This window comes from Sparus aurata, chromosome 19 (genome assembly GCF_900880675.1).
Source record: "Sparus aurata chromosome 19, fSpaAur1.1, whole genome shotgun sequence".
NCBI classification, from domain to species: Eukaryota; Metazoa; Chordata; class Actinopteri; order Spariformes; family Sparidae; genus Sparus; species Sparus aurata.
In genome coordinates, this window is record NC_044205.1 from 21930200 (window position 1) to 22002288 (window position 72089).

The 72089-nt window shown below is 42.8% G+C and overlaps 3 protein-coding genes across 3 annotated transcripts; 1 reads left to right on the top strand and 2 right to left on the bottom strand.

Annotated features, from left to right (window-relative positions):
• Positions 1-992: 992 nt before the first annotated feature.
• LOC115570424 (Golgi reassembly-stacking protein 1-like) lies at positions 993-6816 on the bottom strand. The gene is made up of 9 exons (XM_030399024.1): positions 6578-6816; positions 6037-6117; positions 4620-4823; positions 4299-4385; positions 4047-4177; positions 3512-3650; positions 3305-3422; positions 3083-3205; positions 993-2006 (listed from the first exon to the last, which is right to left on the bottom strand). The coding sequence occupies exons 1-9, from the start codon at positions 6641-6643 to the stop codon at positions 1738-1740; spliced, it is 1218 nt and encodes a 405-aa protein (XP_030254884.1). The 5' UTR covers positions 6644-6816; the 3' UTR covers positions 993-1737.
• Positions 6817-8613: 1797 nt separating this feature from the next.
• LOC115570425 (elastase-1) lies at positions 8614-10902 on the top strand. Its single transcript, XM_030399025.1, has 8 exons — positions 8614-8662; positions 8746-8840; positions 8983-9089; positions 9282-9410; positions 9514-9650; positions 9751-9896; positions 10602-10751; positions 10841-10902. The coding sequence occupies exons 1-8, from the start codon at positions 8629-8631 to the stop codon at positions 10847-10849; spliced, it is 807 nt and encodes a 268-aa protein (XP_030254885.1). The 5' UTR covers positions 8614-8628; the 3' UTR covers positions 10850-10902.
• Positions 10903-12635: 1733 nt separating this feature from the next.
• Positions 12636-25449, bottom strand: csrnp1b (cysteine-serine-rich nuclear protein 1b). Its single transcript, XM_030398586.1, has 5 exons — positions 25103-25449; positions 18558-18750; positions 16399-16658; positions 16015-16311; positions 12636-15901 (listed from the first exon to the last, which is right to left on the bottom strand). Exons 2-5 carry the CDS (start codon positions 18730-18732, stop codon positions 14930-14932), a joined length of 1704 nt encoding a protein of 567 aa, XP_030254446.1. The 5' UTR covers positions 18733-18750; positions 25103-25449; the 3' UTR covers positions 12636-14929.
• Between the last annotated feature and the right edge of the window lie 46640 nt (positions 25450-72089).

The window sequence follows — 72089 nt, forward strand, 5'->3', positions numbered from 1 at the left end:
TTTACTGCAGGCTTCAGGGGAAATGTGATATTTGCAGAAAAACACTCTACAGACACACTTCACGTCTCTATTCATTATTGGAAATATAATCCAGCAGACCCATTTGACAGTAATTTTGATGCTGCAATGGCAAAAAATATATATAACTGACTGACTTCGGTTGGGATCCATAACGAGGCGTCTGCTGACACCTGCTGTCTCGAAGCACGAAGTTACACTCGCACACATGTTCGACACACACGAGTTACAGCGAATAGAGAATAAAAAAAGACAGACTGGAATAATTAGAAACCATAATTGGTGTTTGCAATTCAGAGAAATGTAGAATAATCTCTACATTGTATCAACGCCTGATGGACAGAATAGGGAATACGACATTGTAAAACAGAAATAGCAGAAAGGACTAGGTGTGGAACATTTCAGAAGATGAATGGCAACGTCTTCATTCATGTGCTTTACTTGCAGACTTCTAGCACCGTAAATGTATTGCATCCCAAATTAAGAGCTAAGTACTTGTCTTTAGCATGTTGATGTTGTAGGAAATGTGGTGTAATCAATGTTGACCGTTCACATGTATTTTGGCATTGTCCTGAAATTGTACAGTTTTGGACATGTCAAGATTCTGGGCTCGGAATTACCTAAAACATGTGTAGCACTGTGTTTTTTTTCTTAGTAGTTTTCAGGAAATACTGTGAAAATCCTGTTGGCAGGCTGCAGAAAAGCCCATTACAAAGAGCTGGTACAAGGCAGAACCGCCAACACAGGATGGATGGCTGAAACAATTAACTACTAGATGATGTTTATATGTCAGCGACAAGATAAGAGAATAAATCACTAAACGTGTCACAGGAATTAATTGATTTTGTGGAGAAAGGGCAGTCCAGACCTTTTCATGTGGGTTTTCTCTTTCTTTTGTGTGCGTGTATGCACTTTCCTGCTTAATGGAAGATCAATACAAAATAATGTATTCAAGGAAGAAAGAGAGACTCCGCTGCAGGTTTAACTTGAGCATCTTCTTTTTATAAATATCTGAATATTTTTTTTGTCCATCCATAAAAATCTGAAACATAATTGAATTAAAATCTTTACAAAGAGGGCGAACAGAAAACAACCAGAGAGCTGCGTCGAAACACGGCTCGCTCATTTACACCAATCAGAAGTCAAACCGACACATAATCTATTTAAAATGAGACATAAGGCAAAGAGGCTTAAATGGTAAATGCCTGAGATTAAATCTGATTATTATTATTATTTTTTTTAACATCTGAACTCAAACTCATCCCATTGGAAAATAAAAACCTTAATTTCTAAAATACAAAAACATAAAAACCACATGATGGATCCGTGCGAACTCCAGCTCTTTTTCTAACAGTGTTTCGTACTACTTAGCAGGCGATAACGGTTAAGAGCAACAAAACAGAATATGATTCAACTTTGGCTTTTAGTGCAAACTAGGATGAGTTTAACAGCAACTACGACTCAACTAAGGCTTCATCCTGCTCGGCGTTGAGACATCAAGTATGCCGAAACCATAAGAATACATTCAGATTGTATAAATCGTCCGACCTGCTTTCCAGTCAACGTACTATCTTTCTTAAATGTGCAGTTCAGCATGCAGCAATGGCACCTGCATAAACATAAAATAAAATTCCAGTGATGCATCTTTTCTGTAACCTCCTCTAATGCAGCTCAGTTATGAGTGAAACAGGTTACTTATACTCTGGTACAGCAGTCTTCCTAACTGTCAGGCGCAGCAGTCTCCGACGTCTCCTCCTCCGTAATATTGGCCGGGATTGAGGGCTCGGAACTAGTTTCTTGTGCCTCTGGGATATCAGGGTCACTCAGGTTCTCCGTGGTGACTTCAAGGCCTATGAGGTCGTCCGGTGTCTCTCTGCTCGGGGAAGCGGAAGTGATCAAGTCGATAACTCGCCCCTGCTCGGTCTCCAGGGTGTCTGAGTCTTCTTCCCTCCCTGGAGATGAAGGTCTTTGGTCAAGAGATGAGGTATCTGCAAAGATAAATCGATGAATAAGTGTAGCTGAAGGAGAGTTCCGCCTCAGGTTACTGTTTAGGGTCAAGGAGCTATCTCATTTCCTTTAACTTGCCTCATGTAACACTGGTTCAGGAAAGTTTGCTGCTCTATCTTGTCTTAGTGTAAACTTAAAGGTGCACTATGTAAGAATCAGCCGCTTGTTGAACTCATGCTCCAAACAAATAGGGTTAGCATATCACCAGAGTAATCACTACTCCGGTTAACTTTTCTCTCTTTATACATCCATGACTGTAGCTGCTATTAGCTACCTAGCTCAGTTAGCTGTACAGTTAGCCAGGCAACTCAGATAGGATAGACCAGGGGTAGCTGACTAGCATGCTAACTTCAGAAGATATCTCTGCAGCACAATACTTCTTTGACCTAACAGAAATAACTGCAAATAACTGCTTTATTCTCACATTCTACATATATTTAAGTACTGTATATATCATTTAGGAACACTTTACTCATGTTGCATTAATCTAAATATAAAGAAAGGAATCTCTGTCTGTTTGTTTGTTACTTGCATATCTTGAGAACTTTTCATCCGACCTACTTCATGTTTGGCAGGTGTATTTCTGAGGACCCAACAATGTGCAGTGTCAAATTCTGTGCAATTTTGACACACCAAACGCTCAATATCAATAGATTTTCTCTTGGCGAAGCAGACGTAAACATAATTGAGCGCTAGGCAGCACCGTCGGCTGCTCCAAGACGCCTCTCTCATTGGTTGTACTGGTCTGGTTTGGAAAGTACCGATATAATCATCCAGATTTTAAAAATTGTACCTGACAAACATATTTGAGTTTGAGTCTGTTAGCAGTCCAGGAGGCTTTTAGACTAAATCTCTAAACTCCTGTCATTGCCAAATAATCTTTGTTGAACAGCATGTTTTGAGCAAGCACTGCACTAGTAAAACAAACGTATGAGGCCAACCAACAATAACTGGATTAAACTGTTTGTCCTTTTTAAGCAGGATGGCATTGAAAGCATGTAATTGCTCCATTCAGCTGCACAATTCAATCACTTGTAGAGGGTGTAGAGGTACTTACCCAAGCTGCACTGATCACCAGAGTCATCTCCATAATTGGCAAACATGGAGCTCTGGCCGATGTCATTGGTGGAAACCATGTCTGACAAGTCTGGCGTCATCGCTTCGGGTATGTTGGAAATATCTGGAATTCACATAAAGACAAACGTCCATTTTAATCCGAGTGAAAACAAAGAGAATGTCAGACACTCAAAACAAATTCTCTTAAAATTAGATCTGTTACCGAAGTCTACAGCAGCCTGTGTGGGTGAGGTTACACATAAGTCCTGCACAGCTCCTTCAATTTGATTCAAATCTACTTTACTGATGTTCGAGGGGCTACACGCAGCTTCTGAAGGCACCTGAGAGCAGACAGACAGAAAAACACTCGGCAAAGGTCTTGACCACAGAACATTTAATAAAAGAGATATAAAGATGTGATAAGGTCTACCTTAGTGTGGTCACTTGCAACCAGCTCTTCACTGCTGCCAATCACCGTGGATGGAAGAATATTTCTGTTCTGGGTGTTGGGTGGAGCTGGACGAGTTGGGATTCTGTGCAAGTAGCCATAGCCGATGCCACAGCCTAAGCTAAAGTGTGAGACAAGCAAGATGAGGTTTTTAGTCTTTATAGGTGCGGTGTCATTGTGATTAATACATTTAAATCAGAAGAGAAAGATGCCTCCTGCTTAAACAAACTTAATAAACAAACTCTCTTTGTTGACAACAAGATTTCATAGTGTTTTACTTTGTTTATATTTGGCAGACCCTGCCACCTTTCAAGCTTCAAACTGTGTTCTTGGGATCTTATCTTCCTCTGAGAACAGCTTGTAAAATAAATATTTCTGTTTGTGTTATTATCTCGTTAACACTGTAAATATTAAAATGCAAAACTACATCATGCCCCTTTAATGTTAATTTTGTCAGGGGCCATCATAATAAAAGGTTGCAGCTCTCTAAAAAAATCAATTTAAAGACAAACAGTACCTTCCCTCTCCTCCCCAGGCTCCATTTGGAGTCACCACAACCTCTCTGCATTGATCCGTCTGTGTGTTGTACACCAGCAGCTTCAGAGGTTTCCCCTCATTTGCTTCAATCAAAGAGAAGAAATCCTCGGACTGCAAACATTAAAAAGAGAGGAATTTAACATTTTGCACTAGATTTGGTTCATGAATGCTAGTGTCTTTTTTTAAGTATCCATTCACATTAAGAAAAGCAAATAAATAAAACAAAGCTTACATCTTGTAACACCTGGTCAGCTCCCACGATGAAGTCATCGTGAGCAATAAGGCCAGCTAAGGCTGCAGGAGAACTGGCTTCCACATCCTAGAAAAAGATTGTTGTGAAGACATTTTTATTTGAAATTGCTGTCTGCATTCAAGTTAGACTTACCAATATAGTCGTGTAGGGGAATTTAACCCTACTTTTTTTTTCTACAGCTTTGTTTTTTAAATTGTTGAAAGAAACTCTGCTGGCTACTACCTCAAAGCCACTAAAAAAACTGTTTTATATCAGGCCAAAGTTGAAGAATAGCCCCTATTGAGGCGACACTTGACTTACCAACACATGCCAAACATTCTCATTGGCTCCTTCAAAGCTGCAGAAGCGGACGCTAGCGCCAAGCAGACCCTGACCACCCCACATGTTGCTGGGTGTCACCTCCAGTTCCCTCACCCGCTGGGTTTTGGAGTTATACACCTCAAGTTTGACCGCTTTCTCCACATTGGCTTTAAGGAGGTCTTTCAGCAAGTCGCTTTCCTTATTCTGGAGGAACAGAAAAAATATGGTTGGTTCTAGCTGAGAGATGGCAAACCAGCCGTCATGTAAAACACCATAAAATGAGATTATAGCCAAATGAAAGTCCACTCTTCTTTTTCCCAAGGCTATAATTTAGGCCTCATGTTTCATTTTTAATTGGGGAAAGGAAAATTGGCTGTCAAGCAGGGGTTAACAGTAAAACTGGGCACAGAGGCACACATCACAACAAAATATGTCACTACAATGTAGCCTGCATTTAAACAGTTCTAACAAAATTAGAGCAGGCCAAAAAAAATAAGTTGGTCTTTGCTGTCTGAGAAAACATTATGTAAATGTGCAACGTCAAACAACAGTTAATACAGTTGACAAAGGATAAGTCAGAATATTTACTTGATAAGTGAACGTATGCAAATATGTTACCATAGCTGGGATCCAAAGCTACTTAATTAACTACAGTTCTGATTTCCTCAGCAACCTGTGTGAAGCCTTTCTTTGATTTCATATCAAACTCTGAAGTTGTGAAATAATATATGTGTATTAAGCTAAGGAACTGAAATCAACATTTTGTCCAGACTCAGGGAACAAGATGACATCATCTAGTATGCACGAACTCATTGAAAAGCAGGCTCTTTAAGTATCAGGCAGATAGAAAAGCTTGAAGTCAACACTGCACAAATATGTACCTATTAAATAAAACCATACAGTGTAATGTTAAATACGTAGAAATACGTATATATATATATATATATATATATATATATATATATATCCTCTTACTTATCTATTTTTATTTTTGCACTGAACTGTCCCCTGTTTTTTGTTGTACTGTTGTTGTTATGTGCGGTGTCCTTGAGTACTTTGAAAGGCGCCTTCAAATAAAATGCATTATTATTATTATTATTATAATTATTGTTATTATTATTATATGAATTAAATTTGAACACTTTCACATAAAAAAGTTCCAAGTTCCTTCAGGTTTCTTGGATTTTTGTTACAAATTCCAACCCAATCCTGGGAATAATAAGCCATTGATGAAATTTAGAAATGCATAAAAAGATGATCACAACATATAAGGTGAAAATTCTTGACATTAACTGGGAAAGCTCTACAATCTGATTGTGTTGTCTGTTGTAAAGAAACACACATATTCAATGCCAAGCATTCAGTACTACTCCATGTTTTTTTCATGTGGTGATTTAAGCCTCATTAGTCTACTCACAAGTCTGGTATGTCCTATAGAGAGAATGAAGTCAAAGAATGGCTCCAGACCAGCATTCAGGGCAGGTGAGTCCTGCTGAACCTGAAATGTGAACACACAAACATTGACACAGCTGTGTTAGTCGCCATCTTGTGTCAACAAATCATATTGCATTGACCAGGATATGGGGATCTCATCGCGAGATACACAGTTAATGTTCCTCACACGGTGAATAGGCTGATATGTTACTTAATAAGTCATCCTTGCTAGTATCAGTTTCTGCAGTGAGTGCCAAACAAACTCAGCCTCTAGCATGGCTAACAGCCTGGATGTGTGCCAAGTGCCACCTCATCATGGGCGGACACCACTGACGCTGACCACGGTTTTACGAGTTAATAAACTTGCAAAATAACCCGACAATTACCAACCAGCTTCCGCAGAGATAAATGCAACGACATGACATGGTCAGGACTAGCATAGTTAGCAAGTCTAGCGAGCAAAAACTGGGTAACCCAGATTGAAAAGGAACCGGCATTTAACCTTGCACCACGCTACAACGTACCCCGTGGACATGATATCCACTATTAGTTCCCCCGTCCGACAAAAACGAGCTCTGCGGCAGCCCCATTGCCTCCTACAGTTCCGTAAGACTAACACTGACTGAATGTCACTGAGGTATAATAAAGTTAGAAGTCATTCCTGGTGGCTATATTCCAGCTTCAAGCTAGCTAGCGCCGACGGCTGAGGCAGCTTGACAGCGGGCGCTCCAGGGCTAGGGAAGCTAATAAATAAAGATGGCAGAAAAATCGAGCCTGTGCTGGGCTTGGTATCTGTGGACAGATCGTGCCAATTGTGTTCGATTAGCCATCCTTGACTACGCTGTTGCCTGGCAACAGACAACGCTAGTGGAGAAGCGTTGATTTCTATAATGAAAAACTGACATAGCTTGTGATCGGATATTTAATACATAAAGATGTACATAGAAATACACGGACCTTTTCTAGCCTTCCATGGAGCCTCTCTCAGGAAAATAAAACGTGTTTTTGACAATGACAATCCGTGTATTAATGACCAATGTTATTGTTTTATCAAGCTTTCGTTTTAGCATTTTATTGGTTTTGCTAGTTAGCTTCAATTTTAAAGCTAACATAAAGTTGCAATGTAATACATAATCCGTATCCAGCAGGTAGAGACGTCTGTTATATGATTTGGTAAGTTAAATATAGTCCTTAATGTCGATATATAGATACATAGACTCATTTAAGAATACTTTAGCTTTCGCGTTAGCTTACGATTAGCCCTGTGTTCAAAGGTTAAGAACAAACATGCATCAGCTAGCTTCAGTTGTTTACTGTACATATTTTAAAATTATCTCCAATATTTAATTGCTTTACAATGTCAGAAACCTTAGTCTAACACAAAAGGAAGTGAGCATTTTACAGGAGGCGTGAGAGACTAAATAAAAAGAAATAAAAGACAAGAAAAGACATTTCACAAGGAAGTAATACAGAAATAAATACAGGAATAAACAGATGTAAAACTGAATGAATCAACTGACCTCAATAGAATGGAAAATTATGTAGGAAAGTTGATAAAAAAGTGAATAAATACAAATGAAAAATAACAATTCATTTTTCATTATGTATTTTTTAAAATTGGAATATAATTTTTTGTGCATTTAATGCCATTTTTTTGTGTGCTAGTTTTGGTTCTCCATACCAGTGGGCTAAAACAAAAAAAAAAACATAATGAAGGGTCATTCCTGTAAAAGATATTAGAGTATTAATTTGGTTGACAGTTTTGGAAAGAGCTAAAGTATTTCTTGGGATACTGTCTGCCTGCTCATCTGGATGGAGGCTAAAGTAGTGTAGGAAACATATATCTCTCACTTTATTTCCACAAAACATACAAATAATAATTATAATATTTGTAATAATGACGTTCTTAAAACAATGTGGCCAATGTGTCTACAGAAGAATGTTTACATTTTAAAGGTTAATATTTTAAGACATTAACTTAATGAAGTTTTGTTTTGTGCATACACTTTACATCTGAATATATATCTGAATCCCCCAATTGAAATAACCATCTGTCTTTTTTTAAGGCCCCCTTTTTTTTTTTTTAAGTCCTACTCTGTAAACAGGTTGTGGAACATTTCATGGATTGCTGATCAGTTGCATCAGTTATCTGCTGGAAACTTTGTGTTCCAGTCAAGCATTTTACAGGTGGTCTGGCTGATGCTGCCTACATCTTATTGCACCTGCTCGCTTCTCACCATGATAAGCAGTGTGAGCTCTCTTGTTTTTTAGTCTTCAAAATGAATAAAAATAGAAGTACATTTACAATAACTATATAACAATGACTATAAAATTAGGCCTGTCTATGTCAACTTGAGAGATTTATATGGTTTCTGACTACCTGTAAAGAAAATCTAACAGTTTTCCACTGTGTTTTTCCTCGCCTCAGTACAACATGGCAAGGTGCAGGTTCTGGATTTTATTCTCATGGATTGCTGATGTTGGCAGGTAACTTGTTGCCTCATACTTCCTGGAGGTCTTCCAGTCTCAAACTGATATAAATAGTTGAACTGCCACTGCTCATCACCGCTCCATCATGATTGGGCTTGTGGCTTTCCTGTCCCTCGTTGGTAAGTTTTTGCAGAAATATACAAACACTTATACACCACCTACTGTACTCTCTTTCGTGTTCATGTTATTTTGTGCACCAAAGGGCTGATTTGTGCTGAGAAACCCTTCAACCACAATGTGCACAATGAGAGGGTCATAGGAGGCAGCAATGCTCCTCCCAACAAATGGAAGTGGCAGGTAAAACACATGAGCACGTTTTGTTTAATTTTTTTTTTCTTTTTGTTTTTTACAGTGATTCCCTACAACTGGGATTCTGCAAACAGCTTCAAATTGAGATAGTAGTCCTCATTATACGAAATAATTTCTCTTTGTCTCTCAGATTTCTCTCCAGCAGGATGCATACAATGATGGTAGCTACTACCACATCTGTGGAGGCACTATCATTGATCCATTTAATGTGATGACTGCAGCCCACTGCATCCTCAGGTTGGGTCTCTCATTGGTCCTTACAGTCATCAATATACTAAATATGTGTGCTTGTGAACATATGACATGGTCACTTTATCTAGATGTCTCTGTTAGTGTCAAACTGAATGCAACAAATAATCAGGGACAGATCTTGTCAAGCCTGTTCTGCGCTTAATCATAGTGTGTTTTTGCCTTCTGTGTTCCATCCAGCATGGATGCTAGGACCTATCGCGTGGTGGCTGGTGAGTACAACCTGTACGAGTATGATGGCAGTGAGCAGTTCATCGGCGTGGACAGGATCACCGTCCATCCTGGCTGGACTGGTGATCTTGGCAACGGGTAAAGTGACAGCAAGTCAGACACCTTCACTTCATTGAGACACATTTTAAGAAGGCAAGCTATTAAAAAAAAAGTATTTCATCAACTGCGTTATTGTTATCAGAAATGACATTGCCATCATGAGACTGTCTCAGCCTGTGTACGACAATGGCTACGTGGCTATCGCTGAATTTCCCTACGCTGGCGAGACAATGCCTAATGGCTTCACCTGTTACATCACCGGCTGGGGACTTATTGACTGTAAGAAGACACTCATGATCACATATGTGTCCAATGCACACCATTTAACTATGTCTAATAAAACATTCCTGCACTACCTCTTTACTCCCTCTTTTCACAGTCTATGGGACTGTCCCTGCCATCCTGCAGGAGGCCGCCATCCCTGTGGTGGGACATTCAGTCTGCTCCTCGCCTAACTGGTGGGGCAGCCTTGCCAAGGAAACCATGGTGTGTGCTGGAGGGGATGGAGTCATTTCAGGCTGCCAGGTACGGTGAACTCACACGTGTGCATCTGTCTAATGCAGGACAGTTTAAACGGTTTAATATTTCTTTTATTTCAACGGTGAAATATGTATGATGTTTGGTTTGAAAACATTAAGAAAAAGTCAGAAAACAACATTTAATTGATGGCAAACATGTCAAAAATCGCTTAATTTTGAGATTTGTTGCGTCAGAAGAAACTTTAGAAACTCTCTGAAATGCTTTCTACAACACATTCTTAACTATGTGGGCCTACTTGTTAATTCAGCAAACAAATTATATTTCTTTGTTTGTGTAAACAACGTTGTGTGCGTTTGTTGCAGTGATGTAGAAGCACATTTGCATATAGAGCGGGAAAGTGAGATACGATCACAAGGGGTCACTTGAGACGCAGGTTACATCTGTACGCTCATGATCGGATGACTCAGGACGGATGGTGAAACCAAATGTGAGCAGCCTTTGAGCTCACTAGCTAAAAACAGCAAGCTGCAGTAAGCAGTTCATCTGGTGATATGCTGCCATTATTTGTATGAAGTCTGTAATCAAAAGATGGCAAACTTTTACATATTGCACCTTTGAAGTGATCTATAGACGAAAGGTATTATCTGTGACCCGGCAACAAATGACTAGATGTGGAATAAGTGCTCAGATCTTGTACTTGAGGTAAAGCAGCAATACCACAAAGCAGTACTCGTGTCTCTTCTGTCCCAGGGCGACTCTGGAGGCCCCCTGAACTGTTACACCGACGGAGCCTGGAGAGTCCACGGTGTTGTCAGCTACGGTCCAGCAGGCATGTGCAACCAAGTGACTAAGCCAACCGTCTTCACTAAAGTCTCTGCCTTCCAAGACTGGATCCTTTCAGTGAGTCTTCACGATGTGTTTCTGAGAATGTCACCATATCTGCATATTTAAACTGCCTGACTTTTATTTCTTTGTACGTTTTATTTCAGGTTTTGTGAAGTTGTCCACTCTGTCAAATGGAACCAGCCAAATAAAATGACTATGCATCTCACTCATTGTTGTGTTACATGTAGTAAATGCTTACTTGTATTTCTACACTGGGCCAGAGGGTGGCGATCGTGGTTCACGTTTTGCATAAACGCCACTCTGACTCCTCTCAGGCTGTCACGTGCTGATTGACACTCTTGTACTTTCTCACCGTCTCAGAAATGTTTTGCACATTGGATGCATTTTGTGGTGTTGCTTACAGTTAGTCTTAAAATTAAGAGGGAAAAAAAAGGTTGCAAAGGTCAAAAGCAGGCATGGTGACAAGCCTGATCCTCTGACCTCTCAGGCTGTGACCCCAGTGGATGGAAAATTCCTCAGGATGCTACAAACCAAAGACCAAAGGGACGGGACTTCTATTAGACTATAAAGGCTTAAGTGGCATTGTGGCACAGAGGTAAACCCCCTTTAATGTTAGGATCACATCCACCTAAAGACTTAACAAGAACCACATTTTGTTAATGGTGGCCAAATGTGAGCTATATGTAGTCACCGCTGGCCCGTCTGGGAATTCTGGGCATATGTTTGTAGTGGTAGTCAGGAGACTACAGCATGACATCACATCAAGTGTTTTTCTCTTAGCCATGGAGACCAGAAACCACAGATGGATTCCTGTGGTTTTGACAAAAAAACAAAAAGAAAACCACTGCATGAGCGCGGGAACATCTACTGCATTTAACACCAGAGGAAATATAATGGTTGTATTGGGTTAAAACATGAAACCATTTGAAATGTTTGCAGTTAACAAGCACAGACATAAAATATGCAAATCAAAGAAAACAACTGTGTGGGTATATTTGCTTATCCTCTGCCCTCTGCCCAACATGTGCTGGTCTTGCTGGTGACCAGTCACTAACAAGACCAGCATATGTTGTGTTTTGGTGCTTTGGTCTATGCTGGTTTATCCAGCAGGGCTGAACTTAAGCTTCACGTTTATTATGCAGCACAAAGTTCCCTTTAAAGGAGACATATTGATACTAGAATAGGTGTGATATCAAGGTGCAATATGTAAGAGCTGGCCAACTCTTGTATTCATACTTCCAAATAAATAGTTGGTTGTGCATCACCTGTGTAACTGCTAAAGGCTGCTGCTGTTAGCTAGTTAGCTCAGTTAGCTGTGCAGTATCGGTCTGGCCTGGAAGAACAGGCCGGGACTAGCTTGTTAGCATGCTAACTTCAGTAGATATCTCTGCAGCATTTTATATCAATGTAATAATGTTGAAACTCCATTTTCAGAGCATTTGCTTTATAATTTAAGTTGATATGGGATTTTATAAAACTACAATTCTTACATATTGCATCTTTAATACTCAAAAACACCTCTGTTTTCTCATTCTGTCCACTGCTGCAGTACTATGTCCGCCCTATGTTGCAAACAGCTTTGTTTCAGCAGTCTTAGGCCCCCCTAGTGAATACTCTCTTTTGATTGGTCAGCTCAGTCATGCCTGTGCCAGCACTGCTTACAACACCACCAGAGAAGCTGAGCAGAATTAATTATCATGTGCCGAACAAGATGCTAGGCATAAATCATACAAATATGTTATACAGTGAAGTAGTATGATGACACAAAGTCATGGAATTAAAGGTGGTACTACTGACGAGGTGTTCAGGAGCAGTGTTTTCTGCTTAACATTTAACTTTCAAGATCTTTTACATGCACAAGACCCTATAAAACACTGATGGAAGGGAAGAAATTATAATAATAACAAATTAGGATGTGACAAACAACAGAGTCAAGCATTTAGAAAATGTTTTTTTTTTATTATTATTTGGAGGGACAGGCTGTCAAAATGGCTAAGATGAAAGAAACTGTTTTTTGAACAGCAGGTTAAAGTGTGAATATGTAAAAAATAAAGCAGCTTTGTTTGCTCTGCAGGACCATTCAAGCAGAAATATGTACAACACAAAAGGCAAAAAGTAAGACACGTTTCTTTGAAAATAAAATTTAAAAAAGCTGTACTGTAATACATTACATTGATAAACACTCACTGTTGCCATTTCTTCATGAGAATTGATGTTTTTGTACAAGAGAAACAGATGTTTTGCTTGCAAAAATCAGTGCCCTCTTCATGGCGTATGAACATATATCGGATGGATTTTCAAAGTAATCAAAAAGGCAAAAAGCGAATAATACATTTCCAATGTGCACTCAGCACTTTTCAAAGTATACAATTAATCAGAACAAGTTTTAACAAACAGGACCTGCATGCATAATTTCTAAAGGGTCCAGAAAGGCTGTTGAAACAGCTGTAGAAAGGGTGAGATATGTACATCAACTCTCTAGTGTCCTCACACAGGTGACAGCGGAATCACCTTCGAAAGGTCTTGTTCTTTAATTAACGAGGCAACTCTTCAATTTTTCAGGGTTTGTGTGCGATAGGAATTGTATAATATATGCAGTTCTTATCCACAAAAGCCCCTTTACATGTGTCATTTATAACATAATGCAACCCAAGTCACAGACTTCCAAAAAATTCAGAATACAATCAAATTGATCTTTGCAATTTACTTACTTTTTTTTAGTGGCATTTTGCTAAAATATCAAACCATAAGACTGCCTATGAAAAATACTTCAGAATGCTAGAGAGCGATCACCTTCATAAGTATAACATTTCTCTATAATTCATATATTACAAAGGTTGTCCCGGATTGAAAATTACTCATTTCGCTTTCTTAATAAAATATTCAATTTGTCAGTGATTAGAATTCATTTGTCAACCTACATAAATTAGTTACAAAATATTAGTGTAATTTTCTATGGTTACATTATAGGCAGCGATACAATAGACCCATAATTTAGTTTCAGTGATTAGGGAGATTCCACAGTTTTCAGTCCCAAAGCTTAAATGGAAGCACTGTGCACACGCCGTCGGCAGGCATGGCTCCCCTGATAAGCAGGCACATCCAGTAAACTTCACAACACCCCATTTTATTGCCAAAAATGTCTTAAATTAAATAACTAATGAAATGATGACATAATAAGTTACCAAAATAAAAGGAAATAAAAGTTAAAGGTATAAGAGAATAGATATTAAATACTTTCTGATGGACTTGTGGTCCCGTTTCCCATAGCAACGCATAAATGTGATATGGAAAAAAAAAAAAGGAAAAAGGAAGATTGCACTTTCAGGTGAAAAATATCAAACCACAGTGCTTCTTGAGTGAATGTAGGCTTTTATCTGAAATAAATACAAATAAAATCATGAAAGGAAATAATTTAAAACAAAAGTAATAAAAGACAATACAGCTACAGCTTTTAATGGTATGAGCATTATTTTCTAGTTACCCGGCTCATAAATAAGGAACTCCATAATTTAGCGTTGACTGTTGAATCGACCCCATACAACCAAAACAATGCCTATTCATACATAACTATGTATTTTTTTCACAGATAAAGTGCTGATCGAGGAGCTTTTAGAGGGATTTATTTTTTTTATTTTGTACCATATAAGACCCTTGGGAGAGATCTTGAGGAGAAAGAGTCCACTAGCTTCAGGATTCAACACAGGGAGGACCCTACCTACTCAAGTCAAAGGGAGGACATGAACAGGGCTTTGTTGTGATTTGACTCGGGTTTCATGTGAAGGCCATCACAGCAATGGTCACCATACATTGCCTCCAAAAGCTAGAAAGCTAGAAAAAATCCCTGAGGTGCACATTCAGCTGTGTTGAGATTCCCAACCTGGCCCCAGGTTAAGGTTGATTCCTGTCTAGCATATGGTTGGTGATCTTGGTTTGGTTAAAAGAGCTTTCTTAGGAATTGAGAGCCATCATTGGTTTCTATGGGCCTGCAAGCCAAATTGATCTCTAGTTTTTTTTTTATTTTGTCACTTTTAACACTAGCTGCCATCTCCACACAGCAATATTCCCAAACTGCTTTGCTAACGTTTTGAAGGCAAGTCTGGAATTTGAACATTTATTAGGCAAAAGGGAAATCACAGCTTCCTCCCAAATCACTTCTTATGTGCATGTTCAGTCCTCTCCCAAACCCCTCTTTTTTTTTCCTTGCACTGTCCACGCATTTTCACGTTTCGTCAAACTTTCACAGACTCCATCACAGACAATTTCATGGCTTCCTCCAACAGCTGATTGTCTGTAAATGTGGCGGGGGGTTCTGGGACGGATTCTGAAAGGCCAATCAGTGACTCCAGGAGGCAGGTCCCTGGGTCACTCGCCGGAGGGAGGCTTGGGTAACTAGGCAACTGAAACTGAAAAAAGTTGTCCATGTGTTCGTACTCCTTCAGGGAGTTGTAGAGCGAGCTGGGCCCCAAGCAAGGGAAGCCATCGAAGAACTCCAGATCTGACTCTGAGGAGAGGCTCAGGTCCATGTTGTAGCTCGCAGAGCGATCGACGGTGGGGGAGGGCGTGCGTGGCACACTACTGCTATGGAATAGGGCGTTACCCTGGTTGGCATTCTCATCCAAAAGTTCTGAGATGGCTGTTGCTCGATTGTCTGTGTGATCCAACAGTGCAGCGTCTATATTGTCATTCTCGTCAGCAAAGTCCACCATGCTAAAGCTACTAAAAGCCTCCGTAGACGGCAGCTGTTGTTCCTGCCGCTGATCTTGGCAGCACATGTCTTTACGCTCTCCACCATCCCGGCTACTTCTCGAGCAGTTCTCTGCGTCGCTAAAACTGAGAATGCGGCTCAGGCCTTTTTCATCGACATCCAAAGGGGTGCGATGCTGGCACAGGCCCTCGCCCACCTCGGAGTCCTCACTCTGACCTGAAGAGTCTGAGTCTGTCATATCGCTGCTGCAACTGTTCTCTCCAGCTGCCGGCAGTTGGGAGTTTAAGGGGAAGGAGGGCACTGCTGGTAGGGAGGTTGCGTTCTCCTCCTCCTCCTCCTCTGTGCTCGACTGCTCCTCCAGCCTCTTCTCCAGCTCCAGCTTCATGATAGTGTGGATGTAATGCGTCTGTACCCTGGTGGAGTTGAACTCGATGCGGCCCTCTGTGTTTCCACAGCCGTCCTTGGTGCAGCCACATGGGAAAGAGGAATGATCCATCTGTCAGAAGTAAAAAGGAAGTTGTTAAATTACTTGTAAAATGCACATAAGTAGAGTCGCATCTGTGTTGTGATCTCAAAGCCCGTATCGTTGAACCTCTTTTCAGCTCTTACCTGGCATTTGATGCCTGCCAGGCTGCAGCTACATGTCTCAGGCTCGCAGAAGCCCTGACAGTCGCAACCGCAGTTCTCCCTGGAGATCCTCAGCTCATGCAGCTGCCTCTTCTCCTCCTTGTCGATCTTCTTCACACCGGCCTCTTTGAGCAGTGCGTAGCGACGTTTCGGCGGGTAAGGCTGGAGGAATGATCCCTCCTCCAAGTTGGTTCCACTGATGTCGATGTCCTGCTCGGGGATGTCGTCCACGGTGAGCTTCTCCGCCTCCTCGTTCTCTTGGGTTCCATTCTTAGTCAGCTGGAGAGAACGAAAGGCATCAAATGATTAACTGTCGCACTGAAATTTGGCTGATTATTTCACACACATAGTGGAAAGTCCGCTCACCTTCAGTTTGAGAGCCTCCAGCTTCTCCTCCCTGAGTCTGTTGAGGAATTTTTCCCGGCGCAGGAGCCGCTGCTCCACGGCAAACTCGGCGAGCGTGTACGTGCGGAGGACGCTGTGGCGATGCATCATGCCCAGAGTGCATCCTCCCCGACTGGGAACACTGGTGAATCCCTGGCACCGTGGGAAGAAGAACACCGTCACCTGGTCAAACGTCACGTTGCCTCGCCGCGCTCTCTTGGATTTCTTTAGGATGGATGTTGCTGTGGATGAAGACAGAGTACGTTTAGACTCACCTTATCCAAGAAGGAGATAAGGGTTGGATGGTTTTGCACAGAATCCTTTTGAGCTGCAGCAGTTGCTTTTATGTGCCACTAGATGGCATAATGCCCCGCCGCTTGAGGGTCTTTAGATGTGTGCAAACCCTGCTGAACAGACTGTAAAAGGACACCCCTCTGATTCATTGCCCTAGTCCTCAACTGAGCCTTATCATGTACCCAATTAAAAGACACTGCTAACAAGAGTCCAACACGCTTGCATCCTGTAAAGTGAAACCTAAACTACCACAAATCCATTCAGCCTTCTTTCTCACCATGCAACAGAAGAAAAAAAAACAAAAAAAACACCCAGCCCAGGAATTTCCCCTCTGTGGCGGCCGACACAGTGGAGGAAGCAGAGCTGCCAGGATCACAAACTGGTGAATAAATGCTCGGGGCTTCCGGAAGAGGTGGAGGGTGGAAGTGTAACTCTCAGGACAGAAATAAAAAAGCTGCCCACCCTGGTTGTCCTGCAAGCTGAAAATCTCTACAAACGGGCCGGTTGACTGAGAGGAGTCAAAGGTCTTCTCTCTGGTAAAAACATTCAGGACCCACAGCGACCAGTCATCTTTCTATACCCAGACAAACACAATAAAACCATATGGGAATCAGAGTGGAACCACATGTGGGAACGAGTCCAACAACTATTCCAGCTTTATTATAAATTCCACTTCCTCGGCCCAGGAATATTCAGCAAGAAGACAAGCAACTTTTTCCTCTGCTCGAGCCGCCGGAGCCGATGTTTCTCTGAGCAGAGAAAGGATGCTGGTGCTCCACATGTGTTGAGCATTACCTTTATTGTGCGGTGGGGAATTCCTTGCACAATTTCTCAGCCGAGGAGCTTTCTGGGGACACACCCCGAATGGCTGGCCGCAAAAGTCGCAGAAGTCAAAACTGGGGAAATCTGATAACTGGAGCAACCTTTTAGCCCCGTGCAGGTACAGACAACAGCCTCACTGTGTCGTCTATTCTGCCGCTAGGGGTAATACAGATGAAAGGAACTGCCAGTTTCAGCTTCTCATCCATCAAATCCAGTCGGGCTTATGACACCCTGAGGAGACAAATGACACCTTCTCTGCTGCTTCTAAATGGGATAGCTTTACTGGCTCCCCCCCCTTTCGCTTCACAATGGCAGGCCACTTTCAGTCCAACACAAACACCGGATTTATAATGGTCTGCACAATCTGCTCTTCTCGACGTGTTTGCATGCCTTCTTTTCTTGATTGGCCAACCCCTCCTTTTTTGTATCCCTTCACCCAGCCTCTTTCAGCACCTGTGCTGGGTGCATGCCCGGGCTTCAGACAAGGCTCTGTGTGTTCCCAGCCTTGGCAACCTGCCACGCTTCTCTTCCTGGCTCCCTGCCTCACCATCCTGGAAACCTCACAACTGTTTGCCCTTCTCCCCCGCTCTACAATCCCTCTCCAGCCCCGACCGGTGCCTGGAAGGCCAGCAGACGCACCCAGGTCCAGACAGAAACACCCCGAAGCCGTTCGGCCCACACCTCTCCGCCATAGGTGAGGCGGTCTGGTCTGTCTGTCTGTCTGCGTAGCTCTGGGAAGAAGGTGGATACGGTGCCAAGGTGAGCAGCCACTGCATAATGCGATTAGCCATTTTGCAGCTTCAGGGCATGAAATCAAAAGGGGTATTCATTGCAGAAGTCTGAAATCATTTCTGTGAAATGTTTCATGGGCTGCCAGCTGCCTAAATTCCTTAACTCTCCCCCATTTTTATGGGTTTGTTATCAGGGCCTCCGCGGAGCCGTAAAGACAAGGCGAGAGAGCGCATTAAAAAGCGTGTACCATCAGCTCTTTCTATGATTTATCATCACTGGAAGAGGACACTCACTGTTGAAATTTGTTGCCGGGGAGCTGGGGTTGCTGGGAGTGGAATCCAGGGTGTCCGAGTAGCAGCTCTCCCCCTCCGAGTCCCAGCCCGAGCAGGCAGAGGAGAGGGAGGAGGGTGAGGAGTAGCATGGGTCCTCATCCACCTCCTCAAACTTCCTCTTGAGAAGCCCACTCATGGCGTCAGCGCGAACAATCTGCGGGAGAAAGAGCAGAGACGGAGACGCTTTTTAGTAAATTATTCATGCTTATTTTAACAGCTTTGATCGCTAAAGGATTCAAGTTTTGTCACATGAATGTAAAGTATCTGCCGGTGTAACGCTGCTCGAACCATGCTGCACCGGAAGCCATTGTACACACACGGCCTTGTTCCGAGCCCTGCGCTCAGCCATGTGAGACCGTGTGCATCCCGATCTCATGCTGCACTCAGCTGAGAGGGGAAATAAGCCATGGCACAGGAAGCAATCAATCAGGCCTATTCGCATAAGTCAACAATTACTGGACCCTTCACCCTCCTCCGAATCCCATCAGCTCTGAAAATACATTGATTAGAGAGAGGGGGCGAGCGCAGAGGTGACCAAATCATCCCACCGTAGACATTTAATTCTGCATCACACCCTTAAGGCAGCCCACCTAACGCAGCCACCTACCCTGTTTAACATGCGCGCACGGTCCTCGTAGTAAATATGCACGGCTGTGCATGCTCAAAGATGTTTTGTTATGCAACTCCTGCATGTATTCTTCCAGGGCTCCCGTGAGAGAAGCTGCTGCTTCAGCGATAAAAACAATCAATCCTTTGAGAGAGACACACGGGCAGACAGGCAGAGACGGGAGAGAAAAGATGACCGCCGGTTCACGGGAGGAGGGGGATGCCATTCACGCTCCAGTCTTCAAAAATATCGCCTGCCATCTCCGGAAAACTCCTTAGAAAATGAGTAATTCTCTCATAGCTTGAGCAAACAAAACTCTCGTCTCCTCAGAACAGAGAAAAGGCATGACATGAAAGATGAACACGTTTGGAGGGAAGGAAGGTTCACTGGGGCTGTGTTTTACGGCGACGGGACATAATTGCGTCACGTCGCTCTGACAAACAACAGGGAATCTTCACAACTTCTGGGAAGTTGCAAGGCGACGGGTGAGCGCCCGACAAGACAGGCCATCGTCACAGTCCGTGGGCCGAGCTCTTCCTAACTTAAACAAGGAGGGATGGAGGAGTGGAGGGAGGGAGGAAGGAAGTGAGGGTAGAGGGGGGAGAGACGGGACTGGGCTCGGCTCCAGCGCAGACACTCCCTTCCATGATGTGGAATGGGAAAGGAGGCTTTTACTTTACGCATAAAAGGCGATCATTTCACCATCAAACTGTTTACTGTCTTCGGAGTCGCGGCCAAATCACTCGCAGCTGCTACAACTCGAGCCTGCCGCGGATGCATTTCAATCGTCGGGTATTTTTAGCGGCGTTTGCGCAAATATTTGCTTGGTAATACCTATGATCATGTGAGAATGTTTATGACGAACGTTCAAAAGTCACTTTTGCACTTTTCTGTTTTCTTTTCATAGATTTCTTTCAGTTAATTAAAGAGTCGGGAGCTTATAAACGAGTTACATTTATGTCCCAAACATGTCAATTAGTTGACTGAACATGCTGTTCCGCCAAGAGGCTAATTTGTGACCGCTGCTCCTCAGAGGACGTGTGTCAAAGGCAGGACACGTCACGAGCACAGATCCTGCAATGGCGAGAGACCTTCACTCCATGTGTGACCTGCTGCACGCCTGGTTTGTCTTATCAGGGTGTTATGCAAGTGTCAGCACTCGTAGGAACAGCCTGAGCAGGTATACGGGGAGAGGGTCAATTCAGCCTCCAACCGGGAGCAATTATGCAAAAGCAATGCTGCCTTTTTTGACAAGGATAAAAGCGAAGACAGAGTCAAGGGCAGGAGGCTGACACCTTCGTACGGGTGATGGGGGCGGCTTTGCAGCTGTAAACGGGGTTACTGTTCCTGCTGCAGTCAGACATTGCCGTCCCCAGAGTACGTATGATGAATGAATCACCTTGCGATAGGTCAAGCCGCCTCATCTAGAGTATGCAACAAAAAAAAAAGAGAAAAAAAAAGGCTTCCTTCGAACTGTGACCAGCTGCTTATTTCCCAGCCTTAACTAAGTCGAGTGGGAAATAATCTCCCGGCGCCTCTCGCGGCCTCTAATATCATCACATCATGGGATTTGCCTTGAAACGATTGAGGAACACCTGGGCGCAGCGTCTGTTGCTCGTGTTGTGCACTGATCAGACAACAAGTGTGTTCGGAACGCCACGCGAGAAAGGAGAGGAAGCGTGCACCTTACATTTTTGCCATACCACCAAACCCCCCCCCCCCCTTTTCACTGTGAAAAAAAATGAAAACAAAGCTGCGAGGCATCCTCAAGGGAGTGCATAGCGCCAGCTAAGCAAAGTCTTTTTAATTAAAAGCTGCAGTGAGGCAGAAGGGGGTGGAGAAGGGAGAGAGGTGGGGGGGCAGTGGTGTCAGAACTGGGTCATTGTCTCTTGACTGCAGTCTACCTGACACATTGATTTGTTAATCCTGTTCAACGGGCAGAAACAATGGCGAGAGGTTAATCCTGGCAAGGGGACGGCTTGTAGTCAATCTGGAGCTTCTCAGCCGCCGCTGCACCCAGAGAACAAGGCCAGGAGAGCAAGAAGAGAGCGCGGAACAAGGGACTGGGGCTAAAAAGACAACAATCGTGCAATGACTCATTTGCAAAAAGGAGTGGAGGGAGGGAGGAAAAGAAGGAAAAAAAAAAAAAGAACAAAAGATAAAAGTGGAGAATTCAGAGCCTGGGCTCCTCGAGAAAGGCAGCGCCTGCGAATGTCTGCTCTAAATGGAGAATGGATGTGATCGGACAGCCGAGCCAGGGAGGGAGCACAGCATGTTTTCAACGCGCACTAAATTATGCATCACTGTCATTCCATCAACCGCACACAGGCAGGCAGATAAAGGACGCATCCGCCGAGGTGCTCCCCAGCCAGTTGTCACGGAGTTGGGAAGATAAATCTCAGGCGAGGAGATTTGTCACCAGAAGCACTACACTGCTCGAGTCAGATGCATAACTATGTCAGCCGAATGAGATTATCTTGATACATGCAGCTACAGGCTGCTAATATGACTTCGGAATCCCAATTCATTTCTGTTTTATCTGCAGACAGCTACTCAAGTTCTTATTAGGGATTGTTAAATTATTCAAACAGGGGAGGATGTTCGAAATGTTAAAAAGTTTAGGTTGAGTCAATCACTTGTGAGACCGTTCGGCTGCAACTTGCTCCACCTTTCACTTTACAGGGTTGTTTGTAAAAAGAAGATGTGAAGATTGAACGATCACTACCTTCATATTTAGCCCTCCCAGTGCAGAAAGAGATGAGCTCCAAAAAAATGATTTAGAAACACAAAAAAAAATATCATGAGAAGAGATGTGAATGTTGCATCTCTGACATCCCCCATGAGCTTGTTTGAACTGCCTCCATCTGCCCAACAGGACAAGTCACAGTTGACTTTGCCCCCTTACGCTGAATGTTTCAGCCCCTTTGCGGCTGATAACAGCGTGGGTGGGAGCGACAAGTTGCACTAAACTTGGCCAGCCGAGAGCGTTTACACGGCACACTGACAACCCTGTGCAGTGTCTGAATGACTGACTGAGCAAGTTGAGTGCTCATAAAATGTGATAATGATGAGCCTGGGAGTCTTCCTGCGTGTGTGCAAGCGTGTCTGGGCAGGCCGTCCAACAAACCCCCCCCCCTCGCCTCTAGGCTTCGAGCTATCGCACCTCTCACTTCCAGCTCTTGTCACCGAGAACACGGAGGTAATTGATCAGAGCCATCAAGGTTGACGGCGGGGCTGGATTCCAGCTCCCGCACAGCTGGGGGAAACACTGGCTCATTTCTTCGACTCAGCTGTTCCTCAGAAGCGCTCCACCTGCTGGAACAATGCGGTGAGAGCTGCTCCCGTTCCCCCTCTCCTCTATGAGCCTGTTGTTCTCTCGCTGAAAAGCCCAGAGCTCGCCGCTGTGACTGTGCCACAGAAACATTCTGTTCCCCTAGCTGCCTCGACCCGTGCACTCGCCGATTCCAAAAAGGAGAGGTAGTGGGAAGAAGGAGGGAGGATTGCACAAAACAAATAAATAATGTCATGTCTCCAAACCGCAGGAATTCCACTTTGGCAGCAGTGCTCTTGCTGTAATAGTGGGAGAAGAACACAGGCTCTATCTAACCCAGATGTGTTTTCTGCTGCTAACCACTGGAAAGGCCTTCCTCCCAGAAGGCATCTGAGGCGAGCTACCTTTCCTATAGCCACACCTGACAGGGTATTAGCTTGCACGTGCGCCTCACATACCCTCAGCTGTCATTAATCTGCTGTGCAGGCCGAACTTGAATGGCCAGGAAGCCTTCAGGAGCCAGACTGTGTCCGCTTAACGATTCAGGGTAGTTTACACAAAAAGAGAGACGGCTAAAAAATATATTCAGTTTGACTGCTAGAGGAAGTGAAACACAAATATGCAATTAGTTTTGAGAGATTTGCATATGCCGGTGTGTGTAGAAATGAAAAAAAAAAAGAAAGCCGAGTTGAGAAACTCAAGTGAGAAATTCCTTTGCATAACAGCAAACATGCAGCTTTTGGTTTCCGTGTGTGTGTGTGTGTGTGTGTGGAGGAAGGGAGGAGGTGGTTGTGGGTTCAGGGGTCGTGCTCCAGTCTGGGACGCTGAAGAATGCTGGGAGAGAGGGACAAAGCAGATGGGAGCTGCTCCGCTGCTGTGTGGGAGACCGTCAGCAGACTCCCCTCCACACACACAGAACCTCCCCCCTCCTCACTCTCTCGCTAGTCGTCTCTAGGCACAAAAGCGTGGGGGCCATCCTGCGTGACCGAAATGAAGCAGGCACAGACAACCTTGTCTGAACTCGGCACTGCTGCTGCTGCTGCCTCTTCTCCCAGCTGGGGAGGCAGATACTAAAAGTGTGTGTGAGCTTCCTGAGGTTGTGAAACATAAACTGCAGTGCACAGGAAGTGGTCATCTTCCAGTTTATCAGCGCTGTGTCTGACAGCTGCAGGCACCACAAGGTTAGCCGAGTACAGGGGGAGATGGAGGTATGGGGATGTTGAAAATTCCTCCAAATGTTGCAAGGCTTTTGTTGCCTTCACGCCTTTTTTTTTATAAGTCACAGAAATATGCAACACATCCATGGTAATCATTGTTTACAGAAGGATCATGGTGCACAAAAGAACTGTGAGCCAAAAATGGAGAAAAAAAAATTTATTATATAAGCACAGAGAAAGAGTCATTCAACATCTCTGCAAATTCCTGAGGAATGAAATGCACAGCAGCAAGTGCCATATTCCCTCTCTGTAAACAAAGGATCATTCAGCTCTCTGTAGCCTAATTCCAGAAAACATGATTCCAAAAATGATCCGGGTGAGGTCGCGCTAGAGACGATTAGATCCAGCCAGTGTGGAGTCTCTGCGAGAGCCTCAGACTCTGGTGTCATTTCACATTAAACGCGTTAATAGCAGCTCCTGATGAGATAATCACATAAAAAAAGAGCGAGCGCACATGTTCATTTACGCGCATTTACGCGTCAAGGCAACATCCATGTGCTGACATGGGGGGGGGGGGGGGAAATAAAACCATTCAAACAATGAAGGCGCTCAACATTCTCCACACCTGGTTCGCTGAGGTGAAATATTAAATTCGCCAATCGCGCAATCAATCATTAAATCTCGATGATGCGTTCACGTTCAGCTCAGCCTGCTGCTCGCTCCCCCCCCCCGCCTGTCTGTCTGTCTGTCTCCCTCCCTGTTGACCCGATCATTCCTCGTGATTAATGCTAATTCTAATGACAGCAGCCCCTGTCAGCTGTGTGTGCTCACATGTAGTGCCTTCAGGAGTCGCTCGAGTTACAAGAGGCGCACCAGCACCGCTGAGGTGAATGAGAAACAACTCCGAATACACAAAGCCGACCTCATCAACAGTTCACAGAAATGAATCCACAGCCGAAAAACACGCTGTGATGTAAAGTAGAACAGGCAGGCTTCAGTGGAAGTTGCAAAAAAATAAATAAAAAACCCGATTAATCAGTGATCGATGCGTAAATCGATAGGCGAGCCAAAGGAGGGGATCGTTGGAATCTCGCCTGGATCGATTAATTATTATATTTCTTTGCCATTATCCGACTGTGATCACCTGTGTGTGAAGCAGCCGCTCGTTAAAGCTCACTTCCAGCGAGCCGCCAATCATGTCAATATTCAGAAATAAAGCGTCAAGTTAACCAGAGCCACAGCGCGTAAAGTGGGATTTTTACCAGAAATCTACCCAAAGATCGCACCCAACAGCGTCCTCACACGGAGCCACCTTTAAACATTTAAATGCCTCCCGACACAACATCCAACAACTCTCCGGCTTCCACCTCCTGCTGCGCTGAGGGGTTGAAACACACACAGAGAAAATAACGCTGGTTCAATCAGCTCCTCAGCAGCGGCGAACTCTCCATTCTGTCCCCTTTTTACTCACCACCAATTCGCGTATCCGATCACCATCAGTGGCAAAAATCAGCGTCGGGGGGGGGGTAAAACAGCCGATGTGGATAACAGTGTGGGTAATCCAAATGGCACGAAGGAACACGGCGCTTTATCCCCGCATATAGACGGCTCCTCGGTGCTATTGTCTGCGTGTGTCCGCCGCACGGGGCTCCGTACCAGCTGAAGCGCTTCCCTTGTCTGTAGCAGACTGCCGAGAAGCGCAGCCTTTTTCGTCAGTGGAAAACTCCCTCCTGGCGTCTGGTCTGACGCAGGCGGTGACACAAGGAGGCTGCCCACGCCGCTTCCTGCCTTGTCCTCCTATGTCACCGTGCACATACGAGCCTACTACTACCTGCATGAGAGGGACGTGGTGATTAAATGTTCATTTAATGTGATGACGGGAATGGGTCGTTTAATCAAAAAAAGAATAACAGGCAGCCTTCAGCCTTTAAAGAGCCTCTGGTGGCGAGTTTGAGGAAATGTGTTGCTGTCGGATTACCAGACAGACAGATATCAAGTCAAATCAAATCAAGTTGTTTGGTGTCACGTACAAAAATTCATCGTTCTAGGGAAGTAATGTAATGCACGTAATGGGATTACGTCATTGGGATCCAAATAAAGGTGACCGTATTCCACTGAAATGAAGTTTTGTTAAGTTAAAACAAAGATAAACGTTGCTACTTCATACTCGTCTTTACGTTTGGTAATCCAAAAGTAACGGAGAGTAATCAAACTACATTGCTTTAATATTGTAATAGTTCATTGGATTGGATTAGGTTAATGACTACCTTTTTTAATGAATAACCGGGACACAGAACAAGGTGTGATTAGGTAAAAATCTTAGAGATAGATGATTGAAAGGTAATTATCTGGCAGTAAATGTAGTTAAATAACAAAAGAACAAGTAGAAGTTTATCAATGATGCGTTTACATGCAGGTACATAATGTGTACTCTTGGTTTTATTCAAGATAAAATAAACAATTGATCTTTAGTTCTTGATGCAGCATGCTATCTGCAAAGTAATTAGTAACTAGATAGATAGATAGATAGATAAAAGTCATACTGACTGAAGTAATACTTGAGTAAAAGTAAAGATATCCTGTTAAAATATTATTTTGATTCATGTGAAAGTCACCCTTAATAGCAGAACATGAGTTAAAGTAAATGTACTGCAGGTATCAAACGTAATTTTCTGGCAAAACATGTAAATTAACAAAAGTACAAGTAAAAAAATATACTTATAGTACATAGTTTTCTTTTATCTGCAAAGTAAGTAAGTAACTAGAGAAATTAAGTAAATGTAGTGGAGTAAACAGTTCAGTGTTTGAGAGATGTACAGTACTTGAGTAAATGTACTTAGTTACATTCCATCACTAATAGACAGGATAAATTAATCTACAGCACCTAGTGAGGTATACGTATTTAACTAATAACTCTTAAAAATAATCACTAAACAAACTACATTAAGGCACCCAGAAGGGCAGATAAGAGAATAAAAGCATAAAACATAAACAACCAATGAAGAAATAAATGATTAAAACTGAAATAAAACTAAAACAACGTGTTCTGTAAACGGTACATCTTTGTTTCTTAATTAACATGGACTAATAACTATTTAATCTCCTTGAGAAATCTTCTGTCATGTAGATTAAAGACCATCTGTTTTATTCTTAGATCCTACAAAAGTTTGGAGATACGTGGTTTTCAAAGGACAGTGAAACTACACTAGAGCTGAAAAACAGGGCTGATGTTTTGGAGATGTGTGGTTTTCACCAGGAAAGCAGCAGTGTATTATGTTGTAATGTTTCCCTCAATCTGCATCATCTCCAAAACATCTTCAGATAAATAAAGAAAGAACTGTGCGCGGCTCCCCAGATCGTCTCCGTATGAGCTCACTGTTGTGCAGTTAGAAACATTATCATCACCGCACAGATAACATCATCTCTAATAGTGACGTGGGAGGTGCTGTAATGTGCTCTGTGGCAGGGCTTGTTTCCAGTCAAGGGAAAACACTGACTAAGCTGTATGAAATTATGACTCAGTTTCTTTTTCATGGAACACAAAACTGAAGCGCGGTTTCAAAGGAAACGTCTGGCTTACTATAAGGAACGATCAAAACTACGTTCTCGTAATGATTCACGGCACGTTGCATGAACCCAGAATCAGCTGATACATGATCTGTTTATAGTTTTTGTATCATAATGACAGTTCAGTTTACAGGTGGTTTCACAAAATGATATGATCTCTTTTGTTTTTTGTTTTGGGGAGTTCACATTTTCCAGTGTATAAACACATGTCAGCTTTTACACATGATGGAAATTTTTAAGGAAGATTCTTGTATTTTTTGGAGTCCTTAAAGGAAACGTTAGTCCTTTTGGGAAATTTGAATTTTGCTTTGTTGGTGAGAGTTAGGCGAGAAGATCGATACCTTACACATACAGTCAGTAAAATGCAAGGCTAAAGCTAGTTAGCTTAGCTTAGCATAAACACAGGAACAGGGGGGAAACAGCTGACAAAACAAACCCAGAAATCAAAAGACAAAATCCATCCAAACCAGCACCTTTAAAGTTCACTAACAGAAAAACAAAGTGCTAAAACTTGTGGTTTTATTGAATGTTATGTTCTGGACTATTTCGTGGAAAAGCTGAAAGGCAAGAGGAAGCTTAAATTCGCCTTTTTTAGAAGCCTTCTGACCGTTATTTTTGAAAATAAGCTGCACAAGTTCCTAATCAGTTTCCCTGAAATTGAATCTAAATCTAATTTGAAGGAAAAAGAAAATGTTATGCAACAGATTTGAAAAAGTTGAATTCATTAGAGCTTGTTAAACATTAGAGGAAGAGAAGAGCTGCCCCTTTAAGTAAATCTTCAATTTGGTGTGGGGAATTGGTTGCTCCCCTAGATAAAACCCTGAAACGGCTGTTCCCAAGGTCAAGAATGAATTTTCACAGCTAATTAATGATCTTACATCAGCACAATATTTGAAATTCCACCGTGTTGTAACTGCTGATTGAATCATTGTCTTCACCAGAAACGGCGGAATCACACACCCACTCTCAGCTCCGCTGAACTCCTCGCAGGTATTTACAAGTCCTGCTGCCGAGGGCGAGCGCACTGACATGCTCTGCTTTCATTCTCAGCCGGACCTGAACACTGAGGCAAAGTGTTCTGCCAATGTCAATACAGGTGCTTGACTCAGATGCGCAGGGGAAAGGTCTCCTAAAGCTGTGTACATAGAGCTATGCTAATTGTCTCCTGCTAATGGAGGGCCCTTTTCTCACTAGACTGTAGAGCCCGAGGGCTCCGTCGCCCTCAGAGGGAACACAAGCACATCAAGCTGAATGACAGCAGAAATATAAGTCCTGCTTTCCAAGTTTATAAGTGATACATGATGAAATGACGACAAGATACAGTGTGCAAATGTTTGGATTTACTTGATTTGCTTTGGGGGTAGTAGTTTCACCGGGGCCATAAATTAGCATTTAAACAGGAGTGAGCGGCTTTGTGATAATGAGTGTGTTAGATAACAGAGATCACGGCTGGCCACGCAACTCATTCGAAGCTACAGTGACAATGTGAGAAAAGCTGCTGATTAACAAAAACAAAGAGGATATGTTACATGTCGTCTTATTGCTAACAGCTAGCGTGAAGGGTTTTGACATTAGGATGTTAGTGTGAACATTAAGGATCCTGACAAAAATCCGGCAAGTGGCTGTAGTAAAAGGGGTAGAAGAAGTTATTGTTTTCTATGATAAAAAGCACAACATTTCCTCAATAAACAGCCAAGCTCAAGGTCTCCTTTTCATCAGTATTACAGCATGATTGCACCGTCATTAAAGCGAGGAGCGAAGGGGCCATTTAAAGTTTTACTGCAACCTTTGCATTGTTGTTATTGCCGCTAGGAACAATGAGGGAGTAGAAGAAGGTGTGTAGAGAGTTAGTACCGACCTGGGGATCAATCTGAGGAGCTAACATGATGATTAAAAGGGCAATATGTGGCTTTTAGAGACAAAATTCAAACCGTTAGCTGCTCTCAGAGGTAAATAAGGTCCCCAGAACAAGGTTTGAAACTAGAAAAAGGTGGCAGGGTCCGCCACATATAGTATATAAACTGTGTTGTCCTTTGAGGTCAGTTTGTTTATTCAGCTTATTCAGTCATGAAAACAAAGAGAGTTTGTTTATCTAACTTGTCTGGGGATAATAATCAATGTCAAATCAGTCATCGCAGATCGATAGTGCACCTTTAAAGGGAGAAGGGGAAGGAAACAAGATCATTTTTATGTTATTTTTTCTGATTATCTTCAATTGCTTGCCCGTTTATTGTGAAATACTGGACACTTTAAGTATCCAAAGTCCTTCAAAATAAAACAATCTCAAAAGGAAAACGTGTAATCATTTGCTTCGAGGCAGAGCAAGGCAGTAAAAGAAATGTGTAGGAGCTAACTAAGTGATCAAGTAAACAAACATTCAGCTGCGCTATCTGCGACGGGAATCTGTTGTTATCTGTGTTGTAATAAAAACACAGACCGGTGTTTTGTTTTTGTTTTCCCGCACCCAAGGTGTCTATCACTGTAGGTGAGGGTGTGTGTGTGTGTGTGTGTGGGTATATGACAGGGCAATGCTCCAGCACGAGACTGGGAGTCTGTATGTCCAGACAGACTCCACCCAATTAGCTTCCCTGTCGCCCTGCAACTCTTTAAGTCCCAACAATGAGCCATCCACGGCCCCGAGGAAGAAACCGACAGTCACATGAGCGGCAGCAGCAGTCACAGCCATTACTGAGGAATTCTGCTCCGTTTACAAAAAAAAAAACACCCCCTAATGATCACCAACATTAACAATTAGCCCTCTGTCCGACGACAGCCCCGAGACATTCTCCCTCACTCTGACACTCGCACGGTTTGGTTTCGGAGTAAATCCTAATTATAGGCGACGCTCTGGCAAACATCGTATCACTGACACACCTTCTACAGTGTTGTTTTGATGGACGGACATTATGTAAGCGGGGAGAGTAAAGACTTTGTTGTGAGTTCCTGCGTTGGTGTCGGGTCTTTGATGAAGCGTCCTTCATGAGGTTCTCTTGAGATAAACAGGAAATGTCTTAGGCGGTGGAACTCATGCTTTTTATGTTGTTCTTTGAAGTCCCCTGTCAGGCCCATCAATTCCCTTTTTGATAAACAAGAGGAGAAGTTCCAGGGAACAGTGCGACTCACACATGTTTACCCCCTCTTCCAAGAAAAAGAGCTGCATGTGTGTGTGTAGCATGGGGGGGTGGGGGGGGATGGGAGCCCTTGTGCCAAAGCCACTGAATCGGGCCTGAATATATTAAGGCCACTCTCTTTAAAAGTGTGCCAGAGAGTTCATGGTGGAAGACGCCCCTCCAAGAGCACAATAATGGGCTTCAATGCTTTCCATCTGCGGAGGGAGAAAGGCCTGTGACTGCACGTGCTGCGTGGAGTGGCCTCAACAATGTATCAATTTATGGCCATCAGAGGCATCATAAAACTGCTCCCGAGGTGAAGACTGGGGCCGCGGAGTGAAATGCTAAAGCCGTCAATAAATAGGCACGATTCAAGGAATCCGGTCGCCCGAGTGAAATGTTGGATTGTATGTTTCTGCAAACCGCGGGTCGTTAAATCTGTACATTACATAGGCGCCGCATCAACCTTCCGACAATCACGTTCAGATTACATTTATACGAGCTGACTTTTCTGTCAGGTGGAGGAGGGGATGCTGGTGATGTGGCAGCTAGGCCTGACAGTTGACCTGAACAAGAGAGCATTGTTCAGGAGGCCGTTTCAACACTAAGCGTGAAACCACTGGCCTCATCAGTGGAGACCAAACTGGTTATTTTTAACAAGACATCAGAACAATGTCCAGCTACGTCTGTGGCGACGGATAGGTAAGATGGCTGCCAAGCGAGAGACCACGGTTCATGACAAGGTTTCAACCATGTAAGCATGAAACCACTGGATATTTATTACGAGATATGAGGACAATTTACAGCCATGTTTGAGGTGACTGCTAGCCTAGGCAGCTGCAAAGCGAGAGACCACTGTTCCTGACAACATTTTTAATCAAGAAACCACTCGTTAACTTTAACAAGCAGCGGGTGTCTGTGGCTACAGCTATGTGAGACAGTTGCAGAGCGAGAGACCAATTTTCATGACATCGTTTCAACGTTTGTAAGCGTGTATCCACTGGATATATTAAAGCAAGGCGTCAGAGGAATTTCCTGCCGTGTTTGAGTCGACAACTTGGTGAGATGGCAGCCAAGCAAGAGACCACTGTTTGGACAGCGTTTCCTCCATGTAAGCATGAAACCACTGGATATCTTTTACAACACATTTTTTCAGTTGTTAGTGGCCCAAAACTTGATATTTTTTACAAAACCTTGTAACACTTTCCAGCCATGTCTATGGCGACAGCTAGGTGAGACGGTTGCCGAGCAAGAGTCCACTGTTTAAGCAGACATGTTTAAGCGTGAAACCACTTGATATTATTAAAAAGATGTTGGGACATCTTCCATCTGCGTTTGTGGCAACAAAACCATTTTGTTTTCTAACTAGACATGAGGACAGTTTCCAGTTGTGTTTGTGGCGACCAAACGAGAGACCGCTGTTCGAGATACTGTTTCAACATTTCTACGCACAAAACCACTGGATATTTTACCAAGAAGCCAGGACAATTCCTAGCCGGGTTTTTTTTGTTGCCGACAGCTAGGTGAGACATCTGCCACTGGATATTTGTATCAGAAAATAAGCACAAAACAGAAAACTGAAAATGTAACATAAAGTAACACAGTTTTAACATATCTATGGTTTGGCAGAGACGTCCATTGCCGACATTTATTCTGGCGATTGGGTTGATTCACAGTTAAAAGCAGGCGAACGTCAGCTTGGATTTAGAAAGCTTTCTCAGAAAAGCCTGAAAATAAGCAAAGTATACGTTCACAACAACGTTCGCGTTGATAGAAGTCGAGAGGTGTCCCCTGAAGCAGCGACGGACCAGATGAGACAGTCTGATGTTGTTGTTGTCGCGGCGGTGGTGGTCAGAGCGGGGCAGACGGACACAACGGGGCTCAGGGGGAGCTGATTGATGGCTCCAGCTGTCCCAGAGGAGAGGAACACAGGCAGACAGCTGGTCACCTGTAGCCCCAGACTTGACTGTGATAGAGGCGCTTGGCATTGTGTTTCACTGCAGAGGGCAACCAGTGCAATGCTGGAGTTCAGGCCACTGTTCATCACAGCCAAGAAAACAAGGAGCAGGCCACAGGCAATGAGTCCTGAGGATTAGAAGAGCACTTGAGGAAACAGATTTAGCCGAGGAAAGCAAGAATAAGGCTAATTTATTGGATTTCGAGCAGCAATTCAACACTAAAGTGTTTTGTTAATATGATTACTTAAAAACCTGAGCAGAAAACCCACACACCTCATCATCTTTTAACGACAATGCAGTCCCCTAATTATCCAATTTTGTGTGCGGCTAGGGCTACACGGAGGATAACTGTTGTTTTGACACAAGTTACATGAGAGAAAGAGAGGAAAGAAAAAAGACGAGATGAGCTCACTCAGGCACAGGGATTAATACAGAAGCAAGAGGGAAAGAAGAAGAAGAGGAGGAAAAAAAAAAACACCCTCCCCCTCTCGGAGCCGGCCAGCCAATCAGCACGCAGATGAGCTGGTTTACTTGGAGACCAAAGAATCTGTGTGTAGTGATATGACATCATCAGCTGCCCATTAAAGGAGAGGTCACTTTTTTTCTCTTTCTCCCCTTCTTCCTCCACCTTCGAGGATGCATGGGGAAATGTGATGCAGCTTTCCAAGAGGAACAAAGACCCTTTCAAGCATTTCCTGTTTTCCCCTCATATAAGATCGTTGACATGAAAAAAAAAAGGGTTGTTTAATTCTCAACTTTCACCTTTTTCCAGGACTGACTGAGCTGGATGCTCGAGTAACATACATGAGTTTCAGCTGTTCAGCCCTGAGACAGGCACGATTCACAAATTCAGCTACTTGCCTCTCACTTGCTGCTTTTCCCTTTGTCGCCGGCTGCACTGAGACGAGAAATGTTCAGTTTTCAATGCTTCCATTCATTCGCCAACAAACAAGCACTATGTTTGGGGCTGCCCTCGCTGCATACTGTATGTGTGTTTGCTCTTACTGCCTCTCTCTGTATGTGTCTTTAGCTTTAGGGGGGAAGAAAAGCTGCCAGTTTGTGTTTTGTTTACTTGGCAGCGTCACCGGGCCGTCTGACTAATGCATGCTGGATTGTCTCTCCCAGGACGTTTGTTCTATGTTTTATTCATCGGTGTGATGTGCGATAGACTTCCCTCTGACATAATATTATTGATTGCCTAATAGACTATCAAAACAATGGCCTCACTCAAGGCATCGGGAGTTAAGGGTACCTTTATTTATTTAATTTCCTTTCACATAAAGTAACAGTTTTGCTATTGACGGAGGGGGCTTTATGTAGTTTTGGAAAATAAATTGAACCCCAGAATTTTTTATGTTTACAATATTAATGACGTAATACTACAAACTCAGAGATATGTTTTCTGTAACTGAATGAACAAACTGTTCTCAGAGGAAAATAAGCTCTCCAGGTTGTCGTTTGAAGGTAGAGAGGTGGCAGGGTCCGCCACATAAAAAAAAAAACCTTGTGACATTGTGTTGTCCTTTAAAGGTGCTATTTGTGATTGTAGGATGGGTCGGCCGCCACCCCAAAGCGTCTTCATTTGACGAGTTTAACGATAATGGACTGCGTGCGGCGTTGCGGTTAATTATCTAATTGATTAATAAACCAGTTGTCTCAGCTCATTTCACGTTACCAATGACCTTATTTTTTGGACGTGCTGTATATTTCTTGCATCCAGGAAATCCTCCAGTTTTGTGAGACAGATGGCACTGGCACCCGGAATATTAATAGGCTGAATCTATTATCGCAGTGTGTTTTTTTTTTCTTTTGCACCGTGAAGCGAACAGGTAAGAGATCACCGAACAGCGTCTCTCGTCGCGCCGGGAAATGTGTTTCGCGGGGATGCCGTCGCACAAAACAGGACGTGTAAAAAAAAAAAAGAGGTGTGTAATGAGAAAACTGGTGCTGAAAGGGTTAATGGTGAGTGACACGGCTCCCCTGCCTCGAGCACATCCCTCACCAATACTCAGGCCTGTTATTCACATGACTGAGCTAAACCTCACTTCCAACGCCGGACCCTGCGGTTTGGCCTTTATCTCTGCTGCTTCATCACAAAGACGCTGTGATCATCGGAGACTCTTTAGTGGCCGTCACACTCTTCCACGAAATCGCTGTGAGACTGTGTTGTCAGCGCTCGGCGGCAGCAGCAGCAGCAGCAGCAGTGTTGTTGGGACACATGTCTTCAAGAATTTATTGGTCTTGAAGGCTCCCTGCATCGCAAAGAAATCAATACATGGCAATCTGTGCTTTATGGCTACATAACAGTGCTAAAAGATGTAGTGCGGGAGTGGATACGGAGATATTAGCCCGGTGGAGTGCCAGACAACAAAAGCAAAAGACCTCATCTGCTTATTTTCCTTTTACTGCAGCACTTCCTCACTGATGTGTTTACATGCAGCACACGTGCTTTCAAAGAAAGGCAGAGGCCTCTGTGGCACAGGAAGCGCTGAGACAGACACTGATACAGAGCTGATAGCACTGGAGTCACACTCATAAATGATCCTACATGTGCACACAGTGTTCGGTGAAAGGAAGTGAATTAGCAACTGTTTCAGTAAAGCAAAAATATCAAACCTTGGCTGGTTGCAACTTATTAAATTTAAAGAATTTGCTGCAGATGTTGACATTAAATGAAGTGTCTTTTGTGTTTTGGGCTGTTGTTTGGACAAAAGAAGCAAACTGAGGATGTCACTTTGAGCTCTGGGAAATCGGTATGGGCATTTTTAGCGTTTTTTAAAAACATTTTACAGACTAAATGATCTATTAATTGTGGAAATAAGCAGAAGTTGCAGCCAAGTTTGATGCAAAATCATATGAAATTGTAAAACTCGACCACCTGATGTAAGTGTTTTGGCTAGTTTTTTAACACCTGTACAGTTAAAAAGGGGTGCTACGTAGTTTGAGAGGAGAAATTAAAATGCAGAAATATTTACAATATTGATGAGGTGATAAAACAAACTCGTAAATGTTTACTTTTTCCATAACTGATTCAAGAAGAACGCTGTTTGTATAAAGGTGGCAGGGTCCACCACATATAAATGTCAAAACAGGAGGAAATTGTGTTTGTTTAGACATAAAAAAAAAACTCAGTGAAAAACTACATATTGCTCCTTTAAGGAAGCGAGTTTTTTGCATATCTGCACATCAGTAACTTCCTTCTTCCTGCTCTCATACCTTCACAACATTACAGTGATACCTGTCGGTGTTATTACAGGCACGATTTACGGGAAGAGATTCTCTTTCACCAACAAATGAAAAGCTGTTTCTCTGCCACAAAAAGGTGAGAATCCGACCGATAGTGATGGAAGTCCCTCGTCGCGTCACACTCTCACTTGACACAAGGAGAAGGAAACCGCAGGCTGCCGTGTTTCCCGTCACAAACTGCACTTCCTCCTTTTTTGCTGCTCTCATTGTCTGTGTGTGACAATTTCAAAGCGTACGGCGTCTCACAATGTTGAAATAGGTGATGCTTGGAAAAAAAAAAAAAAAAAAAAAAGCAGAAATTTCCGGCAATAGCAGAAAACCGATCACGTCGGCAAGAGGATTCATAAGAATCATTTGTGGGTCAAGTGTCAACAGTCTGCTCGCGGTCTCACTTACTGACACAAATAACAACGTGGTAATCCGAACTCAGCAGAAAAAAAAAAGCTGAGTAACTCATCAGTTTTTAGATTCTGCTCCAGTGTGGTTTTCTTTCTGTGCTTTTGGTTTTGTATGCCATTGATGTTATAAACAAAATTGATGCAAGGTAGTTTTTTGAGACTACTGTGACTGTGAAATAAGACTTGTGTCAGGTTGAAAGCAAAAAAGCTAGTAAAACTTACATTAAAGGGTCGAATAGGTACAAAAAGTTTCAGACCCTGTTAAATAGATCACCTCAGCTGGCAGCAACTTAACCCCTCCACTGTGAAGTGCTTGTGTTTGTCACTGTCACTGCTCAAAGTGATATTCAAAGTGTGTGAAAACATCATGAAAGTGGTCACAGAGATGATCACATCAGATAAAGCTTGTTGTCACCGAGTAAAATCCTCTTTCTCTAACCAGAAACAGTGGCTAGTATGTCGCTCTTGCAAAATCCACCAGACTCCATTTACACAACCAGTAATTTTATCATATACACACACACACACACACACACACACACACATACACATACACACACACTTCAACACACAACAAAAACAAAATAAAACTCACCAAAACTATCTTCATCTTTACCTATTGGTCATTTACACACCAACATATCCAAACACAGGGCCCATGTCTAAAATAAAGGGAATTACAATTATGTTACTATGAAAATGTTTCACTGCTCCCAGCAACAAAAAGCTATGAGCTAACTTTCAAGCTAAGCTCAACACTCAGCATTCCCTTAAAGGTCTGTACAGTCAATATGTAGCTAAAGCCAGCTGACTAATCTTAATATGAAAACTGAGACATGTTATGTTTCGTTTGTTTAATCTGTACACAGATGTGAGAGTCCAGAGAGCCACTGCTCCCCTCCAGAAAGTAGTCCCACAAATAACTCCTGGGAAACAACAACTTGTTCATTTTTACATGTTTTGTACAGATTAAAATGAACGTGCTAAGTAGTGAGTCTTATTTTAGCACTAAGACTAAAACAAATATGTGGTTTGTTTAACCTGCACACAAACCAAAGAATAGAATGAAGTGAGACTCCAGGAAGTCACTGCCTCTGGCCAAAAAAGTAGTCCCACAAAAAACTCCTGTAAAGCCACAACTTGTTTGTTTTTACTTGTTTTACTACAGATTAAACACAAATGTGTTCATCTGTGAATGTTAGAGGGGCTTGTAGTCAGATTTTCATTCCCTTTGAGCGGAGCCTGGCTAGCTGTTTCCCCCTGTTTCCAGTCTTTATGCTAAGCTAAGCTAACAGGCTTCTGGTTGTGGCTTCGAAATAGTTGTACAGGCAGTTTTTTTTCATCTTATTTTACAGACTGGACATAAAAATACATGAAACATACGTACAGTAAGCTGTACAGATGCACAGTTAGAGTTACGTTTCCATGTAACTCTGGGCAATAAAGGGAAACATAACAATCTGCAGCAACAAGGTCTTCCCGCTTTCCTTACATTTTAACACAGCCATCAAACAACCCCTTCAGACTACGTTCAGGGGCAGACAGGTAACATAGAGTAATGCAAATGTGGCGTTTTTACTCATTCTGCTCATGTAATCCAATTACTCACGTTTCTGTAAACATACAGTCTGAGTCATGTGTGCACCCACTCCATTAAAGCTGTTCTGTAGCGTAGTTAACTAAATCTCAGCTGTCGGCTCTGCAGTAGTTTGCTTGTCGTCAAACAAAATCACCCCGTAGCGTCTAATGAGTGGCATTTTTCACTTGGGGGGATGGAGGACAATACGGCGCTGGTAATGGGGGAACTGCAGGGGAGGAGCAGGTGGGGGTGGCTGGGGCGGGGGGAGGCGGGCGGAGGGGGGGAGAGTGGGACAGGCAGTCGCTGAAGCTCGGAGAATCAGCATCACAGCATGCTGCTGTTACCAGGGCTACAGTGACATGCGGGCCAACTGCAGGTGCCAGGCTGACAACAGCGAGGCCCAATTAGAGACCCTGGGAGAGGGAAGATAATGAAATCCAGCCCCGGACCGACGTGGGTTAACTAAATAAGTCCACAGTCATTCAGCGTTAACAATAAATGACGACTGGGTTGATGTCAGGGTAGGGAGAGTGGTCAGCGACCCCTGGAAGGACAGTCGTTCAGAATCACAGTCCGACAGACTGAGAGCTCTAGTGCAGTGGTTCTTAAGAATTTAAGATCTCACCAGTTATCTGTCCCTGATTAGCTTGCGTTACCACACTTTCCCCTCCTCCGAAAAACTATTCCCCCCTTCGTTTCCTTTCAGCTGTGCCTCGCTCACTCTTACGCGCACACTTCCCCCAATCAACTCGCTCGCACACATGCACGCCAACAGCGCCGGCCTCCGGGGCGAGCCGGCGACAGAGTGGCCTCAGAATGTGAGAAAAAGGGACAAGTAGCAGTGTTTACCGAGCGCTACTGTCCACACATCCGTTCCCACAATGGCCCCATTGAGGGTGGGCCCAGGTTAAAGCCTATTTAAAAGGCTTGTTTAACACTGAGAAGAGGGGCCGCATACCCGAACCGCAGGGAAGGGGGGAGGTGGGAGTGGAGGGAGAGGGATTCACAGCAGGCTCCTCGCCCTCCACCCCGGCTTTTTTTTTTTCTTCAAAGCCGAGCCCCGTGTTGTGCTGACAATTCACTTTATCTTTTTCTCTCGCTGCACTTCTGCTTTTTCCCCCCTCTCTACCTCCTTTTTTTTTTTCTCTCCTTGTGTGTTTCTCTGAAATTTGTTTTTCCCCTCGTGCACGTGTGCTAGGGTACATGTAGATGTGCCACAGTCTGAGTTCAACAGAGGACAGGGGCCAGTGGAAAAGGGAGAATGGAGAGAAGGGTGGGAGTGGTTGTAAAAAGAAGTAGATTTTGTTTTTAGGAGGGAAAAGAAGGATGGATGGGCAGAGGGGAGGAAAGAGAGAGTAAAGGACAGCGAGGAGGGAATATTTTCCCCTCTGACCTCCCCTCCTTCCCCCCGCTTTTCTCTCCTCCTCATGTGAAGGACAAGCCTGGCGGGGTTGTGGTCTGGCCCAGCGATTGTGTGCGGCGCCTCGCGGTGCCTCACACAGGAACCCCATTAATCACTGGAGCAGGTCCCTCACTCCTGGACACAAAGACCCCACACACCGCTGCTTACACTTGCACATGCGAACACACAAACATGATGAATACTTGCGTTACTGCCTGTGCACGTGAGAGAGGTGGGGGGGGGGGGGGGGGATTCCTGAGCGTTTTCACAGAAGTACACGTAATTATTTCTAAAATGTTTTGGCAGCGCGCAGCCAGAGGAGAAACTGAGAAAGGAATGCCAAATAGTTTGGAGTCACACCAAGAGAGCGGTCTTGAATTGGTTTAGCGTTTAGTCATGGACCGAATTTGTTCCTACAACACAGCACAGCCCTGATATTCAAGACACTAAAGTGCCCTCGCCTCGTGATGTCGAGAGAGCTTATTTCATATTCTGCCTCACGGTGCAAGTTGCAAAAAAAAAAGAGAAACACTGATTTAATTAAGGAAGCAAGCAAACAGCTAAAGATGATTCTGGTGTCCTGAGAAATTAGATATCAGTGCGGAGACGTGCAGGCGATGCACATATTATCCCACAAGTCGAGCAGGCGATGTTTTCCATGTCATTTGCTGGAGAAATCCCTTTAGCAATTCTATTTCCATCGGCTGCCTTGAGCTTGAGTCCATGTGTGCACAGACGCTCTATAGTAGGAGCCGAGGAAAGGACACCGCTGAGGTCATCCCCTATATTAAGACTACAGGCTCTTCTTACCCCCAACACGCACTGCAAAAAAAAAAAAAATAATAATGATATCGACCTTACCAAGTCATTTACTCCCACGTGCGCTTTTGAAGTGAAAAATTGAGTCATTAGGTGATTAGACATGTTTCCAAAATTTGCACGAGGGGGAAGTAATTATAGAAAACTAAATATATGTAAATATTGCAACTACTTGCGCATTTTTAAGGGAAATTAACATATTTTGAGCAACAAATGACACCTCTTTCCAAACACTGAACCTGTCAGACATGACGGAACGAATCGCACCCTCATCAACAAGTCCTCGCATTCATTTCTTCAGAACAGCTGCAGAAATGTTCATTTTGAGCCTTAAAGGGGCAGTACGTAGTTTGGGGAAAGAAATTCAAATTCGGAAATGTTAATATTTACAATACTGATAAGGGAAATAATGCAAAATCAGAAATGTACATTTTTTTCCCAAGCTGTTCTCAGAAGAAAATAAGGTCCCCAGAACACTGTCTGAAACTACAAAGGTGGCAGGGTCCACCACACACAACACAACAAAGTAAAAACAGTGTGAAGTTGTGTTGTCCTTCAGGGTCAGTGTGTTTATTCAGTTTACTCAACAGCAGTTAGCATGCAGTACAATAGACGTCTTTGACATTAAACCTGTTATTTCTTCCCATTCTGTTGATTATTGCTGTTAATTTTTTGGATGTTTCAAACAGAAATTCGTACATAATTCACCTTTTAAGATGTGCTCTCTGATGCGTTCAAGCCCATTCATCTGCAGAGGAAGAAGAAAAGCATAAGAAGCAACAGGAAATTAAAATGATTGATTGGTTGATTGATTAATTGATTGATAGCTATTTGCTCCCATGTGCGTTTTTAAAGGTGCTATATGTAAGAAAAGTTGACTCCTGATTGTAGGACGGGTCGGCCGCCATCCCAAAGCAATTATCAACTTTTATACAAATAGCACCTTTAAATCAAAAATTGTCTTTATGTGAAGCAATTAGACCTGTTTCCAAAATGTGCACGAGGAAAAGTGACATATTTTAGCAACCTATTCTGGAAAAAGAATTAAACAAGGTGATTCTCACTGGTAATATAGGTAAATATTGCATATACCGGCGCATTTTTTGTCACTTGTTGTAAGGAAAATTAACATATTTTGATAGGAAATAGCACCTCTTTCCAAAAACATGTTGTCTGCTGTCTGAAGAGCTGTGAAAATGTTCCTTTCCTGCCTTAATAATGAGCTGCGTGCTGCATGTGCATCTGCAAACATAAAAAGTAAAAAAAAAAAGAAAAAAAGGCAAACAGGAAATTGGATTGATTGATAGCACAATCTGCAGGTGGAGGAGGGGGAGGAGCACTAAAATGTAGAGCTGTCTGGCATACGAAGAGACAATCATCATGTGTGGGTATGTGTGTATTTGAGTGTGTGTTTGTGCATCCTCCTCCACTCTTCCTCTCAGACGTCCCCCCTCTCTCATACCTAATCCTGGCCCAGCCGCTATAATTTACTGCCCCGTTGGTAACTAGCCATCGACGGGGAGGAGATGAGGAAGGGAGAGGGGAGAGGCAGGAGCCAGAGGCAGGCTGAGGGTCAATGGCTATATCGAGCACATAAACCCCCATGTAATGAGCAATATTTGTGTACCAGGAGGAAGGTCGACAGGGTGAAATGCAGAGGGAGTCGCGCGTCACATGCAGACACAGGGCTCTATTAGTCAACAGCTATGGCACATGTATAATCCATTCCTGTGTTTGCGAGAAAGGAGTCTTCCCTCTTTTTTTAACTATTTTTATGACGCGTCGTTTATTGTTTTTTATTGCTTCCTGTCTGCGACCGAACTCGCGCCGCTGTCGTCTCTTATAAAAAGAGATTTCTGACCTTAATGAGACTAATCCCGATAAGCAAAAGATGAAACTGGAAAACAAAAGCCGCACACTTACAGGGGGCCATTTGTCTCCGTTTGAGACGCGGGCGTTAAGTGTCATGCGCGGCACAGTGAATCACTATCCTAATTATGTGTTATTGCATAATCGATGCGTTTTATCGTGATGAAGCAGATTCGTTTTCTCCCCCCTCCAAAAATCCAGCGTGCCGTGGGGTCGGAAATGCAAATGAGGCGGGTGAGGGTGGGGGAGAGGGGTGAGGCTGTGGTGCTAAATGTCCATCGATGCTGTAAATACTTCTGTCTCAGCTCTAATGATTGATAACACACGACAAAGTGGATCCAATCAGCCTCCGAGAGGCTGACCTCGGCCTGCGTAAACACACTTCATGTTTTTTTTTTTTCCCCGAAGAAGTGCGAGCGCTTGTTTTGTTTCAAAGCTCGTGGAGAGATTAGGATGGTGGTTCCTGTGCGTTTTGAGATTTGGCTACTTTAATCATCTCAGTCCTGACGTGACCTCACACCACACTCTACAGATGTACCCAGAGAGCCTTCGGGGTGTGTTTCACCCCTCGCTCATCCCCGGCGGCGAAAGCCCCCAAGCCAGATTGGCCTAACGTAAGCCCCTTTCTAACTGATGGGGCTCAGGGATGTGGAGTGACGGGCTGTGCTTCATGATAATTAAAGGGGCACTATGTAGTTTTAAAGAAGAAATGCAAAATCAGTTTTGATATTAATGAGGTTATAATACAAACTCAGAGGTGTATATTTTCTGTAACTGTATGAACAAGCTGCTCTATAAACAAAGGAGGAAAAGAAGGAGTTTGAAGCTCCATAGGTGGCGGGGTCCGCCACATGTAAACAAAGTAAAAGCAGCATGAAACTGTGTTGTCCTTTAAGGTCAGTTTGTTTGTTCAGTTTATTCAGCCGTGAAAACAAAGAGAGTTTGTTGTTGTTCGGTTTGTTAAGGCACGAAAAAAAAACCTTCTGCATCACGGTGCATTTTTTAAACGCTGAGCCAGGCGTGACCAGGCGTTTGGCTCGCACGCTAGTCGCAGCCGCCGTTAATCATGTAAACAATTCACGGCCCCAGACTCGCACACAATGGATCCATATGCACGGGCAATCAGCTGTGAAGCTATCAGTCCTGGTATCAGCAGTCATTACGGTAACGACTGCGATACCGCTGATGAGTGTTTATTTTTGGGGGGCGAGAACGGGCTGACTGATCGACATCGATGTGCTAATGGCCGCCCTGATACCCCAATTAATTAAACTCCTAAAAAGCAAACGGTGTCTGTTTATTTATAGCTTCCCGGGGTTAATTCTCGAGTCGATCAGGTCTGTGTTTGCAGGTGTGATTAGGAAGATGTTGATGGAATCTGATGGCTCAGCGCTGTCGAGCAAATATGTACCACAAGCAAATAGACGTAGACGTAGCGGCACGGCTGATTAATTTATTAAAACCCTTTAAAGGAGCACTACGTAGTTTTGGGGATGACATTTTAATCAGACGTTGACTGATTGTTTATTTAGTCCGTTTAAGAATAAAATAAACTCTTTTTGTTTTCATGACTGAATAAATTGAGTCCTCAAAAGACAACACAGCCTCACACTGTTTCCCTTTGTTTATATGTGGCGGACCCTGCCACCTTTCAAGCTTCACACAGTGTTTTTGGGACCTTATTTTCTTCTGAGAACAGCCTGTTTATTCAGATATGGAAAAAATACATATTTCAGAGTTTGTATTATAACTCCATTAATATCATAAATCAGAGTTTAAACTACATACTGCCCCTTTAAGAGGACTCATTCATTTAACACGCAGCTTGTAAATCGTTCCAAATCTAATTACAAGTCCTTTTTTTTTTTACGAACCATTTATATGTGTACACTTAATTCAAAGTGTTGTTATAATAGCAATCGGATGAGTTAATCTATTAGCATCCAGCTGCTGGTTTACAAGGGAGAGTTGTTGTTTTCTAGAAGAAACAGACCTGCGACCCACGTCCAGTCTGCAGAATTCAACAACAGTGGCTTTAGATAAGAGGAGGTATTACAGAATAACATGTTTCCTTTCTGTCTGATTAATGCATCAGTGACAGATGCTGAGGGGATTAGGTCTAGATTAGTATCCTTTCCGTCGTCTCTGTTTTTCCCTGTGTTTGCCACATTGCCTTTCCAGTGGTCCTTTTTCAAGAAACAAACAGGATCAGCTTTCCCTTCTTGTTTTTCCCAGTACCGCTGTTTTTTTTTTTTTTGTTGTTGTTTTTTCTTTCTGCGTTGTTTTCATCAAACACGCCTTTACAAATCGGCTGCTTGACCTCGGCTGGACAAACTGAAATGTCAAACAGCTCAGCCAGGTGCTGTCAAACAAAAGCTCTTTCCCCCCGCGTGGTGTGTTCGGTTTCACTTCACCGCTCCGGAACTCTGTGTGCTCCTTTCTAAAGCATGACTCATTAGTTCACCTTTATTAACCTGACTCATCAGTGTGGCAGGCAGGATACAGGAAGTTACTTTTCTCTCTCTTTTTTTTTTTTTCAAGCTTAACCTGCCAATAGGGAGGGACCACTTCTGGGTGGATTCTGGCATCTGTTTAGTCACCTAGAGATAAAGCTATCAGCGGCAGGGCCTGTTCTCCATTGTTGAGAAGAACACCCAGACCCTAATGAAGTGCATGTAAACGGCATAAAGGGACCAGGGTGTGTCTCTTCCTCTCTAACCTAAGTAACGCCTGGTTTTTCCTCAGTGTTCCCTGGAACTGCATGCACAAGCAGATGTCTGCTGGCGGGGCCTGCCAGATAATGACAAAGGATTAAATCGCCTGATTCCCACACCAGCAGCCCACTGTGTTTGTCTACCCTCTTTAGCCACAATTTATGGGCTCTGCAGAGCTGAGATAGATCCACTATAGGAGTATAAGCCTCAGAGGGAATAAAGAGGGGCGCTAATCGGTGAGGAATAATTCCGATTCAGGGCAGTGATGTGGGATTAATAAAAATGCAAATTTGCAGAGATGTGATGGAATGATTTCTCGCGCTGATGACATGTTGAGCCGACACACATAAAGAAGTTGTTCTATCGCTGATTATTGCAGCATTACATTCCTTGTTTTTTAAAAAAAATAACAGGCAAAAAGCCTGTAAAGCTGTTGTAAGTGATATTCTATCAAAGTAAGTATTAAATGGCTCCATATTCCAACAGTAATCACTGTTACAGAGTGTCTGGTCAGTAACGCCTGTCTCCCCTCACCCACTCATGCAGTAAAAGAGAAAAGAAATGCTCTGGTATCCCTGTCCACTTTATCCAACAACGACAGAGAACTCCAGATATGTCCCTGCCAAGCATTCAAGTGGTGACATAGAGAGGAAGGAGGGGACTGCTAACTGCAAAAGAGACAGGAAGTTAGCTAAAACGACAAAAAATAACTTATTGTAGCTTTAATGAAATGTTTTGAAACAATTTAGGGAATGGGAAAAAAGTTAGTTGCTTTCTTGCAGAGAGTTGGATGAGGAGATTGACGCCACTCTCATATAGGAATGAGTGTGTCCCAATAGCCCACAGCCTGTTAGCTTAGCTTAGCATAGAGAGCTAGGATCAGGGGAAACAGCCAGCTGAAAATGTAGTACTTAGTATAAATTAGAAGTATTTGTATCCAAGTTATCATGTTTTTCTGACCATAACCAAGTTGTTTTTGTGCCTAAATCTCACCGGCATTCATGACAAGAGAACATCTTAACATTGAACCTAAAGAAACATAAAGTTTTAACTTAACTCTGCTGGGATTTATAGTCGCAATTAGGTTTATTCCAATTTCTGTCTCCATTTTCGAGCATCTATTTCTACCTAAAACCATCAAATTGCAAATGACGAACGTGCAACTCATGCCACAGACTTTTCCTTGACCCTGACACAAAAACTTGATTAATGCCATGTGTCTCGTTGCACCACTCAGCTGTGTTCTGGCACGTGTCCAGCAGTTGTAAGATTTCACTGAGGTCAAATCAAAGAAGAATAAGCTCTTTCAAACAACCTATTGTCACTGTTTTTCTCTGATCCTCAAGGCCTCAAAACTGAGACGCTTCTTTTCCACTGCCAACAAAAAAAAGTGAATGAAAGGCTACACACATCTCAGATTTGATTCAAAAGGACACATTTCGGGTGTTTTTCAGTTCACTGCCTTCGTTGGATCGCATTAAAGAGAGAAACTAAACTGCAAACTAACATCGTTTGATTAAAGTTGACAAGAACGATGCTAGCCAGGTTGAACTTGAATGTGCTATCTTTTTAAAAAAGAGACAAAAATAAACAGAGCAGAACCTGCCGCACATGATAACCAGCAATTTGAAATCAAAACATAGATTTTCTGGGTTTTATTCGAAAAATACAGAGGCAATTTTTGTCTGAACACGAGGACGCTTTGGATCCACACCGCTCATTTCTGCTGGATGATTTGTGCACCAAAACCTGGCAGACTATCATTTGTGTGTGTGTTTTAATTCGGAGTCCTACTGACTCCTGCAGTTCTGCGGGATCACCCGAAAATAACACCGTGTGTTTGTCATTTAGGGATAATGTAGCTGGCTGGCAAAGGAGAGCAGCAAAGCAACAATTAGGGAACTGTTCTCTCCCGGGCCTCGCGAACAGGAGACGAGAGGAGGAGGTCACTGTTTTCATTTGGTCAGGTTTGCCCGGCCGCAGTGTAATAATCAACTGGCAGACTGGCTTTACTGTAAAGAGAGCGCTCGGGGGGGAGAGAGTTGAAAGCAGGACACGCGTTTCTCATTTCACTCCGGCTTCTTTATGCAGCGCCGGGGACGTGAAAGTGTGAGCTTCGCGTTTTACATTCTCGATGCACATTTCTATCCTGTGACCTCGCAAATGCATTAATTCTCTCCCCCGACACGAGAGGCGGCACTTTTTTTTTCCCCCACCACGCTCGTATGTGACGAGGAAAGTATCCTGACAATCCTCGTCTTTGTTTGCAGTAAACTCCAGCGCTCACCTGTGACTGCAGTGCCATTGGCAGCCATCCAGAGATGTGTGTGTGTGTGTGTGTGTGTGCATGTGCGACTAAGTGTACAAAAGACAAAGAGAGGGCCAGTCAGGCGCCTGTGCGTTGGTTTGCCTGTTTCCACACAGTCTGGGCCCCAGAGGAGGATTTGCAGGCCAGATAGGATTAGGCTCCCTCTCTTTACACAACAGTGATGGGGATAAGGAGTCCGCGGAGCTCAGGAGCACTCCAAAGCCCCATTAATACACAGCAGCAGACGCAGCACAGATGAGTACCTTAAACAGCTGAGCCCACTCCTGTCCATGTTTGGTTATCAATGCTCGGCCGCTGTGCCACCGGTCAATTATCGCCTGCAACCAACGACCAGCCCCCCCCCCCCACCGGTGGAAAAAAAAATCTCTGAACGCACCAATTATCCAGGACATCGCCTTGTTAGCGAGCTGTAGCCGCTTTTTGATCACATTTCAGCTGGAAGCCTCGTAAAATCTTCATTTCATCACGGCACTTAATCAAAGCAGGAAGGAAATTCAATATTCCGTACATTTGGTTTATTCAATCAATGTACGGCAAACTGTAACACACACGGTGGAATCCAAGATGGTGACAGCTGTAATCACGTCTGGAGTTTAGTACAGCGGAAATGTATTTTCCATCCGATGTATTTACATTCCAGGTCGACTGAACAGCATTATCATGTCATCTTTATATGTATCGAACTCCTATATGTATTTTATAATGTATAACTGAATATATCCTATTATATATTCTCAACATATTGACAAATCAACCAAATATTACTGTTTTTCTTATATTGTAAGACACTTAATTTCCCTGGTCCAGACACTGGATGGTGCAGTAAGTAGGCAGTAGTTTACCCCTTAATGATTTAATAATAACAGATGCTGTTTTCCAATAAGCTGTTAATGAATACCTGATGACTTCTTTAATACATTTCCAGGAAACTTCCAACTGGTGTCTACTAAATCATGTGTGTTAATGTCCAACTAGATTCTGTCAAATTTCTGCTAGTCAGTATGTTGAAGTGTGTTTTTTATCATTCACATCCAACTGATTTAACAGTGAACAACAATAGGCAGGAATGAAACTTGGTTCTTGATTCTTGATTATGAAGTTGTATTTCTTTGCATTAAGCATGTTATGGTTGCTAATTATACAACAAACAACTGACATTTAGGGAAAAAAAGGTGGCAGAGTTGGACTGAGATCATGACATTTGGTGAAAAATGTAAATGTTTACTACTCGTTGGAAATTAAGCTGCAACAACTCAATTTGGTTTCGTGGCCTACTGAGGGGAAGTCAGGCTGAAACTAGTGGGGAATTAAATTTGCATTTATTATTACGTTAAGCAGAAACCAGCTCTGGTATCTTCCAGTCATTTATTAACTGCTTGTTGGAAAATAGCAGAATATCATTATTAGATCATGTTGGTGTAATTTACTTAAAGATTTTGAGGTCACTATTTTGGTAATCAGGCGGTAATTTCAAAGAAATTTCACATACGTTGCTTGTCAATTGCTCCTTAATAAGCATGAAATGTCCTGACCTGTAAAATCAAGTGTTAGAATATGTTATACAATATATGAAAATGGCAATAATTGGTATATTTGTCATTATATATTAAGATAAAATATGTTATTTGATATATCCAGTTACATGCATACATTTTCCCAAATTGTATTAACAAGTAATATATCTAAATGTCAATATATTACCAATGTATCACCTAAATGTATATCAGTTATGAGTAAAATGATGATATATTGGCAGGTATTGTCAAACTCCATTAATATTGTTTATATATCGCATTATATTTTTCAGTATATGTCAATATTTGCTCGTTCTGTAAAGGTCCCATTCATTGTCATCAATCCAAAAACACACATCGAGCATTAGGCGTCTCATTATCTCTGATTATCTAATAAAACTGACAGCTACAACAGCCCCAGTGGGTGGAAACAGACCTGTCCCACTGCGACTTCCTTACTGGTCGCTCACTGGAGAGGGTTACATAAGCGGAGGGGTCCTCCTGCCCTGCGAGGGTTCAAACAGCCCTAATCACATTAACACAAGCCACTTGCAGCTGAGTTCAATCTAACTGCAAACTCTCCCTGAGCTGAGATAAGACCTCCCGGAGCAGCGGCAGTCGCTCATCAGACAGTCTGTTTGCTCCACTTTGATCCTCTTGTATCACTTCGATCAAGTCTTTATGGGAGGAAGCGCACAGAGCGCTGCTTATTCTGCCATCAGTTCTACACACACTGACTCAGAGGTGGGCCGTCATCAAGGCGTGCGCTTGCCACTAATTTCTTCCCCCTCTTGCTCTCATTCCTGTCTTCAGAGCTTCCACTTCATCTTCATCTCATCCTAAAAGTCTCCTCCTCTTATCTCCTTCATTTGCTACCTCCTGCAGAGCGCATTGATCTCTGCACAATCTGCCAGCCTACACGTCCCACAGAGGCTGCTGGGCCCAGTGTACAGTACTGCGAGTTGAAAGAGGACAAACTGCTCGACTACACGTACACCACACCACATTACACCACAGCAACAGCGGCCCGTTTCCTGAACATTTCTTCTATGAGACTGTTAATCGTGACGTGAATATGAATTAAGATCACTCTTTGGATCAGGCTCGTCTATACTACTCCTATGCTATACTAAACAAGCAGATTTTTTTTCTGTCAAGTGTCATTAAAGGGTAACTACACCCTCAAAATCTGCGAGGGAATACCCTCCCATAGGTTAGAAAATGTGACAGAGGAGTGGGGGCCAAATGAGGTCAAGCATCCAGTGCCAACATCTTTTGAATCTACAGTATCGTCCCACAGAGACGTTGATTAAAGCTGCTGTAATCAATATTTTTATATCAACATCTGATCAAATGGCTGGGTGTAATCTGGTATAGGGCTCTTAAAATAATGAACCACCAGAAAGCTGTTACCCAAATCTGCAGTTGCCCTCAGCCACTGAGCCACTTTTTTAGGAAAAAGCCTTAGAATGCCTCTTTACACTACCTTCCCACTAATATCTACAAACAGATATCAGCATATGAATGCAGAATGTAGACAAAATGTTGCTATCAGAAGTGTTCTGGTTTCTGTTTGTTATCAGTGTTTGTAGTCTCAGCAGTACTGACCAATCACAGCGATCACAGAACCCACTAGCTATGGTCTGAAGCTTTTTTATTAGCATGTTTTAACATTTATGAGCATTAATATGCAGAGAAATCACTAAGAGGAGTAAAAGAAGTCTCAGATGTGCAAGTAAGACTCCTTCTCACTCCCAACTTGTCAAAGACGGCAGCTTGTTGAGTGGCCTTGAGCTTCAAACTATGACGCTCTACTTGCCTTTCTAGTGTACCTTTTAAATGTATTCACAAATGATGCCAAATAATGTCCTTTTGATTGTTGTTTATGTTCTCAAATGGTCTCAGTTTGGTTAGGCTTAGACACTAAAACTACCTGGTTAGGTTGAGACAACAAAACTACTTGGTTAGGTTGAGACAACAAAACTACTTGGTTAGGTTGAGACAACAAAACTACTTGGTTAGGTTGAGACAACAAAACTACTTGGTTAGGTTTAGTCTCAATACTACTTGGTTAGGTTGAGACAACAAAACTACTTGGTAAGGTTGAGACAACAAAACTACTTGGTTAAGTTTAGGCTCACAACTACTTGGTTAGGTTGAGACAACAAAACTACTTGGTTAAGTTTAGGCTCACAACTACTTGGTTAGGTTGAGACAACAAAACTACTTGGTTAGGTTTAGTCTCAAAACTACTTGGTTAGGTTGAGACAACAAAACTACTTGGTTAGGTTTAGTCTCAAAACTACTTGGTTAGGTTGAGACAACAAAACTACTTGGTAAGGTTGAGACAACAAAACTACTTGGTTAGGTTGAGACAACAAAACTACTTGGTTAAGTTTAGGCTCACAACTACTTGGTTAGGTTGAGACAACAAAACTACTTGGTAAGGTTTAGTCTCAAAACTACTTGGTTAGGTTGAGACAACAAAACTACTTGGTTAGGTTTAGGCTCACTACCTTACTAGTATTATTATCATCATACCCTACGACGATGCCTTGCCTTTCCACTTAGCTATATAAAAGACACACTTCTTCCTAGATTGGCGTTGGATGTTAGTAATCCGAAATGAACGTATTTCCTCAGGATACTGGGCTGGGATTATGCAAATCATGTAATTTTGTTGCAAATGACTGGAATGATATGTAATTATTTGCAAACAGGTCTCTCAACTGCTTGGAATCAGCTAGTAAAAGGTTCCACTTGTAGGCCGACGATGCTAAATCCCAAATTTCATGCCACCAAATTACTTGGTGGTTGCAGAGTGCTGATGCACAGTATTCTCATTGATTCAAAAGGCGAGGAGATTGACATGCAGCCAGTTAGACGGCACTCTGCTGAGATTACTGCTACTCTCCCACTCTGTTCTGGTGCTTGAGATTAGAAAAAAAAATAACCAGCTGGCGGACAGTGAAGGCATTATTAACCAAAGTGTCGGTACAGAGATGTGCTCAAGGCTTAATTTCACCACAAGTCTTCTATCTGTGTGTTAAAAGCTGATTAGTGTTAGCATTAGCCTCCTCGCTCAGGATCCAAACGGGCAAAGAAAGGCTGCAGCAGCAGCGATGGCAACCCTTGAAAGAAGAGGGAGGTCTGAAGAATCCCGTTTTCAGACACCACAGACCCTTTCTTGTTTTTTTTTTTTTACAGGGAGGGTTGGAGGGTCCGGAGTGGAGCTGTGTGTCTGTGCGATCATTGAGCGGCGAGGTCAGATCACGGTCACGGACGTTTTACAGCAAGAAATATAGATCTCAAAACAAAGAGCTCCAAAAAAAAAAAAAAAACGAGAGCTCATTAAAACTCACAGCTGTGGAGGGATGGCGAATTAGCAGAGGGGAGGAAAAGGAGGCTACTTTCACTGTCTGTTCTCTGCTCGGCTCACAGTGTGCAGACCTGTAGATGGAGGGCGGGGAGGGGAGGGGAGGGGGGTCAGCTGTATTTAGCAGGAGAAGCTTCCTGTGCGTGGGCCTCATGGCGCCGAGCGGGGGACGGGATCCACAATCCAACTTGCTGTCTCCACAAAACACCCTTTGCTACAAAACACACACACCCTCTGGCACCGATTCTGCTCTCAATTTCCTGCCTGTAATTCTGGCTGCTGGTCAGAGAAAAAAAAAAAAAAAAAAAACCTACTTCCTAACAGTGAAAAGGGCCGAGAACAATCATTCACTGCTCAGATCACGTGTAAATAATCAGGCTTCATGGCACGAGAGAGATGTTGTGTAAGAACAGAGGAAAGAGGGTGGCGAGGAAATTTGATTGAAACAATTAGTGACACTGACTAATGAAAATGTGATGTATCCAGGAACTAATTATTACTCTCAAAGTCAGGACAAATACACTGAAGCTCCACCAGCTATCATGACTCAACTGCGACCGATTTCACAACTTTATTATCAGCATAAAATGTAAAATACATTTTATAGCGTGTGCATTTCTGTGTGCAGCCACGATTATTGATTTCCTCTCCGGTCAATAAAAAGCAATTCCCCTTAAGGTGCACAAAGCATTTGACTACCAGAATCCTTCCTGCACATTTGACTATCAGGTCTGTGTGAGTTTTGGCAAATGAGGTGGAGCGGAAGTCACTCTTGGGTGCAATTGAACAGCATTAAAATGGCCTCTGAGCTATATTCCAGTTCATCGTACCGGAAAATATGATTATCACTTCCTTTTTTTTTTAGTCATTCAGTGCTCCTTAGATAAATAAATTAATCAAAATTGTCAATAATTATTGATTGTCATTTTGCGTCATCGCTGACTATTACACAGTAATGATTTCTGTATTTATAGAATGAGACCGTGTTGCATTTTGGGATTGTTTGTACAGAGTCGGCTGTTTTTGATCAATTGTGAGGATTCTTAAGGGGACTTTAGGTATTAACCTCATATCCAAGAATTGAAAACAGGGTTTATTTAAATGCAATTAAACTTGACTTGACTCTACTCATTGTTTTGATGACTTGTAACCTGACTTGAAATTTAAAAAAATGACATGAGACTCAACTTTGACTTGAAACATTATTATATCAAAGTGTGCCGTTGTTAACCCAAAACATGTACTTTCTTCTCCAGTGCTAATGATATCATTTCTGCCATAAGAAATACTTTAATTAACAAAGCCAACATTTTTTGGGGGTGGAAAATACAAAACATAATGTGTGTTAACCATCTTACTTGTACATGTTAGCATGCTAGCACAAAGCAGTTGCTGGTGGGAATGTCAGCAGCTAGTTTTTGCAGTTGTAAAATGAAAACATCAGACAAATTAAAACTGTGATGACGCAACAGAAAAAGTCAGAGGATCGCAAAAGTTATTTTAATTCGTCCTGTGGGAACTATGAGTGTGTATGCCAAATTTCGTGGCAGTCTCTCTGGTGGAGGGTTCACTACAGTCAGTAGGATCCATCCACTGAATGTTAGCACATTATTATTTCGGTCTGGTGAAAATGTGGTGGACCAACGGACCGTCGGAGCTAGCACTGCCCGACAGCAAACAAACAAACAATCAAAAATAAAAACCAACAATTCAGCAAAAATGACCACCCAAAACAATATTTATATCAATGCATCTGTTTCCTGATTGCTTCATATAGAGAGTTATTACCACTGACTCAGACATGTAAAGTGAGGCTGTACTTACTAAGATGCTCTTAAGAAATAGAACAACAGTGCTTCCCACAATGTGCTTACATCAGCAATGTATAGTGGAATCAAATACCACACATAGAACCAAACATTACTTAAAAGCAGCCACAAGGTGCCAAACCCCTAATTAGCCTGGCCTTTGGTTCTCATCCATGATAAACAACCTTAGCGAGAACAGCCTTGTAATTAAAAACCTGCAGAAACCCTGACGTCCACATGCTGTAAAACAAACATTTATTCCTCCAGTATCTCTTGACTTCGTACACCCATGCCGGCCATCTCCTCGCAAACAATTCCTAATTCATGGACATTACAAGACCCAGAGGATGTTCCTAATTACAGGGCGCGTGTAAACCAAACCAAGCCTGGTTACCCCTGGAGGGGTAAGAACACAGAAACATCAGGCTGGAGCCAGTTTTATTGTTGTTGCCAAGGCTGTGGAGGAGAGCATGGAGGAAGTCCTAAATCAATCCCTGCTCACTGAGGGGCTCACAGTAGGAGAGAGGCTGTCATCAACAGGAGGTGGATCTGTCACGATCAATTACAAAACCCCAGGGAGTAGCCCTAATGAATTTTGAAAGCCAGACTTTGCCTCTCTTTGTTTTAATTTTAGGGACTTTTCTGGGCTGATAAACTCTGAAAAAAAAACAAACACGAGAAATCCCCCTTTTTTCCCCCACAAATACCACAAGAACAAGTTGTGAATATGCTTTCAAAAGTTTCATGCCGGTCTGAATGTAAAGATTTATGGAAATCCTTTTAGCCTGCCTCTTTATTATATGTAAATGTGTTTATAAAGTTAATCTGACTACACTCTTACTTTGCAGATAAAAACAAATAATTATAAGCAATATTTGTTTCCTGTTTTGAAGGACATTATGTATTCTTATGTAACAAAATACTTGACAAAATAAAAAACAGCTCAATATCTGCTGTTCAGATGGAGCTGCTCCATTAGCACATATCACTATCACATATTCTGTTGTCAGTCGTCAGTGCTATCAGCAGACACATTAGAGACCACCTTTGAGGGCTGGGTGACTAAAACACAGTGTGAAAACCACAAAAGTCTGGGCTGCACTTTGACTACAGTAGCAACGACTGACACACTTAGCAGGAGGGCACCTTCTACAGAAGCCTAAATAGGTCAAAAGTGAACCTGAGAGGTTTTTTCGTCGGCGTTCTGAAACACACGTTATAACTGAACTCTCTGTTGATGCTCAGAGATAGAATCACGAATTTAAACAAAACAGTCATCATAGAAATTAACAGTAAAGGAAAGTAATTAAGTACATTTATTGTACTTAACTACAATTTTAAGGCAAATATTGTACTTTTCACTGCAATAACTCATTTTTGAAAACTTTAGTTACTAATTACTTTGACGATTTGGAGTAATAATACAAAACAAAACAAACATTTAGCTCCATCTTCAACCCAGAAGGGGCCACTGAAAATCTTGTGGTGGCAACTGGTGTTTATAATATTTTGTAAATAATTAATAAACACTGATTAGTTAATGTAAAACACTATATTTGGAGGGCCATTAGTTGCAACTGATGTTGACAAACCTTAACAATTTGCTTAACAAATGCTTTATGAAGCGTTTCATTGTTTGTTCACGGTGAAATAACTCTTAACAAATGTTGAATAAATGTACAGTTTAGTTGTGATGGTTATCAGTGATGATAATTATGATATAACAACTCATGATTCTGCAAAAAAAAAACTTTTTATTCAATGCTAATAAAGTTAACTTTCGAATGCACTAAAAAAATATTTCTACACTGTTGGAAACTAAAAAGATTCATAACAAAAATTTCTGTTCAACTTTTCCAGCCAGCCAACAGGTTGATAACAAACCCCAGACAGCCAGTGTTTACCACAGCGTCCAGCTGAATCGAAATCATTAGCTTTCCCACGACAATAACAACAACATTTATTGCAGTCAAGCCGGACGGACCCCCCGGTGCCAAGTGCAAGGACACTGTGGCGTATTGATTCCTGCAGAGCTTTACCAATGTTCTCCGCATATGTAGGTCAATGAGGCTGCAGACTCGCTCAAGTGCAGCTCCAGTCAGATATTTAGGTCACACCCCAATTACAGCGAGGCAGAGAGATGAGCTCTGCAGGGGAAATATCTTTATGGAATACAGCCATTTCTTTGAATATTATTTTGTAGTTATTTTGAGACTGAGCCCTGGCAGGGGCTCGGAGCAACAAGCCGTGGTAGTGGAGAGAGATGACAGCTCGGGTGATTGGGTTTGAAAGTGGACCTGTCTAGCCTCTATGCTAATGCTCTGGCTCCTAGACAGTCTTGTGTTGGCGACGCTCTCTCCGGCGAGCTCCGACCCTTTTTTTTCCCTCTTCTTTTTAAGATGACATCACCATTCATACAGGCACGTTGACATCACTGAGAGAGTATGTTTTGGAAATCACACACAGTGGATCTGACAGTTTATACCTTTGCGCCGTGCACTTTTGTCCTCCTGTTTAAGACAATCTCTCCATCATATCTGCGTGTTGTCACCGCTTGATTAAAACCCGACTCACATTCCCCCAAAAAACAAATCCATAAATCCGTCCCGCATGCTGAAACTCAATGTGAGTTTTTTTTACAAGAGGCAGAAGAATGTTGCCAACCCCATTTTACCTCTCCGAGGGAAGCCCTGGGAGAGTAAGCAGACTGAATGTAAAGTCAATACCATCATACACAAGCTCTGCATGTGGTCTGAGTCAGATCAGCCCTGGGAGCGACTCTCAGCGAGGGGTGGGGGGTGTATGGATGGGAGGGCTCATTTGAAATCCTTTGAATACACAAAAGAATTGCAGCAGATATGTTGAAGTCTGGAGTGAAACTGAAAACATGCTACTGCAGGTGCTGGGAATATAAAAAAAAACAAGACTTCTCTTTTACAGAAAAAAGGAAGGGAACAGTGATAAAGACAGGCAGTTGTCAAGAGGAAGGTTGCAGGAGAACAAGTGTTCCTGATTCGCGAGACTGTGATTAGCGTGACAGATTTAGCGCATGGTGACAAGACGGCCCTGCACTTTAATTGGGGGTTTTCTGCTCTGTGTGTTATTTTAAACTAGCTTATGATGATTATGGCGAAGTGACACTAACTCAACTCCCACATACGCTGCTGGCAAAGACTCTGGTGGATGAAGAAATAGTTCTTACTTATATTCAAAATAAAATCAGCCTTGCATCATGTGCTATGAATAACAAAAACGCAATACCTTGCAATCCTACTTTTTTAGATAACATATGTATCTGCAAAGAAGCCTCTTTTAAAGGGACTTGGTATATGACAGTCATGATGAGTGTCTTATGTGTCTGATGAGCACAAATGTATAAAACTACACACATGGAACTTCACCCCGCTCCTGCCACTGAACGTCAGTGGGTTAACTGTGGTTTTTCCAGTTGCTTTATTACCAGCTGGCACTCCACATCTCGTAAACTGGTCCAGCTGCAAGGTCAGGGAGAGAAATCCCCGGCGCTGTGTTGTGCATAAATGTACTGCTAAATGAAACAAATAACATCTGACAACAAAGACGCACTTTAGTGGGACAACCTCATTTTCATAGACTGGAGAACTGAGCCATCAAACTTAAAAAAAAAATAAAACATTTCATAGGAAGTTCACGCATCATTTACATGTCTCAAAAACAAGTCTGAGGAAAGTCCCTGCAATTTAATAACACCATAGAGGGGTTTTGTCTCAGCTGCTGCCGCCACAGTTCAAGTTTTAAAACATGAAACTGGGTATTCCACTCACAATTTGCATTTTATTTCAGCTTGGGTGTAGGGATGGCGATGCCAGTCAGCTGGTTGGTCTAGACTGATATATCTAAACAACGACTTCACCAGACATTCATGCTCCCCAGAGAGTGAAGCCTGCTGATTTTGACTTTTACTCTTCCGCCACCATAAGGTATCGTATTTAATGGACTGTGTTAAAGTTTGCTACAGATATTAACGGTCCCAAGAGGAGAGATTCTAATAACTAGAGAAGGCATTTACTGAAGGAATTGTGGTGTGATCGCTGAATGTTAAGGCTGCATTGCTGATTTTGAAATTTTAATAATACTAATACCGTATGAAAGATGTGTGATATTTATGGCTCAGAGTGAAATATATTACTTGATGGACTGTGTTAAAGTTTGCTACAGATATTCAAGTTCCCACGAAGAGGTTATAATAATTAGAGATGGCATTTTCTGACAAAGATGGGGGCGGCTGTAGCTCAGCGGGTAGAGCAGGTCGGCTAGTGATTGGAAGGTCGCTGGTCCGAATCCCAGCTCCGGGCTGAGCTGAGCTGCATGTCGAAGTGTCCTTGAGCAAGATACTGAACCCCAAATTGCTACTATTGTGCAGTTGGCACCTTGCATGGCGGCCTCTGCCATCAGTGAGGGCCCTGCGATGAGCTGGCAACTCGTCCAGGGTGTACACAGCACTCGCCCAGAGATCTGGGAATGGCTCCAGCAAAAACCCCCGCGACCCCATAAAAGGGGTAGAGCGGTTACAGACAATGGATGGGTGGATGGATTTTCTGACGAAGATGTTAAAAAACTGATGCTAAACTGCATTGCTGACTATAAAAGTTGAATGACACTAATAACATATGAACGAATTTGACTATTTTTAAGGTTTGTTAGCAAGCTAACGCTAAATGGTATTGACGGCATTCCCATCAGCCCATTTTGTGTTTAGCTCTAATTAGCAAATGCTAGCACGCCAGCAGGCCAAACCACGAGAATGTGTAAGTTAAAGATTAAACCTGTTAAGCATAAGCATGTTAGCCTTTTCAGTGTGATCCTTTTAGCATTTTGATGTTTTGTTGTTAGCATTTAGCATAGTAAAAGAAAAGCCCACCTGTGTGCACAGTTCCGGAGCTGCTAGCATGGCAGCTAGCATGACCCTTACGCTGCCTTCGATTGGGACCGAGTTTATGAGAAGTAATTCGTATGAACAGCCCCATTCTTGTCGTAATCACAATCTCATCAATTAATTTTTTCTGAAAGCTCTGGGTTAAAGAGATGTGACGCATCTGCTGGCATTTTCAGAAATGGCAGAGCCCATTTTTGGATGGACGGTAAGTTGTTATATTGTATTTTTCGTGATATTTAGTTTCACATAATGCATTTTTGAATGCCTTTTCATTCATACATTATGGTAAACGTTTCCTTTGCTTGTTGAATTGTTAGCCTCAGTGGTTTCTATATGCTGTTGCCTCACCGTGGTGTTTTCACGCCAAGCGTATCGTTTACACAACTTCCCATGTCGTCACCACGAGCTCACAAGTTCCATTTGCAGCATAAGTTTGTTTAACCATTTAAAATGTGTTTCATATGCAGGGAAACAGATCCTGCCTGCACATGAAGCAGAAAAAAACAGCGGCATTAACTTAACAGGAACGCACAGGTGTAATTGATGACATTATCTACTATTGCTGTTCCATGTGGTGACAGTGAGCCGGCGTGCACAGGACCTTAAACACCCAACTGAAAAACAGCCTTGATCAAGGTTGCTGCTTTGACACGTTAAATTCACGAGAAATACCAGTTCTGCATTCATCTCAGGCTCTGAGAAGAGAAAGTTCCCCGTTTTTCTTTCCCAGTCAAAAGAAAAAAAGCTCATCTTACAATTTGGAAACGCTGCTCTGTCACTCGGGCTCTTCTCTTAATCTCTTCCATGTTACTCATCACCATCAGCCACATTGAATATTTTGACTCCTTTCCCGCTGAAAAATTCTTGTGAGCTGTACTAACAGTGAGCGAAAGCAGAAAATATTTCCTCCCTAATCTTAAGCCTGTTATTCTAAGGCTCTTTCCCTCTGGCAGAGAAGACACACAGGATGGCTTTCCCAGTGTTATCCCTTAAATCTTCCCCGAGTTATTGCTGGCATTAGTTTGGCTATTTCAGCTGTGATATCAAAGCAACACAAAGGACGCATTGGAACACAATGTCCCATGAAAATGCACGAGGGAAAACCATAAAAGTCTGTAAAAGATCAATTCCCTGAGCAGAGCCAGAGGTCCTCAACAAAAAGAAAGCTGAATTACATCACGTGGAGCTAATGAGCGATGAGTCTCTGGATTTCTAGCAACCAGACCTGTGTCTCATACACAGCGAGGCATGTGTCGATGGCAGATAATTACATGGTTTACACTACAACACACACACACCCACACACACACACACACACACACACACACACACTCGAGCAAATATGTCTGCTCCAGGAGGTGATTTTCACAAATGGAATGTATGATCTCAGTGTGTAAATGGAGGGTAAAACCATAGACTGGAAAATACGAGACCGAGCCCTTAAAACATAGCGAGGAGTCAACAACGCGACGAGGGGGAGGGTGGGGTTTCCCGACGAACACTCCCATGGTTATTTTTTCTTTTTTTCTCTCTCTCTTTCCAATTCTGCTGATGCCATGGAAACTTCAAAAGAAGTCACAAAACAAGGAGAGAGGGGGGAAAAAGATCTGTTTTGTTTTCCCTCTGCCTGCTACTAGGTGACTTGGCAGATGGCTGGGGGGGGGGGCGGCGGGGAGGAAACCAGAAGTCTACAGTACATGAGGCAGCACCTCATCAACGGCGACTGATGTCCTGATCTTATCTCCAGACACCTGGTCGGTCAGCAGCCGCGCTACGACTGCAAGCAATCAGTGTTACGGATCAAATGTCTGAGCGGCGTTACCGGCCTGCCGCACAGATAGCATTAGTCATGTGTTTGAAATGTAAGCCGAGGGGAAATCGGAACAATATGCGCTCACTGCTCCAGCAACTCTTCCCATTTTCTCTCTGCGATTCCTCTTTAAAAAAAAAAAGGTGACATTTAGTGTCAGCGACCAAACTCCATAAGAAATTACACGATTTTTAACATTTTATTCATTCGGCACAGTCGCCTCACAGCGAGAAGGCTCAGCAGGGCGGCTGGTATCCCCGTTTCATCCCACAGTGCAAAGTCATGCAGGTTAGGATACTTGGCAACTTGCCCGTAGGTGTGAACGTGGGTGTCAGCGGCTGTCTGTCTGTATTTGTCAGCAGCGATGTGATTGACTGGCCACCTGTCCAGGGTTTACCCCGCCCCTCTGGGATTGGCTCCAGCCCTCCTAACGGTTGTGACTAATTGGCAGGTGAACGTTAATGGTGCAGTTAAACCCCAAACGGCCACATTAAATAAGACGTTTGTGTCACACTCAATGCGTAAAACTCAACATAATCAGCATGCACAGGATTTAGAATGAAAACACTTCTAGACGTCATTACGCAGGCAAATTTCCAGAAGCGATACCGCGGACAGGAAACCTATTCAGAGTTGACTCACATGTAACATTTATGATTTTATCAGAGATGCACTGACGCAAGTGCACATTTAAAATTCATGACAGTTTCAGCCGATCTGATACAGCCAGAGATGGACTTCTAAAAGGCATGGAAGAGGAGTTTATCACACTAATAAACTGACAACGTCACGTCAAGGGAACTCGTTATTGAGCTGTGAAAGAGGTACGTGATGTGTCACTGTTCACATGTTTGCATAGAAGAGGTATAAACTGTGGTGTTTTAATCCTTGTCCTCCTTTTTTTTTCCTTACTGATTTGACTCTCAACCTATTATACCTCAGTGACCATTTAAAGTGTAGTTATAGCTCCTCTCATTCATTCAGTTTCTTGTTACCAGGAAAATAACTGCTCCAGGATGTTGCCAAGATGGCTGCCGATTGGCAAGACTCGCCTTAAAGGACTGTGATTTTATCACCTGTAATGATTTCTCTCTTGGACGAAAGTTTTTTTTCCCTTAAAAGCACATGTGAACTTTAACTCATCAGTGTGTTGTATTACATTTCACACATTCGCTGTCCTTAAACCACATGTGCGATTGTGATCTGAAGTCTATCTCGTTGGCGAATTGTCTGAGCAACAGATAAACCCACCGAGGCTACAGGATTGTGACTTTCTCACATGTGGAGCTTTTCACCACACATGTGGATTCATAATCCGGTCCACATGATGTGACTCTGGCCTCTCGCTCATCGGACCCAGGTGTTAAGACGGCGCTCTGCAAAGTACAAGTGAGGGAATTTCTTCAGCAAGAATCGTGTTAGTCTATCCAATAGAGATGTAGAGACTTAAAGAATCTGTGCGAGGGAGATTTGAAGCCGTTCTGACACAATCACCCCCCTCTTTGTGCTGCACTGCATCCAGCTGGTGCCCTTTTGATTTTTCCGCTCCTGCGCCTCAAACATCCTGAGTCCGCCATTGTTTTTTCCTTGCTCATTCCACGACACAGATCTTTTTTTTTAGTTCCAGTGAGCTAAACAGTGCAGGCAAGGATTATTACAATCCCCGTAAACAGCAAGCTTGAGTCACTAGTATTCGTTCAAGGATGCGATCCCTCACTGGCTTCCCATCTGATAACATGACTAATTGCACACGCTGTCTCTGCAGTGGTGGGTGCCGCTGCGCTCCTGATGTGTGCTCTGAGGGTCGGCGCTCGCCAAATTAATGCATTGTAACATCTTGAACCCGCTGTAAATACCTTCAAGTTTCCTGTCGGCGAGCTAACGCTGCCTGTCTTTATAAATGTAAACATGACAGAGAGGGGAAATGGAAAACGTCTCAGCTCCAACGCTCACTGAAGAGTACACCGACTCAACTGCGTCCGATTCCTAACACCTTGCAAAAGCGCCACTGAAATGGTGCGACATCGGAGATAAGTCGTAATGACTACCTCGAGGACGCTAACTGGTGATTATTATTGCAACGTGGCAATTCACGCAGAGGGCGGCGGACCCACCAGACAGCAGAGCTACTGTATGTTAAATAATGTCCTTATAGTGAGATTACTCCCCATTCATCACTCTCTCTCTCTCTCTCGCACACACACACACACACACACACACACACACACCCCTCTATTCACCCGGATCAAAGCGAAAAAGAACTAATCATCCATACATTAGGACACAACGAGACTGCCTCCAGTGTGAATGCATTTCCAGGTTGCTTATTTTAATTAACTCTTCAGCAGCATCACCTTTCACCTGCATTTTAATATCCCATTCAATCTAAATAAGCCGAGAATCTCAACGCCCAGCTGGCAAAAAGAACCTGTACAGAGTGAGCCTTTTTCTTCACACTATCTATATCAGGCCTCTTATCTCTCCGTCAGTCATGACAGCTGATTGCTCCTGCAGAGAAACAGCAGCGTGTAGAAAGACCACAGGGGAAGCGCGCCTTAAATGTTGAGTCGGCAGCTTGCAGCCAGGTGCTCCGGGAGTCCAAAAGGACACGGACGGCCAAAGGTCACTGGAGCGCAGAGCTTGAATTACATAATCAGAGTTTGTTTTAGGCTTCAACAGGCTGGCTGTCCAAAGATTGGACTCATTTTAAAAGCCAAAAAAAATGTGGGGACATTTTATGCGATTGCAGCATCTGTTGAATTAATCCGATGGCACAAGTTGGTGTTTGTACAAGAGCGAGACAAAATCAGAGAGAACCGGTGCAGTCGTGTCGCTTCCAGTCCAGTTCACCTCACTGTCCCGGTGTCAGATTCATGAGAGCAAGAGAGAGACAATCAGCAAATATTGACATCCGCCACAGTGTCCTTTTTTGTGCCGTGCTGGAAGTTGCCCAAACTTGAAATGTGTTTCTATCTATGAGTTTCCCGGGAGGTTACCTTGGAAACGCTAATGGGTGATACTAACGAGGTGTAATGATAACGGACGCACCATTCTAGGCTTTATGAGCGTACGATAAGTTGGCTGAGCCATTATTGTATTGACGGCTGTATTCACTTAGAAATCTTGAATGAATGATGGTGCTGTATCAAACAAGGACCACAGTTCACTTAAGGTATCAAGAGGGCTTGGAATAAGGTGGATATGGTGGATTTAAAAACAAATACATGTCATGAATGAATCAACCATATAATGAGAAATATGAGAAATGCATAAAATGGAATAATTTGGAATGTTGTCACAGTGAAAGACACTTTTTTAAATCTCATGTTGTCATTTATCCCTCCTCCATCTACTCCCTGTAGTTGAAGTCAAGGGAGTTGCGCGCCTTTTCCAACAGGCTTCAAGGAAAAAGTCAAGGGAGCAACCAAGACAGGTGGCCGCTGCGTTGATGCAGCTGGGTTGCCAGTGCAGGTGGCGTCGTTGAAAAAACGGGAAATGCAGGGTCGTCAGCAAAGAAGTTGACACCGGCTGAACGTTTGCTGCAACTTTAGCTAAGTCGGATCTAAATGATTGTTCATGACGTGTGAAAAGTTTTGCCAGGATATTTGGAAGTAGGAAAATTAGTAGTTCATATTGTTTAGTTTCCATCTGTGAAAAGGTTTTCAGTAGAAAAAAAATATTTTTCAGGGTTTTTTTTATTTTGAGTAGAAATGTTTTTTTCACACACAAAAAAAATAAAAGAACTCTGAAAAGATTATCCTGGTAAAAACTTTTTTTTCCCAGCAGATCTCATGTTATACACACAGGAGAGAAAATAATTTAGATCAAACTTAAAAAATGGATCACCAGAAAAAAAAAAAAAAATCTCACATGCCCTCAGGGTTTCTGTAGGAAGGTGCTCCATTAGCAGATCAAAATCGTTTAACATTCTGTCTTTTTCCAGGATTTAATCACATTAATCTGCTGCTCACGCTGGACAAATGACTTCCAGCATCGCAGCTCTTTGCATTTTGTAAACACAGCGGCTTTTTCATGTCTGAACGCCCACCAATGACCTAATGGCAAAGAGTTTTTTGATGATGGGAGGTAGCTGGAGCACCTGAAGCGCTCCTGGTCAAACTGAAAAAGACCAGAGACATCAATACCTCAGTAACCCGTAAACCCCTGAGCTAGTGAAAGTCTCAAATTTAGATTTTAAAAAATGTCAGACCTGAACCCATAAAATGTTCTCATTGCAGCACATGACAGACCTACACTGTCCCCGGTCACACGTGTTTAAATAGACACAAGCACAGGAACTGCCCTTCCCTCGGCTGAGGACGGCAGAGGGACGCCTGGCGTCTTTGGGTGGTCCTGTTCTCCCGCCACCTCTCCACACGGCGTCTAACACTGGTGTGACATTCCTCGCGGGGGTTACCACAGGGTCTGTCCTTTCCCATTGATGTTTGGGAAATTTTAAGAATTTTTATTGTGCTTTGTCGGCCTCGCTGCTCTGTCGACAATAGGGAGGCGGTAGAAAGGAATGCATGTATCATTAAAGGGTCAGTTCACACACAATTAAAAGAAAACATATTTTCGTACTTGTCTTCAAAACAGCTGGTGGCATCCAGCCACTGAGACAGTCTTGTTGATAATTCACTCAGGTTTAGAGATATCCTCTGGTGAGATCACTGACACCAGACTGATACAATGGAACTGAGTGGAATTTGTGGAGCTCAAAACAAATCAAAACAAATATTCCAGGTGAAAATTGTTTCCTGTGGATTGCCCCAGGTTACCGGGTGTTGTTTCTGGAGAGAGAGATGCTGGGGATTTTGGAGCATCAAGAATGAAATCACATGGTCAGTATCATAAAACCTGGACCTTGAAGACATGGTTAGATACCACGAGAAGGAAATCGAAATGTTGGAAAATTTACTATTTAATAATCAATGGGATCAATGAATAAATGGCAGTTTAAAAATGTTGATGTCTGTACATCGTATGGCAGAGATATCCACTGAAGTTAGCCTGCTAACCAGCTAGCCCTGCTCCTCTGTCGGTCCAAAACTCCTGTGCTAGCAGTGCAAACACTCACACTCATCATGCTCTTTGTTGAGGAAGATCATATTTCTTCCCCAACACTCTTGAGTCCAAATTGCCAGCTGCACAGCTAACTAGCAAAGGGTACCTAGTTGGCTAAATCTTTCATACTGCACCTTTAAAAGGTGACTTTATGAGGTCCACTCACAAACCCTTTGTCAGAATGAGATGGTCAGATTTGATTGATTACCTCAGGTCTATACTTTTGACTGTGAACTAGGATATTTGTTTCCATCGAAGTCCTTTTAGAAATGTGAAACTTTGCCCCAGCAGCCACTACGAGAATGGAAATACCAAAAACGATTAAAATACTGCAGCTCATTCACAGTTTTACTTCATTCTTCTGACCTCAAAAGACAGGAACCTCTGCGCACAATAAACGTCCACTGATTTTTTTTATAGCGACTTCCTGACTTCCTCTGATGTTTTATAGTTTTCATATTCTTAAAGGAGCAGACGCGAGTCGTTTGTCTGCCTGGCAAAAAAGACGTGTGTGCTCAGCTTCTCATCTCATGCCAGTGACTGCAAACGGCCGCAAGGAAAACAAAAAAAGCATTCTTCCAAAAATTAATATACTTAGATGGACTCCTAAAACCCTTTTATGCCTCTAATATGAGATGGGAGCAGTTCTTGTTTTCCTCAGAAGACCGACACTCGCTGGCGGTGCCGACCATCCTCCCTTTGTCTTTACTGCCTCTGCGGGCTTTTGGCGCTCGGTGCGAGGCGCGAGGGCAGGAGGAGCCCCACTTGGCACGAGGGGAGGATGATTCCCGAGCAGCCTGTCGACTTCACTCCCTAATGCTCTTTCGCCTGCCCCACTGACTGAGTTTTTAATAAATGATGAGATGTGGTATAAATAAACCACAAGGCAGCGCAAGCGCCAAAAGGCAGAGAGAGAGAGAGATACCAAGGTAACACACAAGAGGTGATAAATAAGTCAACAAGGACTCATTTGCACAACTTGGTTTCTATCACTGTCAGCGCAGCACTACGTTAGATTGGATTCGAGAAGTAGCGGGGTTTGCACACGCATGAATTATTTTTGGAACAGAAACAGCCAAGTTGTGCAGCACTTCTGTTCTGTATGATTTCTAAATATATCTCAAAGGGCAAGAGCTGCTTGACTTCTTGCTCTTCAGTTTGCTTCTTTAACCACTTCCCCCCCACAACAAGCTGGGCCATTCATTTACATGTACATCTGCGTTTTTCATATGACATATGCTCCTGAATATGACACATGTTTATAAAGTCCATGTGATGTGATGCAGCACGACTTGAGACGGTAACATGTGAGCTTTAGAGCTGCAAGGATTCAAGGTAATATAAGACAATTAATTGCTAACTTTTCATTTTTTTTGTCGTTTTCCAAACAAAAAGTGTCAAACATTTGCAGGTTGCAGCTTCTTAATTTTAAGGAATTGCTGATTTTCTTTGTTATTTAAGACAGTTAATGAGTTTTGGACTGTTGCCTGAACAAAACAAGCAAGAGGAAGACGTCGCTTTTGACTCTGGGAAATCAAGATGGCTATTCTTCACACTTTTTCAACAATTTATAGCCTAAACAATTGATCAATTATCAAAAAAGCATTCTGCAAATTAAGAAATCATGACAAAATTCATTAGTTGCAGCCCTTTAGCATGAAATGAAGGCTATGAATTACAGATCCATTGCATAAAATACCCTGTGAATGCATTAAAGTGCAACTAAACCGTTTTTACACACATTAAAGTGTGTTTACAGGTCTTGCGGCCTCCGACTGCGTATGAAAAAAAAAAGATATACATCCTTTTGTGGCCGCGGAGGAAGGAAGTGATGTCACTCAGCGGTTAAGTTGAGAAACAAATATCCAACTTTGACTTTTCGGGCGACATGCCGATGCAGCACATACGACTGAACTAGATTAAAACATTTAAAACAAATAAGCTCCGTTACAGATAGACCAATCACACGCACATGCGTTGCCTTGACACTATTACTCATAGCCAGCGAGGCTGGTTTCTTCAGCAGCAGCTCGTTGATTCATATGTCAAGATGTGGGGAAATCATAACAACAGCGCCGACCTTTTTTATCTTCAGCCAGCCGTTGTGAAAGCAGGGGTGTTTTGCAAGAGAATATCAGCCTATATTCCAACTCTGTCACTGCCACTTTTGCTCCAGTTAGGGTCTGCAGATAAAGACAAAACCTTGTCCTAGATTCTGCGAGAGCTCAAGCCGGTGCAGAGCGAACTTTTAAACTAGGTGAATAAATACTTTGCTCGACTCTTTTTCTTTTCCACAGGAAGAGAAAGTCTGCCGGACAACAGCCGTTGCTCAACATTTTACATCAATTTGAATAATCTTAAAGTCACATTATAGTATTTTTTTGGACGGACTCCAAAACAAACACAACCCTTGAAAAACAAGATAAACAAGCGGCTCATCGCGTGTTTACGGCTAATGTGTGAGCAAACAGTCTCTCAGCAAGACGCGGAGCATCCCAGCGGAGTTTGAACATGCAAATCCAACACTCATTCATCCTGTTCATTCATTTCTCTCGACTCGCTATCAACAAGGAACGTCTCCCACTGAATACCAAACAAAAAAGAAGGAGAAAGCGGTAAGCTAGAATTTACCACATCGGTCACTTTGATTGGAAAAAGGTAGACAAAGCCAAAAAGGCAGAGATGAATCGGAGATGGAGTTGGGAAAGGCTGAAAGGTTGTAAATTACACGGTATATCAGGATCCAGCATTAGTCAATGGAGCTGGAATGATGAAAAGAATGATGAAAGGCAGGGGTGAAAAGCTGAAATGAGGTGGTGGGGGGGGGCTGTTTAAAATGTCCTCCATTTCATCAAAGTGATTATTGGGGGTACTTAGCAGCTTTCATATTAAAATGATTAAGGTCTCTTTGAAAAACTAAGAGCTGGTGTGGCTTTATGTCAGTGGGAGGCCTGGAATAAAAGGTTCTTGTGGTAAGAGAAGAATGAGGCTTAAATATCTTACAGGGGGGACGGACGACGTGGCAGGTTCTGGTCTGTTGGTGCTGCGTATGCTTACTTTGTCTTTCTCACCGTGGGGAGCTTCATATGAGGGGAATCAGGTTTTAAAAAGTCACATTAGCGTCGACTTTTCTTCTCTTCTCCCCCGTTTGTACAAAGTTTGGAATGTTTTTGCTTCCTTGATTCAATAATGGCTATTTTAACAAAGATTAAACAGTTAAAAACAATTAAAACTTCTATTTGGTCGATGTTTCCCACACTGTTGCATGACAGAAAAGAATACTGAACGTTTTCTCCTTCCAGTTCTGAATTTGTGTTCTAGTCCGGAACAGTGACTTGAGGTCATTACTGAACGCAGCCTGTCTTGATCAGATAAACAACCATATAGGTCAACGGGGAAGGAAGCCTGTTAAAACCCGTCTTGTTAGTGAAGTTATGTAACGTATGTTCGTACACAGTTACATAAGTGACCTAGTGATTTTAACCCAAAGTGTTTATTAAACCTAACCAAGTAGTTTCAGTGTCTAAACCTAACCAACGCCCAGCATGTTGTGGCCGTCACCCCACTGTTTGTGACCAGTTATTTATCTATTTGTCTATCTATCTATCTATCTATCTATCTATCTATCTATCTATCTATCTATTCATTCATTTATCCACTACATTTGTAGATTTACACCAATCAATATGTAGACATATAAGGGCATTAATAGAGGGGTGAATAAACAAAATAGAAAATAATAAAAAATATACATATTTTCATCACCCTTGATACATTTATGACTTGTTAATCGTAACACAACCCTACCATTGTCAGCTTTGATGCTCTTAAACCCTGAACATTGCTTTTGAGATAAGATAAGAAACTTGCTACAGCAGCTCATGAGTCAAAAGCAGAGGGGAAAATGAGCTGGATAAATATGAAACCAAGAAAAAAAACCCCCACAAAAATAGAAAAATAAAGTATAAATACAAAATTATGTAAACAATATTCACCTATCACATATAACCATTTGGTATAATTGCACTCATAGGTGTTAAACATGAAATAATTCATATAATTGCACAGACATTCTTGAGGATAAATGCAGAGCATAAATATAAAGTGAATATAAGGATATGTGTACAGAAAGAGATATATATATATAAAAAATAATATATGGTATAATGACAGATATGCATTGTATGAATATCAATAATGTGCATACTGTGTGTAAATGTAATGTACAATGTGGCGGATTGCTTGAAACTTTTCAACACAATGGATGAAACTCTGTAGAGCCGCTCAGCCATTCACTTTATGGCTGTTAAGTATTGTAAAGCTGGAGCTTCAGGCAGATGGTCACCACAGACAGGTGAGGACTGTCTGCTCCGGCCTGCTCTCTGACGGACACCTCTAATAACCTCCGACTGGAACGTGCAGCGAGAACCTGTTCTGCATCTGCAGCGAGCTGCAGCCCAACACCGCCTGTCAAAGAGAAGAGAGACATTACTCATGTCTGCGTCACCGTCGGACCCTTTGAGGACAAACTGCGCATATTAGCAAACAGAGCAGTCGGCTGCATTATAAATTGTTAGACTCACTTTGCAGTAAATGCAACAGAGGAGCAAATATTGATCAATTGATTAGCGTCTGAATGTGACTTTGCTCAGTTGAATGTTAATGGCAGTGAACAGATGCATGGAAAAAAAACAAAAACACCACAGCTCTCCATTTTGTCTGGATTAAGGGCTCGTGTCACAAAATCACTGACTTAAGTGAACAGGAGAGAGGTCGTGACCTCCAGTTTGGACTTGGGACTGCGACAGGACAACATATTCTTTTTCTTAGCGTTGTAAAAAGGTTAACAGACATGCTGTTTAATGGATCACACTGTGTTATAATGCAAATCGAATGAACACGACAGGACATTCTCTTCTCACTGCGGAAAGGATTACAGAGACGCCGAGAAACAGAGGGAAGGTTAATATTTAGATCCAGCCTCGTGGAAAGTGAAAGCGTTGCGGCCGGGGTGTTAGGTAGGCGTACACAAAATGGTCTATAATTCAACAGCCTGCAGCCAACTGCCAACTCATGCTGAGAGGCGGTCGAAAAGGCTTAAAACTTTTCTGTTTGCCGCTGCCTTTGATTCAATTAGATTAGGCACCACTCCTTTATGTCATGCACCGCACTGTTGGCACACCTGATTATTCTGTTTTGTTTGATTCAACTTATCTTAAAGTATTTGTGAATGTTTTTACAATAGTGCTTCGTGTTTTACTTGTATATCCTGTCTTAACATATTCTTATATCGATGTAAAGCACTTTAAAAGATGCTAATGTATAGAAATAGACTTGCCTGGCCTTCGCGTCAAATACAGCAGCCTGGTCAATCACCCTAGACTTGAAGGTTTACCTGTAGATACATCTCTAGAGCAGTGAAAGAAGTCTGAGTCTGGGGGTGCTTGGGATAGTTGGATGGGTCTTACACTCGACTGTCTTTCTGCAGATTTGGATTTGCGTCCCGTTTGTGACGAAGTTTCAGGGGTGTGTTGTTATTAAGTTATGTTATATAAGGAAGATAATGTACATAAATCATGTAACTGTCCCTCAGGTGCTTTCTTCACCTGTGTTGCACAATATTATGCAACTTCCATTACATAACTTATGAGATAGGAAGTAGTTATTTTAACACAAAGTGAACCAAGTAGTTTTAGTGCTTAAACTTAACCCAGAATTATGGTACTTAAACCTAACAAAGTAGTTTTGTAGTCTAACCCTAACCCACCTGCAACTGTTTGCAACAATAACACCAGTCCAAAAGTTACAATTGTCATAAAATGTCAACTGTTTGTCAGTAAGCTTTATTTTGAAAGTGTTGCATATTACATATTATTGCTTATTTGACCACGGAGCCCTTCACATGCAAAACTGACAATAAAGGTGTAGGTAGAGCATCACAGTTTGAAGCTTACGGCCACTGACCTTACTGTTGCTTACTGGTTACAACTGACCAAAGTTCCACTCACGGCTTCCCTTTTCTTTTGTGTCGCAAAACACACAAAACAAGCTTTTTCATCATCATCATCATCATCATCATCATCATCATCATCATCATCATGAAGTTTTTTTTGCACAATGAAATCAAATTGAAAAATGTCTTGTGACGATTCCGTCATCAGACGGTCCCATGAGCCCGACCAGCTCCGCGGCCGCCCACGTACAAATACATCTGGGGAATATGATGTCGCTAGCAGGGAGGCTACAAATTTGCCACCCAGTCGCCAGATCACTGAAAGCTGGACTGTGGCTGCCGCAGCTCCAGGGGCGATACGCAGCGTGTCATAAAAGTCTGGGAACGAGAGGGCTGCACGTTGTCCCCGCTTCACCCACACCCACACACACACACACACACACACACACACACACACACGCACACTCTCCCAGGGGAAACAGAGACAGTCAATCAATCCTAGCAACTAGGGCATCTTATCCTCGGCTCACCCTCTCTGCTTGGACGGTGGCTCATCTGTTGGGGAGGGGGGGTTCCTGTCCTCAAATCACACTGACTGAAGGTAACGCCGGGACAGAGGGATAATACACTGTCTCTGCCTTTGATGTCTCCGGAGTGGCTGAACAGCTGCTGAACAATATACAATTAATTATTTCATTTCTGCCTCATTTCCTTCTGTGTCTTATAGAACTAGTTTGAAAACAAAGTTGTCAGCCTTCGCCGCTGCTTTGAGCGGGGGCGACTTTCTTACTTCTCTTCCTCCCATGCTAACGACAACACAACATCATCCTTGAATTTGACCTCTTTCATCAGGATGTGACCCCGTGCTGGCCGGGCTCATCAATAAATCAGACTTTTTTTTGCTTCAGAACTTCAAGACGTGTCTGAGACAGACATGAATTTGGAACTAAAATGGAACCATTTTGTGGCACCCGTCAGAAATCAATTCATTTTCAGCTTTCAGTGGAAAAGCTGCAAAAAAAAAAAA

Bases quoted from the DNA above. Each gene is read 5' to 3' on its own strand.
- LOC115570424 (XM_030399024.1), bottom strand. From the start codon at position 6,643: ATGGGGCTGCCGCAGAGCTCGTTTTTGTCGGACGGGGGAACTAATAGT. The intron at 4,178-4,298 runs GTAAGCTTTGTT...TAATGTTTGCAG, and splicing joins CTGACCAGGTGTTACAAGAT to TCCGAGGATTTCTTCTCTTT. The intron at 2,007-3,082 runs GTAAGTACCTCT...TTATCTTTGCAG, and splicing joins TGGTGATCAGTGCAGCTTGG to ATACCTCATCTCTTGACCAA.
- LOC115570425 (XM_030399025.1), top strand. From the start codon at position 8,629: ATGATTGGGCTTGTGGCTTTCCTGTCCCTCGTTG. The intron at 8,663-8,745 runs GTAAGTTTTTGC...TGTGCACCAAAG, and splicing joins GGCTTTCCTGTCCCTCGTTG to GGCTGATTTGTGCTGAGAAA. The intron at 9,411-9,513 runs GTAAAGTGACAG...TATTGTTATCAG, and splicing joins ACTGGTGATCTTGGCAACGG to AAATGACATTGCCATCATGA.
- csrnp1b (XM_030398586.1), bottom strand. From the start codon at position 18,732: ATGAGTGGGCTTCTCAAGAGGAAGTTTGAGGAGGTGGATGAGGACCCA. The intron at 16,312-16,398 runs GTGAGCGGACTT...CGTTCTCTCCAG, and splicing joins TGGAGGCTCTCAAACTGAAG to CTGACTAAGAATGGAACCCA. The intron at 15,902-16,014 runs GTAAGAGCTGAA...TACTTCTGACAG, and splicing joins TGGCAGGCATCAAATGCCAG to ATGGATCATTCCTCTTTCCC.